The sequence below is a fragment of the Lagopus muta genome, chromosome 6 (assembly GCF_023343835.1).
Source record: "Lagopus muta isolate bLagMut1 chromosome 6, bLagMut1 primary, whole genome shotgun sequence".
Lineage (NCBI taxonomy): Eukaryota > Metazoa > Chordata > Aves > Galliformes > Phasianidae > Lagopus > Lagopus muta.
In genome coordinates this window covers 22,192,127-22,259,077 of record NC_064438.1, presented here as the reverse complement: position 1 = coordinate 22,259,077, position 66,951 = coordinate 22,192,127, and the positions used below count along the sequence as shown (strand labels likewise).

The window sequence follows — 66,951 nt, the reverse complement described above, 5'->3', positions numbered from 1 at the left end:
TAACAGATGCTATGGAAAAAAGATCACACAAATCCATGAATAGAGAAGAGTTGCTATGGAAGCACAAGGAAAAAAAAGAGAAAAAAAAAAAAGCATGGTATCAAGGGATAGTGGAAATGTGATCAGTGTTGTACACAGTGGCTGAAAAATGTTTAAATAAAATACTTCCTTCTGGTTTACTCTGCTAGTGTTTTTCTTAAGTGAAGCAAAACCATTGAGACAGAAGCCCTGTTCTGTGTATTTAATCATTGCACCGAGGGTAGAATATTTGAAGCTTCGGGAAAATATATTACAAAGAAAAAAAAAGATGTAATAAAAGGAAACAGCATGGGACTGAATAGGATCTCAAACATTTTTCAGGGCAATAGGAAGCTGAATATTCAGAGAGTGTAGTTGTCTTTGGGGATGGGTATCTCTTTAGTATGCTGTTTCTTGGCTGCATCCTTCAAGCTTGATTAATACTTAATGTGATTGTCTTTAAAATCTGTCAGCATTTGGCATGGATCAGATAAGTGCCTGTGACAGAAGTGTAAATATTTGTAATTGAGTTTTGTAGTCTGCTGTGGTTATGATTAATAAATTTTGCTTATGTACCTCCAGAGATTGTTTTGTAAATTACCCTACTTGGTTTATATTAATCAAGACACTCAGAGTTATTTTCCTGTGGGTTTACTATCTTAAATAAAAAATTAACAAGTAGCAACATTGATTAGAAGCTCTACCTAGTGTTTTAATATACTTAATATCCAATCATGCTAATGTGGAATAGGCATTGAATTGATCAAAAAAGGGACACAATTGCAGAAGATGCTCCCTGACAAGGAAAGAAAGTATGAGCAAAACAGTTCTAAAAAAAAAAAAAAAGATTTTTCAGGAAAATAGAAAAGGTGAAAGCCTTAATAATCTAATGATAAATTCCAGATGCCATGAAACACAAAATTCACACAGATCAAAATGAAACAATAATTTACTTACTTGGAGGAAGAGCAAGGAGGGGAAAAAAATGTTAACTAAAATAGTAATTCTGTATCAAAGACAATTTATGGCATCAGTTCTTTATCTGAAGGACACAACACAAGGAGTCTTCTACTCAAAATGGATTTACTGTTAAAGATGGAAGGGGAGAAAAAACTAAAGATTTGTCTTGCCTGCTTTCTTCTGGATATCTCCTAATAGCATAAGTGTGTAGAGAATCTTGAAAACTTAAATGAAAGCAAACAACAACTATCTGAGAAAGAAACAAAAGCCTGTATTTGCTCCAAAATCATAGTTACAACTAACTGTGAAAGGGACTGAGGAGAGTATCTGAGGGACGTGACTAGTAAGAGACTGGAATACCTTTGATATTCATGATAACAGCTTAGATTGTAATTACATGCTTGAGTATTAAGGCAGCTGAGGGGCCTAAAATGAAAAATACACTGCCCTTTAGTAGTTTGGAACTCAGTGATCTTTGAGATTTGGTCTCTGGAGGGAGATAATTACCATCTCTTGAACAAAGATGACAGAGGTCTGAAACTACTTAAGCACAGGGGATGTAGCACATAACACTGCCACTCTTGCTTGGTTCTCAGTTCAAACGTAACATATTGAAAGGAAACTAGACTGATAATGAGCTACTTCATTTCCTGTCTTGCATAGGGTTTCATCATTTTACTCCTCTGCCATATGATCCTACAAAAGACCATAATCACTTATCCATGAACCTCTATCCATCACACTCCTTGGAACTTACTTTCGTATTCGTGTTTTCACTCCATAAACTCTCCTCGCCAGTTTTAATGTGCAATTCAGACCGAGTAAAAGAAACAATGTGTGAAAACACGTTTGTTGAGACAAAAGTGACAAAATGACATGAGACATTTGGCAGTGGTAAGGAAGGTTGAAATGTGCCAAGCTCTTATTAAAATAATGAATATTAAATTATTCCTAATATTCTGTTTATCACTGCCTAGCTGTGTAACTTCTGCCTAAAATCTTCCAACTCCCACATTTAGCCTGAAATCAACTGTAGATAGACTAAATTTTATGATAAATATTTTTAAATCTGTCATTAGTAATCATTACTCCCCTAACAACAGAGACACTAAAAAACATATTGTCTATATTTCAGTGATCTTAAGACTAATGGTATAACTGAAAAAGACAGATACCTATAAAAGTCAGCATGCCCCCATTCTGTCCTTCTTAATCTGTGGGCAACAAGTTGCATGCTGCAAAATACAAAATCTGAGCCTTGTTTTTGTGTCTGAAACCTGAAACAATCTACAGTGTTCATCCTGTGATTCTGCTACTCTATGCGCTTTCATCACGCTCATCTATTTAATGCATTTCAACCCTGTGAGGTCTTCCCTCTCCTCCAAAGGAAGCTCAACAGGATAACGTTCTCTACTACATATTTAACATAGGAAACCAGAGCCACCATACCTGTTTGTTTTTTTTTTTTGTTTGTTCGTTTTGTTTTGTTTTTAACCAAACAGCACAAGAACAGAAAAATCAGCAAGTTCTCAGGTACTCAAACTGTTATGCAGAATTTGGGCATTCAGTCTCTTGAACTTAGATGCCTAAATCCTATCTAAATTCTACTTTGAGTCCAATGTTTTATATCTTATGTTCCATTTAAAAAGGGTCTTAAGGTGTATCTTTTCTGGTTATTCTACTTTCAACTATTCCTGGATTTCAGCCCAAGTCATTGCAGCATTCAAGTCTGAAAGTACTTTAATCTCAAGATGGCTTCTCAGATATGCACAAGTATTAGAGTCTTTGTTGTTTATTTTTAACTTCAGCTGTTATCTACCTGTGCTGTAACAAAGGAGCAAGCATAATACCCATGAATTTCTGATATACTTCCTATTCCTTTCCAAACATTTTCCCTGCTGACAAACAAGTTAAGAACAGCTGGAAGAAAGAAAAATCTCTCAAATCTCAGTTCAAAGGACTATGAATATGTATTCAAGTAGCCAAGGGCAAAGAAAATTTTCCGTAGTACCCCGTCTTCAAACGCTGGTCAGTCAAGTGATTTTTGGCTGCTTAGAAAGAGGTAATAAGAACTCACAAAATGAGTCTTAAAATCTTACTTACTTCTTTTCACTGTGCCTCAGATTTTTTAGCTTTTATAATGATAAGGTTTGTCACTTTCTAATTCTGTAGGCTTGCCACTTGCAGATTTGAAGCGTTTCACCGAAGGCTGCTGGGGCAACCCTTGTGCCCTTATGCTACTTTTCTTAAGATCTTGCACCTGAAATTTCTAATATTGCTGCCCTTGTAGATTTTCACTGGAAATTACTGCCACTGGTGTTGGACTTACCCATCCTGAACTCCCCTTTTTTCCCATTCCTACCTCTGGAGCATAGATTTTGATTTTTATTAAAGGACACAGTTACGCATAGAAAGCTTTAACAACCAGTCAGTTTGCAACATCCGTCCATGACAAAAGCATACTTCAAGAAGTGCTGACTGTAGGAACAACCTAGAGTCAGTTCTGCAATTCTTCTTTAAATCTGGCCCTACGTAGTTTGTGTTTCTCCTGAAAATCAAAACTAGCTGGATCACCTCAATAAACAGAAAGACAGCTGATGACTTAAATCTTGGTATTTAATGCTACTAATTACTTATAAACGACTAAGTTATATCATGCAGATCCTTGTAAGACTCCTTATTAACATAGGAACATTTGAAGTTTTTCACTCTGAAATAAAGTGCATCTGCAATGAAAATGGCAAAGGGAAGAGGCAGAAAGCGGCCCTCAGCAACAAGGAACATACTGCCAACAGAAAATATGATAGCTAGAGTGAGTATTTATGCTTTTTTTTTTCCCCCCCAGAAGAGGACATTTCCTTTCCACTTCCCAGCAGCTAGTGCCTCCCCAACTGTCCTGACTTCTAATATCAACAGTCAACATCACTTGGTGTAAACCTACACAAAGTAATAGACAGAAGGGCCATGGTTGTTTTGCAGTCTTTCTGTGATTTGGCTTTCTACCAAACTGCTTACTTATGCTTACTAGCAGGTATTTTATACACTCTACATCTGAAAGTCTACAGCAATCACTAATAATCCCTGGCAGTGGTACAATCGCACTCATTGGTAATCAGCCAGAATGTGGCAACAACAATCTATCACTGAAACACATTCCCAGAATATTCCCACAAAATGCTCGTTTGTGAGTCAGTTTCAAGCTATTACTAACCACACTCCAGCAATCAGCAGAGATGAATCATCATCACTTGACACCAGAGATTAATTGCTGTTCGTTATTCCCTACAAATTACTAGCACAATTTGTCAAAAAGTCACTAGTCACCAGTAATAATCAGTATATAGCTGTAAAGATAATTTGCTGTATTTAATTAATTACAAAAACTGTGATGCTACATAGATAATTTCACCCCGTTTAGCATATCACTCTACATGCTAGGAATAAGTAACAGGCAATGTAATATTGCTGTAGTCAAAGGACTGAGGATTCCACTCCATCCAGACTCCCAAGTCCTTAGTTTTCTTTGGAATGACACTTTCTACATGCTTTTGATGCCCATTCCCAAGTGAAAATATCAAAACAAACAGACAAAAAACCCAGCATCAGATATCAAGAAAGAGTTCTAGCAAGCATCTGAATTTCAGAACAATCTTCACTAGTTGCTCTTGAGGCCTTCAAATGTTTATAAGCTTGTAAAGCAGTGGTGTGCAAGGCAGTAATTGAATCATGAACATATTTAACACCATACTAAATATTAACAAAAGTGATGTGTAAACACTGGAGAAGTTAATCAGAACACGTTAAAAAAAATATTAGTGTGGAGACATTAACGACAGGTATGGTTGTTACATGGAATTGTTGAACTACATTTGAACTCCACTCTTCTAGTTCACTGTGAATTGTATTCTTTAAAATGCTATAAGAAATACCTAAACTGTTGAATGAATATTCATAAGAATTTCCCTATTATCAGTCTGAAAATTAATAATCTACCAAGATATATCTGCATTTATGGACGTAAAGAGATCCCAGTTTTCTCTGTGTGGGTCACCATTGTCTCAGTCTAGATAGATAAAACTTTTCCTCTTTTTGAAATGTAGATCCTCTTCCTTTGTTATCTTCTGCTTGACATAATATCTGCTAATGATTAACATGTGATATGCACATGTATTGGAACATTGATTCTTGCCTATTACCTATATTTATTCCTATAGCTACAATGCAAAAACAACTACGCAAGATACCAGCAGTAATCAAATTCTCTTTTCCATAAAGACATCACCCTGCAACTTAACAAAATTTAAAAAAAAATAAAAATGCCATGATCAGTAACAGAAGCTCTCTTCTCCCAGTCCTTTTCAACTCATTGGTCCATTTCCTATCATGTCTACTCAGAGTTCTGCCAACACATGCATTTATAATGTTCGTTAGAAATTGATTAAAAATGTATGTTCAGTAGATATAAGGAGGGGGAAGCGTATTCATGGCAAAAGGCCCCTACAGAGAAAGCTTCATCCAGGAAAGGGCATCTGCTAATCCCAAGAAAATTTTTATTTTTATTATTTTGTTTCCAGAGGTTGTCAAAAAATACTTTCACATGGTAAAGAGCAGAGAACCAAAATAACAGCTATAAGACTGGCAGTACTGCATGATTTAATGTTTATTAAGGTCAGCAACTTGAAATGGAATTCACGTGATTTTAGTCCTGTATTGTAATATCTCAGGCTCACACAATACTCACTTCAGGTTTCATAAAAAGGCAACAATACTGGTGGCACAATAAAGACAATGGAAGTAGATCAGAGTTCCTGTGCACTGATTCATTGTGAATACATCGTTTGCAATGCTCAAGTCTCAGTATGCAATGTTTTTGCATTATCAAACTCCTACCTGATTCTAATTTTATCAAATGATGTGATATAACCAGACCAGGAGGGTATAGCTGCAGAGAAGTTGAGGTCAGAGATCTTCTCACTAAAGCACTGGAAAGTAGCAACTATCTCCTTATTCTTTTCTTTACATCACCAGGATTCGTTGTGCAGTGCATGACATGTGAAATTCTGCACCACATGATTCAGGAAAATAAACAGTAGCAGTTTTTCAAACTGTTCATCACAAATTCACTTGTATACTTACAGGTTAGACAGAGTTATCGGAGGCAGCTGTATGAGCATAGCAAAATTAATTTTTTCTGTTTAAAATTAAAGATGTATATTTTTATGCCAAACTCTTACTTAGTACACCAGACATTTTGAGATCTGCATGAGCATTTATGCGAAGCACTGCTTGAATTATTTTCTTTGTACCAAATGCTAAAAAAGCATCATTTCATTCATCTCAACAATGACTGAAACAGAAACTCAGCAGTTGACAGAGTGTGGCAGAACAGCAGACAAAATTAAAATATGCCCAATAACAGCAGCAAAAATAGCAGCTTTAATTTTCACCTTTCTCTTTTTCTTCCAACAGAGTACAGTTAGATCATTTGTAGACTTTACCTTGGATATCTTTCACTAATTGAACTATTTAATCCATGTGTTGCTTTAATATTGCAAACAGAATTTTGTAAGGCAAGTTAGATTCGCAGGACCGGAATGATTCAGTTGTGCATGCTAAAGTGACAATATGATAAACCGCTGTTTCATTCTCAATAAAATGTATGTACTTTCTACTACTTATGATTGAGTACTAAATTATGCATGCGCTACAAACACTACATGAAAACTGAAAACAAACAGTTTAGTCCAATTAGCAAATAAGGTGAAATCAGACTAAGAATTTGATTGCCTTTCTCTGGATTAAAAGCGTTTGCAAAAAAATTCTCATTAAAACTTAGAGAAATTCTGAGTTTAAATGCTGCAAGGATACTTCCTTGCAGTGAAAATTTCCAGACACGAAGTAAACTCAGAGTGATTAGCTGAGATCTTTTCTATCATTATTTATGAAAGTATTAGATGATTTGTTGGAAAACAAAATCACTGATTTTAAAAATAATGTTCCCATTTTTATTCCTATGATACTCCTGTTATTAGACAGCATATGCAAGATTGATGTAACAGCCAGAAAAAATATGCAGGACGGATTGATTTTTATAATATTACTAACAATTTCCCTCATTTTTTATTTTAATTAACTTTGATAGAATACTGATCATTTGGTGGTATATGAAGCAAACTGAATGCTTTGGGGAAATTTGAGTTAATGATTTAAGGAATAACTGTCATTTCCTGTAGTGGGATTATTTAACCCGATTTTTCCAAAACTTTCTTTTGCACTTCTTATTCCTACCTCATGTTCAATAATGTTCCAAATCCTTTTGCCCTCGGAAGCAAAGTGTTTCACAACCAGAGCAGAGGAAATCAAATAGAAGTGCTGAAAGAGGCACCATGACTGCTGCAATGATCACTTGAACTTTCCATAAGTCACATGTACAAATTCATACAACAGGCCTGCCCAGTTTACAGTATGGGGTTTTGGAGGACTAACTCCATTTATTGTACTAAGAGTTTCTCTAGAATCAATTAATGGCAAGTCCCTTACTATTTGCTTCCAGACAGATCTTGTCCAATAAGTATTACCTTGCTAGTAATTCAACATCTTGAACTTATTTGCTGACATTTGTGCTCTCATGTATTTTAGTGTTAATTGGCAACTTGTTCATTTTCCATTTCATGCTCAAAATAATGTATTTTCTAATAAGTGCTATGTAATTTTTCTGAATACAAAGTACATTTGGCTTAGTGAATATGTGAATACAGTTGCACAACCAGGACAAAATACAAGAGGATTTCAGACTATAAAATAATTAGATATGGATGACAATTAAGGCTACCATCATGAGTATACGATAATCTTAACCCATATGCCACAAGAAGGTAGATAAATTGCTACCGAACTACAAGAATGAAGAAGGATCTGATCAGAAGTCTATATTGAAAGATTAAAAGAGGAAGAATGACCTACTACAAAAATCATAGCTTTTAATAAACCATAGCTATCATACATAAATATATGTGTCCTAGCAGAGTACAATACAGGATGGCAACATTCAGTTGTTCCTTTCAAAAGGCTTCTTGTGGTAGTCTGGCTGAGACACGTACTTTGAGCAGAGTGAACTTAACTACATTCATTATGTGCAGAGCAGCAAAAGTAGAATGGACACATGAGAGTCCTAGTAGGGAAACAGGAAAGAAAGCAGGGGAAAAAGAGGCATGCATTTAAAAGCCACATGTTCAAATGTAGTAGCAGTGTAACATAAATGAACAAGGTTAGCGTACTGTAATTTGAAAGATTCTGAAATAAAGGGTTTTGAAAACTCTTAAAGCTTTTTTGTTTTTGATTTTCCATAATGGAGTATTAGACCTTCAGCAAAGGCTTTCTAGATGAAAATTCAAAAAATATTTGCTATTAATCTTAAACTTACTAAAATTACTCATTAAAATTACCAAGTTAATTCCAAACATAAAAGAGGTGAGGAGACTGGACAATAGATTTATTGTGAACACAACCGTATTTACAAAGAAATTAAGCAGTCTTTAGGCAATAACAAGTTGAACGTACACGGTCTAATCCACATCCACTGTTTAAACAATGTAGATGGTCAATCCAGTTTCCCCAAAACACAAAATTTTTTTTTCAACACATTTTGTAGCAACTAGTGAAACACTTCCATAGAAGAGGTGAACTTGAGAGCTGTTCCTACCTGATTGCTCCTGTTCTGTCAGCATAAGAAAGCAGTTTTTGGCGATCTGTTATTGCCATCACATTTGCTGAACTTCCATTAGGAACTCCTTATAATGTCTGGCCACAGAGGCTGGAAGCAGAATAGAAATGGGTCAGGAAGTTAGAAATCAGGATACAATTTTTACCAATCTTCAGAGAAGCAATAAGTAGTGTCTCTAGGGTTAATTGATGTTGATATACTTCTGATATGCTATACTATTTGAATAACTAAGTTAATGAAGAATATTCGAAGTAAACAGCTCGACTATCCAGCACAAGTAGAACTTAAATTGTATTTTCATTTTTCTAATTTTAACAGGAAAGTTGTAATAGTTGAAAGACAATCAGCTTTGAGGTTGATTTTTTTTTTCCTGCTGTTATTTATTAGTTTATTCCTAACCTTGATTCTAGCTAGTGGTAGGGAAGCAGTCTGGCATTTGCAAACTGCGAAGAACTCATTACAATCTTGTCATGGTTTTATGATTTTTGGTTATTGGTATTCCACATCATAACATCATGTAGTGCTGCACTGAGAGTTGAAGTGTTAATGCTCCAGTTAAGGTACCTGTTCCCAAAGAGAAAAAAGGACTACATTTCCCAGAAGACCGTTCACTGTGTTGCTATCATTTCTGCTCGGGGGGGAACAGATATAAAGCCTTGATAGGTCATCTGACAGCCCTCCTTCATCAGGCTTTTTTCCCTGCTGCATCTCACCGCATTGTTATGGTGAGGTCTATCCATCTTTCGGACACTTTCTCTCATCAGATATATTAGCTTTGATTCTTATTATGTTGCATTATAGTGTGTTTTCTTGCATACCATATTTAGCAAATTAGTTTATTTCTCCTCAGATTGTTGCTGCTGTTTTTAATTATTTTGGGGTCCCTTGTTTCCCTTTTTCAGAGGTGCAGATTCACAAAATCCCTCCACCCTGCTAGTCGTGGAACCAGGCCGAACCAGCCTGTAAACCACTGACAAGTCTAATGATGCTTTAGGAATCTCCAAATCAATGTTTTTTGGCCTTGATCAACAATTTTCTTTAAAACTAAAATGTGCCTTCCATTATGTTGGATTTCTACTGCACATGAACACACATTCAATACTGTATAAAAGTTAATAAGTACTGAATGAATAAACCTTAAATTTTATCTAGATACAGCAGTTTCCTTCACTACTTGCCTTAAACAGCTCTCATTTCTCACCTAAGAAAGGTTGGTTTTTAGTTTTTGAGATAGTTCATGAATACAAAATATTTTTGACCCTTAGGGAAGAAAACGTGCACATGCTGTGCTACATACACATTAAACATACCACAAGCTTTAGTTCTGTAGTATTTCTGTTACAACTGACTGCAGTTTTCCTCCTGCCAGCTTTGTCTGTTTCAGACTGCAGAGAAAATTAGCACATTCTGAATATCTAGCCAGTCTGTCACTTCGTCTTTTGCTTCTGCACATGAAAGTGAACAAAACCTGACATGTATTTGTGAAGACAGTTTACCCTGCAGTGCATGTTTGTTCATCGGCTTCATCTGAGCCACTGGAAAACTCCGCATGTTGGAGAAGGCATTCCTCTCACTTGGCTGAGCCACCGCCACAAAACAGGAAAAGCCCCAAAGCACAGAAAGAAAGGCATCTGACAGTGCTATTGCAATCAACTGCAACTACCCTGAGGAATCTGAAACATGGTACATGTCTGAAGAAGCACAGAAGCTGCTATTTCTTGCAGGCTTTGTGCTCAGTATTAACAGCATCTAATCAAGTTACAGTAAGGAGCTGGAAGTACTGCTGTGGACATCAAGAGCAATGGGATTGAATACAAAAATGAAATTGGGATTAAGCGGTTGGAGTTTACTCCGGATATTAGCAAATCTTTTGAGTAGTGAAATTAAGAATGGAGCTGTGTCTCAAGGATGTAAAACATTAAAAAGCTTGTATTGAATGACAAAAATTGAACCTAGCACACAATATTCCTATCAGACAGTAGTTTATTTTTCTCTGCATAAACAGATTGTACAAATTAAGAGGCTTCTCAGTCTACATTTTCTAAAATTAACAGCCTTACTACTCAGAAACAAATAGGGATGTTTTTGCCATACAAAGACAAAAAGTAGAGCAAAAAAAACCCTTTAATTTCTTGTGATATTAAGTATTGCTGTTTTAAATGTTCATTATTGGCTTCCAACAACACATTTCCACTCACTAAGCTTGACTCTTTCATGAGTGTTTTTCTTGGGTCATCTCCTCAAATTCCAAATTCTCCTCAAATTCTCCTCTTGCTTTGGTTCAAATATTAACAGGATAAACTTTAATTTACTTTGAATTCTCAAGCTATAAAAAAAAGTCCAGGAACAAGCAAAGTTCAGAAAATGCTTGGGATAGGGCACATTAAATGAACCTCTGGGTTTCTAAATGGTAGCAACAATCAGATTAGCAACATGGACCATTTTAGCAGAATTATGTACTGCAAATGCAGTTCAGCCACCTCAGCTTGGAAATTCTTTGTGAATATACGTTGTACTTAATACTTAGACCTCATCTTTCATCAAATAATTGGACTGGTGATAATGCAGACTATTAGTAATGCATGTGTATGCAAATTTAATTGCAGAATGCTTAACCTCACTGCCAAATAAATTATCATTGAATTGTATAATTTTATTGTTTGAAGTATATAATCTCTATAGAAACTGGATATGCATAAACACTGTTTAACTGTAGTATATTCTGCAAAGGTTATTTCACAGACATGAGAACACGTTTCTTTTGAACCTGTTCTGTTCTGTGTTATCAATATGGACATTCTGCTGAATTCCTCTTTCATTCTTTCAAGTGAGAAGTCTTCAAAGCTTCCTATGTGTTGGTGCTCTTCCATTCACTTTTTGGCCCTCTGATGATTTTTGTCTATCTTTTTCAGTATCTTATCTAATGATCACATCCTGGTCCGGAGAACTCCAGAGACTTATTTTTCAAAGGGTATGAATCACAGGCTTTTCCTCTTTTATTCTGTTCTCTTTAAAAAGCCTCCTGATTTCTGACACATTTCCATTTCTGATATTTACTTCAGTTTTTCTAACTTTTTGTCTTTCAAAATGTAATGTCTTAATGAATTATACATCTTCTATGTAATGTGAAGAGCTGAATATTAAAATATTTGCTATTTACTCATGTAATCACTTTATCCTATTCCTTGGCTAACTACAGTAAGCCTTCATGTACACAAAATCTTCAGTTTTAGTCACTTACCTTACACCACCAATGTTTCTCCTCCACTGCTAATATTTTCTGGTTGACTTGAGCACTGGTCTCCAAATTTGTCTGCAACTACCCACTCCTTCTCTGAGTATCCATATATGCAGCAGTACTCTTGTCAATCTTCTCTCATGCTGTGGGCATAAATTATCACTGTTTATTATGAACTGTTACTGCATTTGCCTTGCTTTTCCAAATAATATTCACTTCTTCAACTTGTGACATTTGTCACAAGAAGCATAATTTACTGTGCTGATTTCTGCCTTCAGCTTCTCTTTGCCTGTTAGCTCAAGGTTTTGCAATTAGTTGTTTCATCTGTGCTACAGTTCGCTCCCTAAATGACTAGAATGTTCTCACTAGCTTTAATAATTTTCATAACCTTGTATGTTTTCATCTTTTTATATTCTCTCATACACATAATTCATACATTTTAATATAGCATGCAGTGCTCCATGCAGTTTGATTATACAGTCTAATAATAGCAAATTTTAATGGAATTAATGGAATACTAATGAAAAAATCAAGCACTTTCAAAACAGTTGGTATCAAGAATCTGAATTCCCATTCTTTTATATTGCTTTTTCTCCCCCAAATTACATACTCAATCATTTTCCAGCTATGCTTCATGAGTTTTTCTTACCAACTCCATGGCCCATTTCCATGAATAATTGGGTGGACGGACCCGCAGACCCACACCCTGGGAGAGAGAGAATGGGGTAGAAAAAAACATGGGGAAGTGGATCTAAAAACAAAACAGCAGCAATGACCTACAGGAGAAAACTAGTTTACTAAATATTGTAGTGGAACATGAGATAACACAATATAATGCAATATATTTGGAACTGAATAAATGGAATAAGAGTGTCCAAAACTGAAGGCCTTACTCTAATGCTGAAGACAAAATGGCTAGGGAGTACACGCTGCACAGACAAGCAGAAAAATAAGAGCAGTCTCTTGACTCCCAGTCAGTTTTATCTTTCCCTCTAAATGGAAAATGGAAATGAAACAGTGAAGTCTTCTGGAATTTGTAGTTATTCTCTTCAGAGAAAAGTATACCCAGAACTACCAACAATCCATGGAACTGGAGCGTTAACTCTTTAGCTCCCAGAGTACAACATTATGTTGTGATGTGGAATACTGATAACATAAATCATAAAGCCTAACAGTTTTGCAGGTTTTTCTACTTTTTGCACTTTTTTTCTACTAAAAAAAAAAATCATAGCAAAGAATTTTCTCATGAATCTTCCTGTGCTTTTACTCTAAATATATGTTCTGACAGGGGATGCTGAAATTCTTACCCCTAGCTTTTGTGTTCATAGTTACATCTTCCTATATGGAAGTTTTTACAGTGATGTGTGTGATTTTACTTACTGTGCTAGCAAGAAACAGGTCTTGATAGAAAGCTCTTTTAAGTCAAATACATGGATACATGTTCATTCTTCAGGAGATTATGGGAACCGCCCATCTGTAGCTTGCTCTCTATTCTTTTTCTCAGTCCAAATTCAACGAAAAAGAGAACTTATGGTAGCAAAAAAACAAAAAACATCTTATGATTCAGTGAATAGGGTAAATTTTGAATTTCACCAACTGTGGTGGTTTGTTTTCACTAAGACTTGAACTTCTTCTTACTTACTTCTCTTGAACTTACTTCTCTTGAAAATGCATTTTTTCAGCATCTTGACATAATTTAAACTGAGCTGAAAATAGCATTGGCCAAGTCACTTCTACGGGATGAAATTTCCCCACTGAAAACTGCATATAGATACTAGATGTGAATACCCAGAGGACACTGTTAGTATCCTGTTAAGACAGTTTGAATAAACACACCACTGTTAAGGCAAAGCCTAAAATCAAAGCCACACAATTATTTAATATGAACCACCGCAGTAGGGAGAGATTCACTTTAAATTTATGCTTCTTTCAAAGCAAAATGTCTCCTATCAATTACAAGTGACACAATTGTTCTGCCAGCGGAGGATGGAAAATATTTGTTACTGCAAAACCCAGACATAAACAGAGAATATTAAGGCATTCAGCCCCAGAAACCACGAGCAGACCTTCTCTGAGATGCAACCACCTGAAGTTCTGGGGTGCTATAATCAATACCTCAAACTGTTTTCCCAGAGCAGAAGAGAATGAAAAAGATGTTTTAATTCATCTGCAACAAACATTCATTTGTTATTAGCTTCTCCCCCAAGCTCTCATATGTAAGAAGGATGGTAGGAATTTACAGTTCTTTAAGTACAAGAATTACATATAAGTTTATGAATACAATAAGTTGCAATGGGAAATCATTATATCAAATCCAGATGTGCTCTTTCATATAATATTGAGAAAGTGTATTTTTTAGAGAAATTTTGAACCTTATTTCCTTAATGCTAACAATAAAGAACATCTCAAATGCACAGGACAGAAGAGTCTCAACAATGCATAAGGACTACACCCTCATTAGTTTTTATTCGCAAAGATAATAAAGTAGGAAATACCACATAGTTGAGGATTTACAGTCCTAGGAAGGTAAATAGAAGTAACAGTTTAGACCAATATTATTGAATTCTGCCATTTAAAGTCCTTTCTGGTGGACTTAATAGGCAACATACATCATTTTTAGAAGAGATGTTAGAATGATTACCATCTAAATCAGGAGCACATTTAGTCAAGTAGGCTGATACAAATTCATCTTTTGACTTGATGGCAATAATGCATATAAAATTTGGAGAGATTTATGCCAGGACCCAAGGAATATAAAATTCATCTTGAATTAACTAATTTTTGCCATAAGCATACTGTGAGTGATACAGTGCTGCCAGGAAAGATTTGTGGCCTGTCTAAGCTACCTTCTGTTCTCTACAATAAAAACATCTAGTAATAGGAGTTATAGCAGCAAATTTTACACATCACTAACGATGAAAATGAATATACTTTCCATCATGCCTTGGAACAAAATTGTAAATAGTGTAATGTAAAATGTAGGAAAGAAATCAGCGGGTTTTGTGAAAGAAAACTTCATTTAGTATTTTTACATACTTGAATTTTCTTCCAGTGATGCTTCCCATCTAGACTGATTTTTTCAGTCAGGTTACAATAGAAAAATCATTCTTGGCAGATCTTAACTGTCTTCGAATAAAAGGTAAGCCGTGGTAGCATAAGCTTAAACCAGTCCAGTATGAGCTAAAAATTCTTTCTAAACCAATGCTTCAAAGCTAATCAGATCACATTCTTGGCACATGGTACTGTAAGTCTTTCAGCTTTCCCAGGATCAGTCTTATGTTGCCGAAATTTATCATGTATCAGGCACTAACTGCAAAACTCTCCCATATGATCCTCTCTCATACACTCTAATCACAATGGTTGCAAATAATAGATTCCCAACACAACCAATGTTTTTTGCCCATTGCCCCTATTCTGCCTCTACACACCCATTGAAAAGAGCCTATCTCCATCCACTTGACTCCTGCACTTCAGATACTTATAAAACAGTGATAAGATCACCTCCTAGTTTTCCTTCCTCTCTCTTCCTTCAGTTATATCAATTGTACCACTCAACTTGGTGTCATCAGCAAGCTTGCTGAAGGTACACTTGATCCTGCTGTCTATGTCACTGTAGGGGGACTGGAGCACCTTCCCTACAAAGGCAAGCTAAGGAAGTTGGGCTTGTTCAGCCTGGAGAAAAGAAGGCTGCAGTGTGACCTAATTGCAGTCTTTCAGTACTTAAAGGGAGCCTACAAACAGGAGGGGAATCAAGTCTTTGAAAAGTTAGATAACAGCAGGACAAGGGGAAGTGGTTTTAAGTTGAGGGAGGGAAGATTTAGGTTGAATGTCAGGGGGAAGCTCTTTACAATGAGAGAGGTGAGGTGTTGGAACAGCTGCCCAGAGGTTGTGGATGCCCCGTCCCTAGAGCTGTTGAAGGCCAGGTTGGATGGAGCCCTGAGCAACCTTGTCTAGTATTAAATGTGAAGGTTGGTGGCCCTGGATGTGGCAGGGGGGTTGGAGATTCATGATCTTTGAGGTCCCTTTCAACCCAGGCCATTCTGTGATTCTGCAATAAAGAGGTTGAAGAGAACATCTCTTGGTTTTATTTCTTACAGATTGCCAGAAGGTGTTCAGCGCAGACCTGAAACGGTAAATGAGCGTCTGGGGGTGAGAAGAGAGTAAAACTACAACTGTGATACCTCTTTCATAGGCAATATCCTCATGCATAACACTGAGGTGATACTGAGCTAACCTGTGGTTGCACAAAAACTTCTTCCCCCTCACATTTTTTAAGTGCACATTTATATTGTTTACCATAATGTAAAAATGCAATCTTTACATTTTTTCTGTGGCCTCCTGCTAGGGTCAAAGAGTTTCTGTGCTTCAGCAGTCACTGGAGTCCTCTGCTCAGAGAAGAACTCAGTATGAAAGAGATACATAGTGGGATACAACTTCACATGCTACTTCCATGTCACCTCAGTTGTCCTTGAGACGTAGGAACAGGTAAGGCAGCATAGAGGGGAAGCTGCTATATAACACTGGCTTTCATGGACTACTACTGGAAGAAGTTTCATAAACTAATTTGACACAAGGAACAATGATCTGAAAATCTACACATTAGATCCAGGATCTAATTATAGTAAGATGAGGTTAAAATAAAAGGAAAACCTACAGCTGATTGTTATGGGATGCACAGTTCAATAGTCATAACCTGGAGATGATGGAATTTATAACTTTTTCAAAAAGGAAAGATCTGACAAGCTGGAGACCCTAACCTTCAGTCTCAGCTAAATTTCCTTACAGAATAGATAATACAGTTGTTTCAGAAAAAGTCTTAAATGCCTTTTCAGCCCTAATTATTCTACTTAGAGGCCAGAACTAAGCAATAAGTGAAGTATATCCTCCTTAGTCGCTCAGTGGGTAACTGTGTATATGGAAATCAATTATAAAAAAAAAAAAAAAACAATTAAGATAGCACAGAGCCAGCTGACAACCTTCTACCATGATAGAAAACAGTTAATAGTTTGTAAAATGTTTCACTTATTATTGCTGTTACCTGATTTAACCTTCCTTAAGCTTGGAAAACAAAAGGCAGAAAACACCTCTTCATCGAGGTGTTACAAAAGCTTTATTGATTTTGACAACTTGATACTCTTGACGCTATGAGGAGTGAAAATGTGGCAGAAAGTTCAGCCTGAAAGGCCAAGGCATGCCTTAAGATGTACAAGAGGAAAGGCCTGTAATTGACAACAAAAGATACCCGCAGATAAATCATGAAGAATTAAAGTTGATGGAATGTGCCATGGAACGTTCTGCCTGGGAGAGAAGGCCAGTAGAAACACTCATGAAAATAATTTCTGGAAGAATTCTATAAATGTTGGGCAGGGAGAAGGTATTTTCTTTCTACTGTACAATCAAGTTCATTGTGCTGATATTGGTGGAAGATAAAATATCAGATTTTCCACTCTTCTAAATTTTCTGGAGTCATTTATGACCATGCTGATTCTGTAGCATTTCATAGCTACTTTGCACTATTATGAGTTATAGGCAATGGAGAATAACGAGCAGAAAGTATACACATACTGCAACACTAAAAACCAAGGTGAAGTCTGTTCTGCCTCACCTTCAATATCTATTAATATTTTTGTGTAGGTAGCTATAGATCACAACCAGCCTGAGGGGATGAAGTAACATCCAACCTATCTCTCCATTCTCTTTTCCATAATAATCAGCAAACCAGAATAAGCATACCTATATGTAATTCAGCATGCACACCCAAACTGGGCTACATGAAAGAAAACAGACTGGATTCTGCTGCATCATCTGAATTTCCTGTTCCTATGTAAATAGAGTACTTTAGCCAAGAACACTGTTCACACATACAAACTAAGCAGGCTGATCTGTGCACAGTTACTGTTGACAGAAGAAAAAAATTAATAGAATGAATTCTGATTGGAGGGTGTTTTTTAATCCTTTTAAGTTCTGCTATAGTTACATTTTCATGTCTGCAGATAAATAGGTGTTTATGTTCCATCCATTCATCTCACAGATGTAATGTGCAAATTTGAAGTCACTCTCATTTACTTGGTGACTTACATCCTACAAATTCTGCTTATGAACTTTCCAGAAGATAACTTTCTGTGGTATTGCAGCATTACTTTCACTTAAATTTTCTTAAATATTCTTACCCAAGTACTGGTAAAGATTTATGCACTGTCTGTTTTGTGTTGGGGAAAAAAAAAAAAAAAAAAAAAAAAAAAACCACCCCACAATCTTGCTTGTGGCAGAGAACTATGCAAATGAAACCTAGACATTTTTTTTTTTTTTTAAAGCATGCTCATATCAGCATCTATGGTCCTAACACCAACACTTACTTATTTCTTTAGGACTAATTTTGTTTTCCTCTCTCCATCAGAAAGGGGGCTGGGGACAAAAAAAAATAGTGGAATTAACAATGTTTCTGAAATATCACTATCCCACAAATCATATATTCCAGGTACTAGTTTTGCTGAAGAGAAAAAAGAAAATGGCATGATTTCAGTCCTTTACAGTTATCTTTGGTTATGAAAAGATAAATAATTGGTTATGCAGCTGTTTTTCTTTTCTTTTTGAAACACAAATTCAATAAATGTGAAGGTAAGTTATGTTGTTGGGAAAAAAAAACAAAAAACAAAAAACAAAAAACAGAATTTCTCTTTTCTGTGCTCTCGCCTCTCTCAAGTGGTGTGAATAATAACCAAGCATTTGCTTCCACGGTACCTGAAACAGATCATCATTACACAAAGATTGGAAAATTGAATCAAAACTGTGTCAAATTAAGCTCAATGGACTCTGTAGCAAACTTGAAGTCAGATGGATTAACATTAACCCTTCTCCAACTTAATTTACAGCTACACATGAAATGTTACATAAAAACTTCTTGGTATGGATTATAATGAGAAGTAAAACAGTTCACTTGGTTATTATCAGTACTGACAAACAAACTGCACTAGCACACACAGTGCACAATTCTCACATATGCTGTAATTTTTCTGAACAATTAAGGCCTTGGGTCATGAAGGCAATTTGCAGCCTCACGTCCAAAGCAATTAACGATTTCAGAGCAAGTGAAACGTCAAAACTTTCAGTGTTTGCCATCACTAGAACCCTGCTTGGAAAGGAGCAACAAACGGGCATCTTCAACTTTTCAATCAAAGCAGAAGTTGCCCATGCTCCATGTCAAACTTAGTCAGCTGAGAAGTCCAAATTTCAAATGCTTCTGTTATTTTCTGCTGGCTCTGGTAAAATTAGGGCAGCAGACTTTACCTATCCAAAGGTAAATTACACTTCCTCATGTAGAACTGTGTAATTTCATTTATTCCTAATGTCTGTGTAGTTCTATTTTTTTTTTCCTACTGTCCTAAGTGCCGCATTATAGCTCTCAGGATTATATTGAAAATGATCTGGCCTTCACAACCAACAACATTTATATATTTCCCTTTTATCTTCTCCCTAACCATCATTGCTTTTGAACCTTTCCTTCTGCCCAGCAGCAATCTGCAGTCTGGATTTCACATCCAATATCTTTTTCCTTCCTTCTCTCAAACAATTAGCCATTAAAATTTTATGTTTAAAATCTAATGAGCATTACTTTCTAAGGAGATAAATAGGGAATCAGTGCATTCATATTTCTGAACTGTTGTTTCAGATTGGATGCTTTTAATCATAAGCTTGTAATCATAACAAGAGAAGCAAGTTTCAGACATCTTGCAGGGCAACTTGACACAGTTTTTTAGACTTCATTAGATTTTCTTACAATTCTTTCATTTATATTATCTCTAAAATAAGCATCAATGTCAACAACTGAAGGTTCCTAACCGCCTTTTAAAATATGTACTTAAACATGGAAATTCCTTCACAATTTTTTAATCTGTCAAAACAGCTCTTTAGTTCACTTTCTCTCCCTCATTTTCTAGTGATTTCCTGTCTAGGTATTTATAAAGACTGAACTATTGTCCTTTCAGCATCCTGTGGAAGGATGAGCAAGCCAAGATCCTTCTGGATCTTATTTCTGTAATAGGGCTAGCCTGAAGCACGGCAGTGTATTCACCTGGCTCGTCTCACCCATTTTTGCATACTAGCATTAATACAGCGTGGTGCCTGTGCTAATTACTGTTGCCATTAGGCACAGACACATCGTTAGCCACAACAGAATGCTGACATCGTTCTATTGCTTTCCAATTGTTTTCCATCGTGGCTACTCTGTACAGCGCAGCAGTGCAGTGTACGCACAACTTTACCAAACTCCTGTAGAGTCGACTCTCTTCCTATCACCAACTGGTCCTTCCTTGCACACCTATTAGTTTGGATTACCTTACTTCAACACAGATGACCAGGGCTATACTCTAGAAGAAATCTCAGCAGAGCCTTTTTCAATAGCATTATTCCTTTCTTACCTCTGCTGGCAACATCATACATAATGCATAGAAAAATCAAATCTACCTCCTCGTGAGATATCTAGTAAACATCTTTCAACAAACTGAGAAGTATTCCTCAAACTACCAGTACAGAAAAATAAGAGAAAAAATTCATCAGTTTTCAACTCCTCTTTTTCCCACACTCCTCCCGCCCGGGAGCAAACACACCTCCTCCCCTGGGGCAAAAGAACAAAACACAAGTGGGATTAAAAGCAGCAGCCTAGCCCACGGTCTCAGTAGAAGCAATCATCTGGCTGCTTAGGTGTGGAGGCTTTTATCCCTCCTGTTTCTACTCATTTTCTGAGATGACAAGACAATGTTTATGTGGACCATATGGGCTATATCAGCATCATAGCGAGACCAGATTCATTTTCATAGGAAAGAAGGTAACGCTTTCTGAAAGTGGAACAGCTGCAGTGGGGCCAGGCTGCAGGCACAAAATCAACTCCACTGAAGTAATGCTGTTGAAAAAGACAAGTACACGATCTGCAGGGAATAGTTCCAGAAATGCAAGAAATAGCATAGCATAGAGGTGGCTCAAGTCAAATTCACAGGAAACCCCACCTGGGAGAAGGGGTAAAGGATTTGGGGTGGGCATCATTGCTGGGTTTGCTGCATCTTAAGGTGCAGGGGTATTGGGATAGGTAGGACTAAGCTGTAGAAACTCTCACAGAGCACATAGAAAGTATGAGAAGTTTGAACTAATGTCTTTCTCTTGTCATTTTTTTGACCTATGGTTCATGCAGTAGATCCTGTCACTGGTCTCTACACACATGGCAATGTATTTTTAAGCACATTCATTACATTTCTGCTATCCCAGCATCACACAAATCACTCAGATGCAACAACTTCCTTACCCTATTTCGGTAGGCACACAATACCTACATACTCAATCCAAGGTCAGAAACCAGTACTGAAAAACTAAGGATTCAGAAGAGCTTCTTGACAGGAAAAATCACTAACAGCAGACTGAGCCAGAAAAAGAATTTTACTGAGAGGAAACTAGCAGGGAAAAAAAAGATTTCATAAAGCCTAGTGATTATTGTACCTTCATAGAGTAAAGGTTGCAGCAGCTAGTACAAACTATTTGAACTTGTGGCATTCATCTCCCATGTATAATTCACCTAGACACTGATTAGTAACAGCAGACTATTAAATCACCACGAGTTAAGAATATTTAATTGTACACACAAACCATGCTTTCTGAGGAGTGATAAGAAAAAATTAGCTTCATTTTTAAAAATTGCATTTTTTTTATTTCTATATTTATTTTTACAAAAAAAAAAACCTACAAACCACCTGATAAACTTTAACTGTCATTCAAACATCAGAAAAATTAAACAATCTTAAAATCATGCTCTGGGTACTCTTCAGAGTGCCGTTATTCAACTGCTAATCTTGTCAAAACGAAATATGATCAGTACCAATGGCCCCACTTCGCATTAACAAGAATGATTACACATGTGGCATAAGCACTTCCAGCATACTGTGGCATTTAGCTAAAATGCCTGATTTATTTTTTTTTAATATTCATAGCATAAAATGTGAACATTATATTTTTTTCACCCTGTAAATCATTAAAACTTCTTCTTGGCCTTGGAAAATAATACTGCCCTGGGCTGCCATTCGAGAAAGAATTTTTTAAAAGGACCAACAAGTTTGGATTAATCCAAAAAGAGTGGATGGAACACCATCATCTAGAAGACAACGGACCTGGAGGTACTGGTCAATGCTTGGCTGAACACGAGCAAGTAGTGTGCCCGGGTGGCCAAGAAGGCCAAAGGCATTCTAGCTTGTATCAGGAATAGCATTAGAAGCAGGGATGTGATCACCCCTCTGTACTCATCTCTGCTGAGGCTGCATCTCAAGTACTGTCTTCAGTTTTGGGCCCCTCACTACAAGATATTGAGGGCCTGGATTTTGTTCAGAGAAGGGCAGTAAAGCTGGTGAGGGATCTGGAGCACAAGCCTCAAGAAGAGCAGCTGAGGGAACCAGGATTGTTCAGTCTGGAGAAGAGGAGACTAAGAGCTGACCTTATTGCTCTCTACAATTCCCTGAAAGGAGGTTGTGGGGAGGTGACTAACAGTAGGAGTAGGGCTAGAGGGAATGGTCTCAAGTTGCCGCACCAGAGATTCAGGTTGGACATCAGGAAATACTTCTCTAAGAGACTGATCAGCTGCCCAGGGCGGTGTCACCACCCCTGAGGTGTTTAAGAAACATTTAGATGTTGTACTGAGGGACATGGCTTAGTGGGAAATACTGGTGATAAGATGGTTGGGCTGGGTGACATTAGAGATCTCTTCCAAACTTGGTGATGCTATGATTTCACACACAAAAACAAACAAACAAACAAACAAAAAAACGCACACTTGATCATTGTGAAATAAATAAAACAGAATTAAAATCACTTCAGTTTCTTAGTAGGCATACTTGCTGGTAGAAGTGCCTGGTGGCCAGCCCTGGAGAATTGAACTCTTGAAGGGCGTGCATCACAGGTATTTGGTATTGCATCCACCTCCCTTTTATTGTCTCTTTTCCAGGAAGCATAAGAGGCTTGGAGAAACTCTATTCATTCTACTATTACATTCCTTTTGATCCATTTCAACATGTTTCCAGAGCTCCTACACACTGGCTTATGATTTCTATGCTTATTTCCTAGAAATCAGGAATATATAGGTATACATAAAGAGCCATGGGAACTGGCATTGGCAAGAGAGGTGGTATTGGAAAAAATAATTTAACCTCAAAAATTGTAACAGTTCTTGCAGACTCTGATGAAGTAAAGCCTAAAAACCAAATGAATAAAGCATCCATGATGTTTTTGCAAATTTTGGCTTTAGTCAAAAGAACCTCAAATCCAAATGTCTCTATGTGAATTTGTATTGTCACATTACGTCTACATCTGATTGTTCTAGAGCAGCTCATTTGAACAGCAAGTGAAATTATTCCTGCCTGCAGCAAGCAGGATCATGTGCTTGGTGCTTCTAAGTATAACTGATCTCTACTGATGTGCACCAGCTGGGGTTTGGGGCTAGCTCCAACTGAGGACTTTGATGCCTGAGGCAAGACTTGAACAGAAGTGAGAATCCTAAATCCAAAGTTACAATCCCAAACACCCACAGACAGCTGCTGTCCATGGTTGGAGGCATCAAAACTAGCTAGCTATCTCCTTGTTTAACCTTAAAGTTTCTTAAGTAGTTAGAATTCTGCTTCAACATGTGTCCTGGAGTGCACCAGCAAGAGCAGCACAATGTTTAGTGAAGCATATATTATCTCCCCATCTTTGAGTCTTACTGCGATAGCAGTTGCAGAGCATACCAACATACAAGAACTCTTCCTCTCAAAAAATACAATCAGTAACTTCTTTTTAAAATACACACAAGGACACCATGCTGACCTTCCATAAAATATCCATGAAGTTAAAACACTTGCCCAGGTAGTTGGACATATTGATTTGTTTCTCAAACAGAAAACAGTATTTGCCAGCTGCCATGCTGGGCAGGATCCTCTTTCCTGACGCCTGTATCACAGAATCACAGCCTGTAGCTGTGATACAACTCAAGGTTCATACAATCAAAAAGAAAGAGTAAACAACTGAGCATAACTTTATATCCTGATGAACAGCAAGTTCCATAGTGTTTCTCTTTTGCCAGAGATGTTATTGATAGCATCTTTCCTTAGATCAAGACACTAGCCAACACTTACTAACATGAAAAAGGAGAGATGAGAAGTGCTATGCAAGTGTAAATATGCTTTAATTATTGTTATAACATGATTGGACTTCAAACATGAAAAGCAGATTAAAACCCAGACAGATAAGCATGAGAAATCTCTCTGGACCTGATAATAAAATTATTCAGAAAGGCAACAAAAATGGTGAACAAGAATAAGAGCTTTGAATTAAAAATACAAGCTGCAAAATATTGGGCAACCATGCTGAGAAGAGCAGAAATGGCAGAAAAACCTCTGCCCAAAATAAACCAAACCAGATCCAAGAAGGTTTTATGGACTAGATGTAACCAAGTACAGTCAGCAGTAGCAAACTATGTCTTTGCCTCCCCCAGTAATATGTTCAATTAATGAGACATGAATTTCATGCAAAATGAACGTTGCAGTAAGTAAATAATTGTAATGCAGATACTTTAAACTCTGAGGGCTATGTTATGTTCTGGCTGTCACCACTTGTCCCGGAAAAAAAAACCAGACAATTTCACATGTCAGTATTTGTTGAACATGAGGTTTTCAAAATGAAACTCAGCCAAATTCACAATGTGCTACAAATCTCGGAAGGGCTTTACTCAAGACTTTTATCCCAGCTCTATAGGTGCATCAGGCAACCCTGTACAAACACCACATTATTAGTCAAGCTGAGTTTTGGTGGCAGTTGCATCCAGGCTGTTTGTCAGGGATAAATAAATGCTTAGCAGATTGGGCACAGATCACAAACAGAAGGAGGTTTCCAAAATAAACCAGAACAATAGTGTTTGACAAGAACTTAAGGAGAATCAGACTGCAGTGAGACATACTGCTTGGAATGCAGTTAAACTGCGTTTAGATGCTAAAAGCTTCATGTATTCAACACTGCTCTCTCGACAGAGCCTCCTGCTGTTACTTCAGGTCTGTCAACAGTTTATACTTAGTTGCCTCCAGTCTAAATTGTTAAAGAAATTTGTACTAAAGAGCAACATAAAACCTGCCATAAAGCACACATATATTACACAGATCCGGATCGTTTGATGGACTTTATTTTCTAATTAGCAGTTGCAGTTTGTCAGCAGATATAGTGTACAGAATGAGTTATAGTGTGGAGATCAGGATGGTAAGATGAGCTCCTGAAAACAAAAGCTATTGGGGAAACAGGTCTGACAGTATATAACAGGACAGCCTTAGTCGTGGGAGCAGCAAGTTATTTTAAATGATGAGATGGAGCTAAGAGCAAGAGTTGGAAGTCTGCTTTGGGATAAGCTTGGAAGAATGCATGGGATGTGGTAAAACAACTATAAAGTCTGGAAACCAAAAGGAATTTTGTTATCAGGAGGTACACAAATAACAGTCACGTGGAACTAGGCTGCTTGATCTGCTGGGATTCAGTCTGTGATCTAGCATCCAGACTGGGAAAGGTATCATATCATTTAAGGAACAAGAAGAAAAGTAGGATCATTTCTGGAGGAACTGCAGCAAGCAAGTGCAAATCTGGAAACATAGATGTCCTATGACCAGATGATAATTAAAGATCCCTTTCAACTCAGATGGATTTTATGATTTTATTACATGCTTTCTTTGCCCAGCTGTGCCATAGCTTTAGTTGGAGTCCTATTTTATATGATTTTGATTATAGAAATTGACATTAAATGTAGGAACACATCCTTGTTGTTTTTTCAAAATATTATCTCAGTTGGCAATTAGCTCAGTGTAGCTACTTTGGATACATCTAGTTGTAAGAATTATGCACTTTCCAGACAATGTTAACAATAATGAACTAAGTTATTATGGTAATTGTACCTAAAAATTTAGAAGCGATGAGCAGCATGCGACTGTAACACCCTGGACAACACAGAGCTCCAAGAAATGCGATACATCCACCTGCCCCTAATGAAGTCCACATCCCTTTTTTGGGATTCTTTTGTTTTGTTCTAATAAAGCTAATACTGACAGTCATTTACTATTATTTACTTCCAGCTTCTCATCTTCATGAAAACTAACAGAAATATTAACGTTCTTGAAATTTCTCTTTTTCTCTCCTCCTCTTCAATTAAAGTTGTGCTTTAAAAAAAAAAAAAAAAAAAAAAAAAGCACTTTACTTTTAATTCCTCCCTCAGACAGCATGTTTATAGTTTTTCATAGAATACCTTGCAACTCTGATCACAGAATCACAAGGTTGGAAACAACTTGCAAGATCATCCAGTCCAACCACCCTCCCATTCCTATCAGTGCCACAAGCTACTAAACCATCTCTCGTAGCTCCTCATCCAGGCACCTCTTGAACACTGCCAGGGACGGCGACTCCACCACCTCCCTGGGCAGCCATTCCAGTGCCTGACCACCCTTTGAGAGAAAAAGTTTCTCCTAATATCCAACCTAAACCTCCTCTGGTATAACTTCTGGCCATTTCCTTGGGTCCTACTATTTGCCTGGGAGAAGAGGCCAGACCCTTTTGCACCACAACCTCCCTTCAGGAAGTTGTAGAGTGCAATGAGGTCTCCCCTGAGCCTCCTCTTCTCCAGACTGAACAATCCCAGCTCCCTCAGCTGCTCCTCATAAGGTTTGTGCTCCAGACCCCTCACCAGTTTCATTGCCCTTCTCTGGACACGCTCCAGGGCCTCAATGTCTTTCTTGTAGTGAGGGGCCCAAAACTGAACACAGTACTTGAGGTGCAGCCTCACCAGTGCTGAGTACAGGGGGATGATCACCTCCCTGCTCCTGCTGGCCACACTATTTCTAATGCAGGCCAGGATGCCGTTGGCCCTCTTGGCCACTTGGGCACACTGTCGGCTCATGTTCAGCCGAGCATCAACCAACACCCCAAGGTCCCTTTCCTCTTCACAATCATCCAACCACTCATCCCAAAGCCTGTAACGCTGCCTGGGGTTGTTGTGGCCAAAGTGCAGAACCCGACACTTGGCCTTGTTAAACCTCATCCCATTCATCTCAGCCCAGCGATCCAGCTTACCTAGATCCCTCTGCAGGGCCTCCATGCCCTCAGGCAGATTGACACAACCTCCCAACTTGGTGTCATCTGCAAACTTACTCAGGGTACACTCAATCCCTTCATTTAAGTCATCAATGAAGATATTAAACAGGATGGGCCCCAGTACCGACCCCTGGGGGACACCACTTGTAACAGGTCTCCAGCTGGACTTCACTCCATTGACCACCACCCGTTGAGCACGGCCCTCCAGCCAGTTCCTTATCCAACGGAGGGTAAAACTGTCCAAGCCATGGGCAGCCAGTTTCCGCAGAAGGATACTGTGTGAGACCATGTCAAAGTCTTTGCTGAAGTCTAGGTAGACTACATCAACTGCCTTTCCCTCATCTACCAGTTTGGTCACCCAGTCGTAGAAGGAGATGAGGTTGGTCAAACACGACCTGCCTTTCATGAACCCATGCTGGCTGGGCCTGATCCCGTGGACAAGCTGTGTGATCTCTCCCAGGAGGATTTGTTCCATGACCTTCCCTGGCACTGATGTCAGGCTGACAGGCCTGTAGTTCCCCAGATCCTCCTTACGGACCTTCTTGTAGATGGGAGTCACATCAGCAAGCCTCCAATCCTCTGGAATCTCTCCAGTCAACCAGGAGCGCTGGTAGATAGCCGAGAGCGGCTTAGCAATCACCCCTGCCAACTCCCTCAGCACCCTAGGATGAAGCCCATCCGGTCCCATGGACTTGTGACTGTCCAGATGGAGGAGGAGCTCTCTAACTGTCTCCACCTCGATCTCCGGGGAGATATGCTGCATGTCAGCCCAGATATCCAGATCAGGGCACAAAGTGCCCTGAAGATAGCTGGTCTGACTATTAAGGGCAGATGTAAAGAAGGCGTTGAGGACCTCAGCCTTCTCCTTGTCATCTGTGGTCACATTCCCTGCCGCATCAATTAAAGGACAGAGATTATCCTTGGGTTTTCTCTTGTCATTGATATATTTGTAAAAGGATTTCTTATTCTGCTTTACTGCAGTGGCCAATCTAAGTTCGAGATGGGCTTTCGCCTTCCGGACTTCCTCCCTGCATACCTTTGCAACTTCCTTGTAATCTCCCCTACTAGCCTGTCCCTTCTTCCACAGGACATAGACTCTCTTTTTCCTCCTGAGTCTTGACAGTAATTCCCAGCTCATCCACACAATGTTGTGTTACAATGTTACAATGTACAGTGTTGTTACGATGTTACAATGCAGTATGTCTTGATGGAAAATTAGTCTGTCTTTTTCAACCTCCTTAGCACTTTAACAACATGAAAAATTTAAATGACTTTCAAAGTGAATGATGCATTCATTTATACATAATAAAAATACCAGAAGGATTTCTATAATGTATGCAGAAAATAATTAAAACAGAAACAAGAATTTTAGGCAAATATCTGTGTAATACTGAATGTAATCTTTCATACTCACCAAAGATGAGTAATCTTACAAGGCAAGTTTCATATGCTTTTGTGAGTTATGAGCAATGTTTTAGCCATTCAAAACAATGCATTAAATAGACTAGTATCATTGCTTCTTTCAAGGATTCTCTAAATTGGCAACAGCCTTTCAAAGTCTACGCAATTCTAGGCTTTTCAGCCTCTATTGCTATTGACTTACATGCCATAGCCTCCTTTAATTTTTATATAAATAATTATTACTTTTGATGCAAGTAGCTTGCTGAATTTGGCCTTTTGAATGCAGGCCTAAGAGGATAAGGTGATAAGTCACAATGTAATTCAATTTATGTGTGAGAACACACAAGGTCTTGTAAATGGTAGAAAATAAAAATCAGCAAATAGGCACCAGAATTCTCTACATAAAATTCTGAAACCCTGTCAAGCCACAAATAAAAGCTCTCTTTAGTCTTGTCTCAGGAACACAGCCTGCTCATTATGTTCAGCATCTGTGTTTGTCTATGTGTTTGTTCCCTCTTTCACAAAAACTATACCTCCAGTTTGAGCAGCACCCACCTAAAATCCTTCTGCCATGACACCACAGTGCACCTGAGCACAGGAAAGTTGATCTGCTGGAACTTTAACTTCTTTCACACATTTGAGGAAAGAAGTCTGGAAGCTAGCAAGGGAAGAAGTCCATGAATGAAGTATATTTGTGCCTGACCTCTAGCAAATGAGTTCATATCACACTTTCAGTTACAACAGAGAAAATATCAGCGGGTGGCTCCAAGTCCCATATGTCTATTGCCATTTGTAAATTATATCTACTCTAGACCAGTGATGTTTTTATTTCAAAGAACAAAATTGATTCAGATTACATTTGTCTTTACTTGACTGTTATCCCACTATGGCCTTCTAGCATGTCTAGGCGGCCTTCTGCTTCTAACAGAAGGTTTTTACTTCTCTATTTCCAGCAGAGACTGTCTCTGCTGTAAGCTCTGTACGTTACATGAAAACAAGGTTTTGGAGCTTATGACTACTCAGAGTGATTAAAAAGTCATAAGATCCAGCAAGTCAACCTCAGAGACTTTAAAATTTCTGCAAAACAGTAAGGCTTTTCTGTAATTCTACCTGTTTACTACTTACACTATTTTTTTTATTTATTTTTTTTTAACTGAGAACTATGATTTAAGGATGCCATCCTACCAATCTTCCCCATTTAGCACAAATGCAGTTAACTTTAGTTATGGGTAAATGAATAACTACAGTTTCATGCAATTCCAAAGTTCCTTGGATTCTTTTACAATGAAAGCTTCTCACAGGGGTATAAATGCTGCTTGGTAACAAGCTCAAATTGCATAGAACCAACAGATGAAGAGAGATGCTCTGTATTTTGTTGGCTCACACTCCCCCAGTGTTTCACCTAATTATATAATTATTCTCTCACCAATAAAAACTTTGCACAAAGAATAACATTGAGGTTATATAAAGGGGATAACAATTAATTGCTAACAACTGCCATTTCATTGCTACCCATTTGATAAAGTGCCAATTACATACCTATTTGTTAATGTATTAAGGCAAAGTGCAATCATATATTTACTACTTTTATAACTTCAAACATAACTGTAGCAGCTTGAGGTGTGCCTTCTGCATTCTGTGCCCATGCTGAGTTACCTGAAGATCCTAGTGAATAGGAAATTAAGGTACCAGAACTAGTCCCCTAGAACTGAAATAAAATATTCACTTGGAACTCTTCAATCTCACCTAACTAGAAGTATTCAGTGAAAGGAGATACTAAGTGCCAGCACAATTTCAGATTGTATACTAGTAAGCAACACAATGCAGTATTTTTGCAATGTCTTCCTTTCATGAAACAGAGGAGGAAGACTGCTTTATACAGGGTGCTGTTCTTCCTATTTGACAAATATGTGAAGGATTCTATGCCATTACTTTGAGTAGTAACGTGTAGATGAAGATGACAGCGCTATCAGAGAAGCACAAAGACAAATGCATAAAATGGCATATTGTGACTTTGTCCAGCCAAATTCCAGGTAGAGGAGTTTGTCCTGAATGCATGGAGACCTTAAATGGAGATACTCACACTTACTGTACATGATGACAGTCTAAGTTCCCATACTTTTATGAATAGATTATACGTAGCTCTTTACATCTGAGCTCTTGGAAATTATTACCCCTCCTACTATCCAGATGAATAAGTGCTTCTAAGTTAAACAAAACAGACTTCTAATACTACTTTCTTATTTCTGCTGTTCTTCACATGCTCGTGCACTAGAATCTACTACATATCCAAGGGACATCAGCATGTTTAAAATTGTGGTTGCTGAGTTTACATTTACATCCCTCAGCAGTTGCCAGGTTGAAGAGAAGTCTTTTTCTAAGAAACTGCAAAGTGTTGGTACAGAAAGGGAAGGGAAAAATGAAGGCTTCCATTCGGTCTTTATAGATTACAGCAGCCAGGCTGAAACTCTTGATTTCAGTACAGCATAACAGAAAGTCATTGGCAAAATTCTCCTCAAAAGAATACAAGATAAAAGTCAGTGATTAGAAATGGAGTAGAGAGACTCAATTTTGCTGTCCATGAGAACTAAATGACATTTTATCGCATGAAAAACAAAGGAAGAAAAAAGCACTGGCATACTAAGCAAATATGACATAGCTAGGTTTCTCTGAGACCTTTATGATAGCTTCTCTTTTCTTTAAGCAGTGATTCTTTCAGACAATCTGGAGCTCAGAAGGTTAACTTCATCTGCTTTCCAGCTTACATTCAGCTCCTCTTATGTTTTTCTACACTCTACTGATGTAGTGTTCATTCTACTATTCTTTATACTGTCCTATCTAACAAGTTCTTAAAAAAAAAAAAAAAAAAAAAACACAAAAAACCTAGACCAAACAAACATGTTTCTGTGTATTTCACTTTCTCAATTTTTTCCTCTTTTTTTTTTTTTTTTTAATTTACATTTCCACCCTTCTACTTTTCTTTCTTCCCAGTATTTGACACATGAAAAGTCAAGTAATTAAAACATCATTTGGGGTTGTGGGTAGTACACATGGGGTAGTGACATAGTCTTCACTTTAAATCATTCTTACCATACAGTACGGAGCAAAGTAGCACCAACATCCAAAGGCCAAGTTTTCAGTAGCCTTGGTCTTCCCTGCCCACAGTCCACACAGAAATACCACCAGATTTAACCTCATTTTGTCAGTTTTCAAAATTGACATTTTGTTACATTCAGTTCTTCCATGTTTTGGAAGCACAGAATTAGCCATAGAAATAAAACATACAGTACATTTAGCAGAATTTGAGTTTTGAATAAGTGAGTTCAAGAAAAGGTGCTGCTCTGCTCATTTTCATCACTGCAAGTTTTCTTGCACCCCATGACAAAAAAAATACAGCCAATTGTTTCTCTGTCCTCCTCAGCATTTTGCTTAAGAATTCTACTGATAATAATTTCACCATTATTAATATCTTTTGTAGTCTATGAAATGCAGTAATAATCAGAAAGAAGCATCACTACCATTTCATTCAGAGGCTGAACACAGCCTCTGTAAGAAATGTGCTCTTAATAATACTGGACATGACTAATCATCAGTTGGTTTCCCTGCAGTCATTATAGTTACGATCAAAGCCAACAAGCATTAAAGAATAGCAGCACTAGCAACACAGTCTCAAGTTAACATTTAAGGGAGAATATGTTTCTAAAAATCAAGTGACTGACAGATTTTATTTTTTTGGTAAAGATCTGCTGTACATAAAAAGATGTTGCAGTTTTACTTATGTGCTGCTCAGGATTGTCAAACCGTAAAGTAATTTGTGAAAGTAGATCATTTATTCACCAAAGCCTATCAAGGAGACATCAAATATAAATATGCAACAATTTCCTTAAGAATAAACCATGCCAAATCCTTGCAAATCTCTGTTCTTCATGGTTATTTCTCAAGGTCTAAGCATGCTTAAGTACAGTGGAGCTGCAGAAGACAGGCAATAGACGGTATACTTCAATCTACTGAAGTAATTGAATTTACCCCTCAAAATCTGCTAGCAAGTCTCTACTTATTGCAATAACTGATAATGTCTGTCCACTCCAGTAACACTCAAAAAAAGTGTAATATAAGGAGAGATAAAAACAAAAAGTTACTTCTTTTTATCATGTCTTTAACTTGGTAAAAAAAAAAAAAAGTTGCCTAATAGTTTGTGATGTTTGGTTGTTTTGAAAATGAACAATCTTCCTTCATTCAAGGATGCACGATACGTTCAGCTGTGTGTCTTCAATGTAACAGGAAATTCCTTGGGTTGTGTGAGTAGTATCGCTCAATAACAGACTAAGATATAAAAAGGAAGGTACCCAAATACAGAAAACAAGAATGTCTTACAGAACGCTTACTTGTGGTCACTGGTATTGTAAATTGAAGATACTCTCAACTTAATCTTAACTAAGTTAGCTGGAGCACTACTAACAGTCTAGTTCTGATATCATACATCTAAGTGGAGGCTATAAAAAAAATAACAGACGCCCGGTAAGTATTTGAGCAATAAAACCAATCTGAACCTTAGGTTTCCATAAGCACTCTAGCATAAGAGTTGCAGCTACTAAGCCTGTTCACACTCACCAAGCCACTATATTAGATATAGCTTCAGAAGAGTACAAATGTGTAAACAAAATGTTCTGTTCTGCTAAGAGTCACATGTGACTTCAGAAGACTTAGATTGTGTGATCAACTAAAATCATTGTGAAAAAGATCCATTTCACCATCACTGAGTCCAATAAAAATGCTGTGTAAAATCTTGCCAAGTTTTCAAGCCCATCATCTGTCTGAACAAGGTGCAATAGGACTTGTCCAATACACAGTTTGAACAAAAGAAGCAATTAAGCTTGCACTGTAACTGCTTGTCACTATGTCTTAAGGCTGAAAATACCCAACAACTTTAGTGCTAAATAAAAAAGCAAAAGATGAATGAAAAAATACATGCAATAGTAATTTACTAATGAGATTAGGTATTTATGCACTGTAAAGAAACTTGCGTGGTCTAGGTCTACAAAGCATATGTGACAAAGTCTGGAAATCAACAGCTGCAAAGAAGCTGGAATTCAGCAGTGGGAGAATTATAATTCACAAATATTTACTTTATAACTCTGGAATAACATCAAATACTTTGGTTTAAAATGAATATATAATATTATTTCTTTTGTATTAATCAAAATATCAATCAAAATGCTTTTCAACTTTTTAACAAATATTAGTTGTCTTTGTAATTTTTTTAATCAGAACCATGCTACATTTTAAATGTCAGTCACTGTAATCTAATTTTACAAAAAATGTTTAGGTTTTAACTTTATAGTGACCCTTCTGATCAGAATAAATTATAGCTATGATATTAATATAACCACAAGTTGGCATTTCACAATTTGTGAAGTAATTTTGAATGTCCAATATTTTGCTTTTCCATTTTTAATTACTTTTGTTGCATTTACCTGTCACAGCTAGAATTTTTCATCTTTCTTTGTTAAATATTCTTCTATAGGCAGATTCTTGGTCATTCAATAATTCCTAACTCAAATAAATGAAGTAAAGGGTGGAAATTAACATTGACCATCAAGGTAATTATACTGCATTTTTTCACTTAGAGAGTGAAAGGCAAACAGATAAGGAGGAGAAGAAATATTCACAGGGTAAGAAAGATGAAGAAAATTATTAGAATGAATAAAAATCATGAATAGAGTTAATGGAAAAAAGTAATAGTGATGAATCTCAATAAAGTGCTTATTCCCTTTCTTTCTCTCTTGTCCTGCAAGTAAGTTATCGTGTTCTCCAGTCTCACTCAGAATCAAGGGGCAAGAATCAACCTAACTTTCCTATGCTAATAAAACTCTGCAGAAGTTCTTGAACATATTGTAAATCAGCATTAAAGAAAAACATGTTTTGATTTTAAAGTTTGAAAAACTGCTATATGAGCATTTAAAAACAATGAGGAAATTAATGACTGTGCAAATTTTTAGTACATTCCTCCTGTGGTTGTTCTTAGCTCTTTAGGAAAACACAACTGCCTACTAAATCTGAAGAAGAGCATTTCAGATTGTCTCCTCTACATAAATCCCTACAAAGGCAGAGCAAGGAACTGCTGCTCTGGATTATTCCATTGCTGACAAAGGCACTTCAGGTTTCTCAGTCAACATTCTGAATGGTCACTCAGATGCAGAAAAGCTGTCAAAAACTGGTTTGCTTTCTAACAGTCAATAGCTGAAATAAGGCCACTGCCTTAGAAACATAAGACACTTCTTATTACAAGAAGTGTAATCCAAGAAACAGAAGTATGCTTTCCTCATCAGTCTTTTATGCCTGGTCCATCATATTCTTGCAATTTTTGTTACCTCCTTTAGAAGCAAAATACTGGAGACGACAATCCTAGATCTTAAGATAGTTACGTTGCATTTAATTTCCTCCAATGATACAGTCATAGCCCTAAATCCCTATACAATTTCATTACAAAAAGTTTGTTAACACAGTGATGTCATGATAATTTTTTTACGCTAAAACTTTTAGAGCCCATTGTAATATTTCATGATTATCTCAGACCTGCCTCATTTTGTTGGATTTCCAACTAGAATATTAGAAATATTATCTTCCAAATACACTGTAAGAGAAAATCCAGATCAAAAACATCTCACTTGGTAAAATAAGCCACTTGAAAGTGTAATAAATCCGTGAGTTTGTAGAAGATATCTGGAGTTTTAAATCATGTAAAACAGGCTGGTAATTGCTCAAGTGAGAGTTGTTGAAATAGTGTCACACTTCATTCTTTTTTAGATAACTGAGAGCATGGCAATCATTGTTCCAAGGGCTGAAGTTGTATGAATCTACTGAGCATTAGGCTTCCCAGATTCTGCTACCTGATACGTTTCACACTCAGCATACAACTCATGTGAAAGGACTACTTAAATCCGCAGAATAAGATATGAGATCAATGGTGTGAACAGTACCAATAGAAGAAAAGTGTTTAGATCTTAACTTCCTTCCTAAAGCATAGCCACAGGGGAATTAATGAATTTTAAAAGGAGTTAATTTTTCCTAACTAACCTTTATGCTTTGACATACCCTGTTTAACACTACTGAAGAGCAGCTACCTCCGAGAAAGCTGGTATTCACACTGCTGATCCAAACAGTGAGCAAAGACAGCTTTGGCTACAAGATGCAGCAGATTCCACTGAGATTACAAACACACAGCATGCATTAAACGAGTTTTCAAAGAGCTGCGACATTTTAGCAGAGAAAGTTTGGTTATTAAAATCCTAACATGCAAAGGACATTGTATGGTATTCTAAATTTCTTTTTCAACATTAAATTATCATTGAATAACAGTTCAGACTACATAGATAGTTTAGACTACATAGATAAGTTTAGTGCATTTTTTCACTCCACACCAAGTATTTCATCAGTAAATATTTGGTGTACAGCCAATGTTGTATATGCCCACACACACTTTTCTTAGATTAAACAGATAGCTTTTTTTAAAATAAAATAAAATAAAAAAAAACAGGAGAACTTGGTGAAATTCAGGCAACTGGCAACCTGTCTCTCACTTCAAAACTGAAGTGCATGCTTCCAACATTTCTCTGCGTTAGTCTCTTTCTGTGATAGTATATAACCAGGATTTGAGAGTTTTATGTGAAAACCAGAGCCAACAGAAGAAGAAATGCTTAAATATTTTAATCCTTCAAATACTGCATTGATTTTTGTCTGTGAAGTTCAATAGAGCAACAGTATCCAACAGAATTTTTTTTGTTTTAATAGGAATATATCAAAAACAGGGAGCATATCCAAGATGCTGAAAAGATAAGAACTATGAGAGACTTCCATCTAACTGTTCTTTGATCATCTTGATTAGGAATTGAGCCCCTCCTGTGGGGCTTTTATGCCCAAATTCCTATTCACAGAAACCAGGATGCTGACAGAGTCCTGATTACACCGAAGATTCTAATTGTCATCACCAACCACACCTGAGGATTCTGTTCAGGTAATTCTGCCATTGGCCAGAGAGCTGCATTTAAGCTCTGGAGTTAGTCTTGGCCCTTTCCTAAGCAGCTTTGCAGACGTGCTGTACCTTATGGTTTAGATTTCTGCCTTGACACTACAGACTGGAGATCAGTGGGCTATTAGCTGACCAGATATACTATACTCTTCTTCATTGCGCATGGTGAGCCTGTGCTCTGCCTCCTTTATAGTCACCATGAGTTTCTGGCTTGCTTTTCCTTCTGGAGCAGACTGTTCTCACTGCTCCCTGTCAAGCTGAATCTCACACCAAAACAGACTTAGGCTGTACTTCTGACAGGAAGAAACTTCATTCTTCCCCCCTTCTGGTGCATGGTCTCTTTGCTGGAATGAGGTCAATTTCATGCTAATATCCAATTGTAAACTGATGAATTTAACGCTGAACAAAGCAGGCTGCAATAACATCAGCTGTCAACAGATCTTATGGCTCCTGCCCTGTCTCACTGCAGCTAAGTTTTTTCAGTTTATTCTGCTGGTTTATATTTGGTCTTATTATTTATAGGGAGAATTTTATTCCGGTATGTGTATGCCAGGTCAGACCAGGTAGCACAAATTGATAAAGGCATCATAAGAAACAGAGCTGGCACAAACACCATTCTGTTCTCTGGCCAAACTAAGATCAAATTTATATTGCTAGATAGCTTGGCAGTCTCATACAAATCAAGCTTTAATGAACAACTTCAGATTTTATGCTGCCACAAAAATGCTGTATTTTCACCCTTTGTAATTCAATTGCAAAAGAAGATGCAACCATACCTCTCGTGTCAAAGTGATGTGTCAATACGAAGACTACCTGTGGTTAAATCCATTCTTTATCAAGTAGGACTATATCTTCCTCAACTGTGAACATTCAAAACTTCACATTTACAATTGCTATAGAACTGTATTGATGATTGAAAATTTTGCAGCACAATTAAAAACAAGAATTTCTCACAAGATGTATTGCATTTACCATCCATATAAATATGAAGTATATTTGTTAATCAAATTCATTATTTGATTATGGGGATCAGTCCTTGAATTTACTTGACCTGTGTCCAGAAGCATGCGAATCTATATAAATGAATTCTGCAGTTACTGAGTCTTACGTTCTAGAATTTGTACCTGATATTTCTCAGTATTGAAATAAAAATAGTAGCAGGAAAAATGAGATTTTAGAGAAATGCCTTAAACCTTTAGTTCGTGACAATGGAGTATTCCCTCAAAACTTATAAATTAGAATGGACTGTGAACAAAAAAAAAAGCAGTAGAAATGTAGGATGCTTCATTAATTAAGGAAGAACTGGTTCATTAATTAAGTCTCATGTTTCTATGTTAAAATTTACACATCATAGTGAATAAATTCTGGAGACAGAATGTCTTCATAAATAACCATTGGAGGCCATCCCCCAGAAACTGGAAAGAGACACCGCATTCTCTTTTGGAGTTTATAGATTTTTGTCTATGTTCTTCTGACTAACCTTGTATCTTCAGTGATTCCTCTCACCAAGGTGTCCTACTGTACAGAATAGACTTAAAGCAGGTTATTCTTGACTGTCTCTTTGAATGTTGGGTAGGGAAGGCCAATACCTTTCCCCAGCTTGTCCTTTCCTTTTCAGTCTGTTCTCTCTCTCTCTTTCTCCTGTGCTCAGATTTTGAGATCTAAAAAAATCTTTGTAACAGGACCACAAGTGTTTCACCAATACATACTGAACTACCTGCTGAGCCAAGAATAACATAGCTGACTTTTTCCTATGTTTCACTAAAAACTGTTAACTAAATCCCACCACGCACCATAGGAAAGCCAGTAGAAACATGACAAAAACTGTAATTATAAGAGAGTCCTTTTAAGAGGACCGCTAAACAAAAAATGTCACAGAAAACCCACATGAAGCTAAATAACTTCCAATCAGAAGCTGCTCCTACAGAATCGCAGTCTAACTCCTGGGCAGTGTGCTGGACATTTTTATGTAGGTCACTCCAGATGTGACACCACCTATTTAATTCCACAGCAATAACAAAGAACACAAGAAATGCTATTTAATAGAACAAATTCTCAGCCACAAATCCCTATTTTTCAACGCAATCCCCACCATTAGCTGTGCATTTTCACTGGTGATGAAAATTTTCCTGCATGGAGAAGTACAGTTCCACACGTTGCTTCACACACTCTTCCATGTCAGACACCATTTTGTCAGACTGCCCCCTGCTGCCATCCGTCATACAGCAGTGAAATGTAACTACTGTTGAGAAGGCTTAACCCCTACTACCTTATCACCAACATCTGCCTCTGACATTGTAAGCCAACATCATAAAATAGAGGGCATTACTTTCAAAGCAGCCCTTGTAAATAGTAGAACACTGACCCAAGTTGCCAAAGACATGTCTTACAATGAGCAGGAAATGCACAATTGCCTTGTTCTCCTGCTTTGGTTTCTTTTAATCATTCAGTGGAGATGGAAAGGGGGAGAACTAACCTGCATCTCTGCACACTTGAATGATCAGGCAAAGACCAAGGTGCGTAAATCACTAAAAAGTAATGCCTCCTACTGATTTCCATAAGAACTACAGCAGATACAAAGACACTATTTGATAGAGAGAATTCTCAGCTACAAATCCTTATCTTTCAATATAGTCACCACTATTAGCTATGCATTTTCACCAGCAACAAACTGGAACATGCATGCCAAGTTTGTAAAAATCTACACCAGTGGTGGTGGCCCACTGTTACTGTCACTCCCTGCTGAAATGCACCCCTCACTGTTCACATCAACTGTTCCGTCAGCAAGCATTGATGAATGTTAATGAGTGCTTTACTCAGAGGAATTAAATTCCACAACTTCACCTCATATGCACTTCCATTTCAGACTACCCCTCTACCGTCATTTGTCACATGGCAACTTCACATAGCAAGTTATTGTCTGGGAAGTTCAACGTCTACTGCCATATCACTAACATCCACCCCTGATCTTGTGGGTCAGCAGGAGGAGATACTTTCCGATACTCAGCTGAGGACTGTGTTTTAGCAGCCAGCTGTAAAATCCTCCTAAGAGGTCAAATATGGCTCCTTGCTTCCTACTATTTTATTTTCCTTTTGCACTCCTCAGCATCCTGGAAGGAAATCAAGGTGGCAATCCAGACTATCACACAAAATGAGACTATGAAATGCACTTCACAGCTTAACATGCTATATATTTTAATTGTCATCCAAAGCAGATGTAAGGCTAATATCCCATTTACTAAGCAGTTCAGTTACAGTGTCAGATTTCTTTCAACAGTTTGTCCCTTCCCATCCTCTTATTCTGTACATGCAGTAAATAAAGGAAGTAGGAATGTCCAAGATTTTTCTAGCTTAATAAAACTGAACATTAACATTAATATTCTGTGCTAGTCCAAGTCAGCCAGCTCAAATTCCTGCTGCAAGCTTGAAGGATGCAGAATGTTTTGGGAAAAAAGCCATGCACACGCCTCACACCTACAATATCAGAAACAGAGGGGTAGGAGATTCCTTCTTTGGGAACTCAGAGGTATTCCACGAAGCACAAAAACATCCTTTTGATAATTGACAAGTATTACAGATTCCCTGTTCAATCTTAAAAGCAACTCGATAGCATGCTGACTAAAAATAGAACATGCTAATTGTCCTCTTCTTAGAAAAATCAGTCTCTTCAGTATGACATTCTGGCTTAAACCACACCAAGTACTATGCCGTGGTGTCAAATTATAAAGCACTGCTGCCATCTGCAGGGCTTTATCCTAAGCATGTTTTTGAACTGGGTAAAGCTTACAGAAAATATTCTCTGGAAACTTCTCCCTCCAGCATCACAGTGGGGCCAGTACGCTGCATGTCATCACAATTGCTCTTTCATTTGCACCACCCTCACTTGGTGAAAAAAGGCTAAATAAGGTGAAATAAACTATTCAAAAGTAAACTGTGTTTAAATACGGCAATTTCAGAACTGCCCTTCTTGTTAGCTTATTTCTAGGACTACAAAATTGACTACTAGCTTGTTATAAAATTCTGAAAAACTGATAAAATATATTTTGACTTCTGTTCCATAAAGAGAGTTCTGATCGTCTTTTATCCAAAAAAGCATTCCTGCCCCCAGTTTGATACTAGTTTTATACTTGCAAGAAACAAAACATGAGAACAAAAATATTATCAAATGTGCTTTCTTTAAAATAAGCACTAATTCTTATCTAGAATCTGGGTTGTGAAAATGTCCCAGAAAGATGGTTTAGTATTTAGTGCAGATAGGTTAAGTGATCCAATCTCTGCCAGTGGTGGAACATGGATCCACATGCACCAAAACAAACAAGATATGTTGGCTGGAAAAAGCTAAGGATGTGATCACATGAAGGCAGAAGGAAAGAAAAGAAATAGATAATACCAGAATGACAGATGGGCTGAGCAACAGGGGAGTAAATGAGGTTATCTAGTGCTAAAGGTACATGTAAAATCTGTGTGTCAGATGTAAATCCTTCGGATACTACAGGAGAAAGACTTGTTCTACCATCAAACACACAGGCCGTTAGGACTAATGAGTTAATAAAAAAAACTCAGGAATACAAATGTAGCTCCAGGAGCTAGACACACTAGATCAAGCATCATGGTTCTTCAGACCTTTTGATTACCTGGATCTGTATGTTCTGTTGTCAGAGATACTCCAGGGATTTCTTACTTAAAATTATTGAGTTCAAATATCAGGATGAGTACACATTTCTGATGTCTTTACATCTTAAACTTATGAAGAAAGTAAAATGGCTAGGGCAAGCACACTCCTTTCTTGCCTTTCTTTCACGTAGAAGTCCTTGTTGCTGAAGTCCTGCTTCTTCTAGCCTGAACAATAGCACTGGAGATGCAGAAGAATGACTGACTTAAGAGTTTTGACTTTTCTTTTGTATCTAACAGGTTGTTTCTCTCTTAGCAGGTTGTTTCTCTCTCTTTCAGCCTCACGTTGTTGTTTTTTTTTTGTTGTTGTTGTTTGTTTGTTTTTTTTTAAGAACAGGTTCTTACTGTACCCTACATTCAGCATGAGATCACTTTAACAAAAAAAGTATATAATCGCCTATTTAGGGCAGGCAGAAATAACGGCTCTCTGCATGAACTTAAAGTTAGAAAGCCATTATCACCTTCCAATTTCATTTATTTGGTAATTGCTTCTCAGTTTGGTTTTGCTTCTCAAAAAGTCTAAAAGCCTAATTTCATAAACAACATTAACAGCAGCTGATGGCTGACAAACCTTTGTAGCTTTACATACATTACCAAAAGCATACCAAAAGCTTTGTTTCCCTGAATGTAACTGTAAGGAACAGCGGCAAATCCAAGCAAGCTTCTATAGATTGAACTTCAGCAAAAAAAATATGGTTCTGCAAAATTTTCATTACCTGCTGAGTTGACCATGGCTTTTCCACAGCTATGTTTGCACCATAAAGCATCTAAGCTAGCAAATTCCAAAGACCTACACAGGGTCTTCAAGGATCCTGCAGTGGTATCTCTGAATACAAAGCACAGCTAATCTGCAACTCACTGTACATAATTAATAACTGCACTGCTAGTCCAAGGATGCTCAGATTGTTCCCATATCCATGTTCCTTCTCCCATAACCCTGAGTTTCTCTGTTTTCTTCCCTGCATTCCATGCTGCTCTCTGCCCAATTCTATACATTCAGCGCTCTCCAAGAAGTTTGAGAGACGCTGTGGGGCATCTCACTTCTACTCTGTAGAATTTTGCTTAAGGCTTTCATTATATTCTTTAATAATTGTAAAGCAATTAAAGCATCATCCATTTTCCAACCCAACAGTCTAGAAAACTCAAAATGTTAAGTGGTTTGTTTGGATAAAAACCTCTTGTTCTCTTTTGCAGTAATTCTTAATTAAAAAAAAAAAAAAAACAACAGAAGCACAGTGCAAGTCAGGTCAGAGAATCCAAACAGCTGGAGAATCTGAGCTCTGTATTTTAATATCTCAGATTACTTACTAATCATTTTCTTCATAAAAATGAAACCACATTTTTACTATGCATACAGTCTGTGCAAGCTACCAACAAAAAATCTCTCTGAATTCTGGAACTGGGAAAACTACATAAAAACTACTGCCAACCTATTTCAAGCAAGATTGAAGATATTGGGCAAATTTCCCAACTTTTCAATTGCTTAAATAACATCACATTGTCTCAAAGTAGCGTTATTTACAACATTGTTTTCAAATGACAATGTCTGCAGCTAAAAATTAGTTTTAGTCACTTTCCTGTCAGCTAGAAAAAGCATCTCATCAGTAAACTCAATTATTTATGCAAGTTATAGGCGTGAATTAATGAGCTTAAGATAGTTTCCAGTAAACAGATATTAATATTATGGTAACATACCTGATACAACTTGCACTTTTTCAGCAGAATTCAAGTTAATTCTATCAGCCACATTCATAGCAAAAAACAAACAAACAAACAAACAAACCCCACAAAATAAACACACAAACAGCTCTTTATTAACTGCGACACTACTACCCAAGTCTTTCAACAGAATGAGCTTCCACTCATGACCCCACTCTACTCCAACATACAACTGTACTTGCCATATACGTAGGACTGCATTTTTTTTTCCCCAACATGCCACTGTTATAACATACAAGCTGCAGCAAGTTGTTAATACGGAAATTCATTCTGTATTACTTTGTGTTGCAATCATGGTATCCTAGCAACTGTTGTGCCTGCTATTCTCTCTGCAGAAGATTTGCTGACTCATGCAGTTCCCAGTACAGCAGCTTTGCTTGGTTGATTAGCATTACTGTATCTGTGCATGTCTGATGTCACACCTAAATATAGCCTTTACTTCTCCTTCCATGCAGCACTGAACTCCATAATGTGGGCCAATTCCAGAGGATGAGACAAAGATGGTTTTGCCCTTTGCAGTATATAGGATGCAATGGGCCCAGGGAATAAAATTAAGGTGTTAAGATGTTAATGTGTAAATGAATTGGTGTAATCTGTAAAGATAAGCCATAAGGTTCTTTTTTTGCTTCTATTTCAATGCCAGCAGTCGGTGATCTATTATTCTGTTCTGTGAGCACGTACAATTCCTATGAATCCTATACAAATCACAGCAAACATCAGTATCTGTACAAACCGTCATCTAAGAAAGAATACCCAGCAGTAAAACATACTAAGATAACCTATGTGTATTTCAGTTAAAATGATAGGAGTTTAAACTATGGAAAAAGATCTTAAAATCTGTTTTCTTTCTCTTTGTTTTAATATTGCGTCAGTCAGTAAAAGACAAGATGAACTCTGCCAGATTGATTGGTGTTCTATACGCAACAGCACAAGAAAAGTTATACAGCATTAACAAGAAGGGGAAGTGGCACCTGTACCCTGTTCCTTCCACTTTTCTGCTAGGTTCCTCCTTGCACATTTCATTGTTTGCCTTGCTTCTGTTACTTGAAGCTCTGCATTGTATATTTTAAACTGAGCTCAGCAGTTCCATCAGTATGCCAGTACTCTGGCAGAGAAGAAAATACCTGAGATGTGGCCACATGAATGATAAGGATTACTGCTCTTCAGAGTTGTGGTGTGAAATAATCTCAGAGCCTGGGTTTTCTTGGACCAAGACAGAAGGAAAAAGTGCTTATCTTGGACAACATCACTTCAAGATTTGCCTAAGTTTGAGAAAGTTGATATATTACAACACCCTTTCAGTATGAATAATTCTGTCTTTCAAAAAGGAAGAGGCAAATCTCATCAGTAAAAAGCTATCATATTCCCAAACATACAGGAGAAGAATAAACTTCTCCTGTACATACAGAATACATTACAGAGAGAAACCACTCCTGCAGTCCTGAAAGAGTAAGCCAATTCAAAGAGCAACTGTGCATTTGCGTGGAGAAATTACGTCCTGCTGTCTTGTAGATATATGAGATTTGCAAATGGTTCTTTCATCTAAATAGCATAATCCCCTCAAATGATAACACTAGGGAACATATCTAATGAGAATATCAGAGGAAGAAGTGGCTTTGATCAGAGATGAGAAAAAGCATTGGGCTATTCTAATACAGTGCTGATAATACTCTGATGCTTCAGCTGACAAAGTTTCAGATAAGTAGTAATCAATTATTGCAGATCATATAGACAGAAAGAAATCTCTCAGTTTCAGTTCCAGAACACTGCTTTATGTCCAGAGATAAATTAGGCCTTTTCTCAACTCCTCAACTTCATTCTTTCTCCCAGTCACATTTAACTATAGCCTTCTTTCTATAGTTCACCATATTTTTCCCATCCCTACACCCACAGAATCAGAGTAGTTAACTCAGAAGGTAACCCCAAAGGTCATAACAGTCCAGTCTTCTGCTCAAGCAGGATCACCTACAGCCTATCACCCAGAATTGTACCCAGACACTTTCTGAACACCTTCAAAGGAGGCTCCATAACCTCTTAGAGAACTTGTACCAGTGCTCTGCCATCCTCACAGTAATTGAGTTAGGATTACAAGTCCTTAATATCACTTCATTCCCACACTAAAGATGTAGGCTTCTTCATTGTACAGAAACAGATTAAACCAGCAATGCTAACCAACAATACAAAATTCATTTACTTAGGAAGCACATTTTCCCCTTCTATATGGCAAAAGAAAGTGACGAGAGTGCCTTCAAATAGGATATAGGCACTATAGAAAAACAAACAAACAAAAAAAAACAGATAATAAAGAAATAAAAAAATGACTCACCTCCTCCAACAACCACTGATAACTTGAGACAAGTGCAGTCTTGACTCAGAGAAACACTGCTCCCTCAGCTGCTAACCCTTAAAGGAGGGTGAGGGGTGGATCCAGGCTCCACCCCGTCTGGTCATTTGGGAACATTGCTTACACCTGAACTCCGTAGGCTAGCCATGCCTGCTCACCTTGTGCTCAACCATTGGTTCAGGCTTTGACCTGGCAATTCCACGGCACCAACATAATCCATTGGTCTGCCATAACTTCAGTGAAAAACCTTCTGTGATATTCTGCTTCCCAACTATAATTACCAAGAACATATGTATTTTCAGACATTAGCAATTTGCAAATTTAACTGAAGCTTATCAAAAAGCTGTGAAAATGAATTGTTTTGTGTAAATCAGCTTCTACCCATTTCTACAGATTTTGCACTCCTAGTAGTGAAGGATATCCAGAAATTGCAACTGGGAACAAAAAAGCACTAGTCGGACTGCCTAAATATCACAATTTGATTTTTCACTCATTTTATTAAGCCCATTGTATATATGCATCTGGAACTGACCTTCACTGACACAGGTGATCTCCTAGCTTTGAAAAATAATTTCTATTCAAACATATACGTATACAAATGCATAATTTTAAGCAATATATTTTATACTTAAGAGACACAAATTTTCCATTGTTTAGAAAGAATTTGAAAAAAAAAAAATCTTGCAGTTTGAGATACCTTTCATCACTGAATCCTCCCAAAAGGCTTCACTCCATGAACAGAATTCTCTGCAGTGTACTGTGACAAACGCTTCTCAGCATGCAGGAACTCTTAAAAAATGGCCTAGAAGATGAAGAAAAAGACTTCTTTACTCAGCTGAAACTGAAGGGAAAATAGAGGTCAATAACACACAATTATCAGAGCTGAGTGAGCAATGAAAAAATGCCTGCTAACGTTCATTAGAATTATTTAAAAAAAAAAGAATTAAATAAAAAGTAAAAAAATAAAAAACCAAGCTTTACATTAGCTTGCAAAAATAAATTTAAATGTGAAAGCTTAAATAGTCTCAAAATATATGGTTGAATGTGATTATTCACACTTGAAATGGAAAATGCATGGCTGAGCAACACGAGTCAGTCAATTACAATGCAGAAACTGTACTATTTAGGCACATAACCAATGCTGAATTCATGTTAAAATGTGAATAATGAATAAACACAATAAATGGTCATAAAATATTCATGCAGAGACAATATTCACAATCTGAGGCATTAAGTTTGGAAGATTTCTGATCACTTGGTGAACAGAGGAAAGGAAAGATGGGCTGAATAAATTATCCACCAGAAGAAGTCCCTCACTTTGTGATTACTGACTAAATTAGAAAGAGCAGCAGGAAGTTTTACGGGGCTGAGTAGAACTGATCTGATGAGAAGCACGGGTGGGACAACTCCTGCAGGACATGAGGAGCGCGATTGCTGTACTGCTGTAACCAGCATTATTCAGCTAGGATTTCCAAAGCGGCTTAAAAAGTTCACGCTGGAATAATAAATGATTTTATTATTATTATTATTATTATTATTATTTTTAAATAATAATTAAAACAATGACGTTTTACTTGCGCGCTTTGGCTGGCTCCCTCCTGCCTCCACACGGCGCTGTGAGGGAGGGCAGCGTAACGGTCGGCGCGAGCCGGCAGGGCGTCCTCGAGGCATCCTTAAAGGCGCGGGAGGAGGCGCAGTGCAGAAGCTGTGGGAAGGAGGGCTGATACGGAGTTTGCAGTGATGCAGAGAGAGCAGAGCATGAAACAGAATGGAGGATTTGGCTTATGGCTGGATGAATTCGACGTAGGATTGATGAGGGAATCGCGGTGTAAAGGCGGTGTGTGAGGGTTCAGCAACACAGCATCAGAGTCAGGAGAGCCCTGAGAAACTGTGCTATCCACTGAGACAGACATCTGAAAGCCAGATACCTGTCTGAAAGCCATCTGTCTGAAAGCAGTTAATATGTTCGGATTAGACTGTGCTCCATAGGACTCACTTAGATCCAGCAGTAAGCTTGAGCACCACGTAGTTTATGTTGTACCAAGTGCGAATTAGAAACTCTGGTCAGAAGTGAAAGTGTTGCTCTGAAGGCGGATGTTACCTTATAACCACAGCGTGAGAGGGAAAGTGGAGCCCTCAGCTGCCCCCAAGCGGAGCTGCAGTTGGAAAAAGTAGTTGGCTACAGAGGAGAACATCATTTCTATGGTGCAGATGCCTGTGGGGCAAGTATAGCATCAGTCTGGTGTGATGGAAACAAGATGATGACTATATCTAGGTCTATCCTAAAACACAACTGGATGGATCTTGTTTTTACTTCAGTTTTACATGCAAAAATGGTTACCAGAGTGGATGCCTCGTTTGAGTATTGATTTGAATGTCTGCAGCTGGTTAATTTTCATTTGATCTGTTTAGGAAAATAGATATTTATCTATATATAGTGTTACTCTATATAAGTAACACTTCATACAGTTTTATAGTTCAAGACAACATCTTCAATACATACATTACTTCATATTCCCTTTTATTGTCATCTGCATACCCTCCAAAAAGACAGAATAAGGATTTAAAATTGTATCCATTGTTCTGGTAGCCAGAAACCAAGTTTTCAATTTATTAAAAAAGAAATAGTGTTCTCCAAAACATTTTTTTTTGTGCAGAATGGTCATTTTATGCTTACAGGAGATGGATACTCATCATTTTTTATTTCATTGAGATTGACTGCTTTTTGAAAATTGAGCTGCAGTTCAGTCAAGATAATGTAAAATTGCAGTATGTTGATTAAGTAGTAAATTTAATATGTACTAAAATACAATGAGAATTAATACAGGGCAGCACATGATTTTTTTCATGCTTGCTCCAGGCAGTTATGTATAAATAAGAAATTTATGCTGATACAACACTTTTCAGCTGTAATTTGTAGATTGTTGTGGTTGGAGCCCTTCTTGGTCAAACAGTGTTAGCTGTCATTGTTTCTAGATGCTAAATTTACCAAGTTCCTTACTTCAGAGACAACAGTCAGTGAAAAAATACGACTAAAATAAAATGTGCAATATATTACATCAAATGAAATGGATTTAACTTATCAAAAATTAAAAGATATAGAAATAAAAAGAATAAAATCTATGGGGTTATCTATGTACAAGTAAAGAAAATGTGATAATTAACAAGAGGGAAAAAAAAAAAAAAGAATAAAGAGTGTTATTTCTAATACTAGTTTTACAGCTTTTGAGAAAGAGGGATAAAACATACAAATGCAGGTAATGTGTCTTTTCCCTTTCTGTTTCTCCCAATTCTAGGAATGACTTGAGATAAGTGGGAGGGGAATGAGGATATGCAAAGGGATAGGGAAAGAACTCCAGGACAGAAAGAAGCAGAGGATGCAGGTGAAGAGCCAACACTCTGCATCATCCCTGCCAGCATGGGTGGTGTGACATACGACAGCCTGATGAGCCCCAAGACTGTGCACTGAGTACGGGGGTCCTGATCTTCAAGGTGAAGTTGTCTCATGTGTGCATAGTGCCTACTGAAGAAGAGTTCAGACCACTGAAATTAACACAGGAGTTACAGCCTTATACCTCCCTACAGAAGACTCATAGTGTCCAAATAATGTTGTTTATAAGTGCTGGAAGGATTTGCCTTTTTTCCTGCTGGGGTAACAGGAAAAAGAATTGTACATTTAGTAGCTGCAAGCCTGCTGGCATAAGGGTGTAGGATGTTTCTCTGGCAAGTCTGTGCTGTTGTGTGAGGATAGGCCCTGTGGTGATGCCAGAAACAATGCATTCCTCCGTGATCCTCCTGGGTGCAATGTCATGGGAATAGCGTCATGGGAATGGTGTCCCTTGTTATCAATACAGGCTGTTCTTGTAACCCTTGTTCTGCTGCTTCTCTCAGGCTTTCTCACACGTGCACATTTCCATCCCTACAGCATTCCTACCAATCTTCGTATTTGTGTTAAGAATCTCTGCGCAAAGACTGGCCTGGCTGGATTGCTATGGATGTAATTTGGGAGAAGAACTCGTGTCCTAAAAGAGATATTCCCCATCCCTGGTGGGTATTGTGTATGTGGAGGCTTCTATATACCCAAATTAGCCTTGATCAGTGGCTAGAACTGGAATAATCATGAACTTTTTCCTCTGAATCAGCACCCCAAAACTAGAGATCAGGAAAGTCATGCAGTATCTCTAGTGCTGTGTAGTAATTGATGGAGTTATACTGGACAAGATGGTTTCTAGCTGCAAATAAGGGTTAGGTATGAGACAAATATTCTGAACCTCTTCCAGCAGTCTACAAGTTGCAGAAAGTTTTAATTCCTCAAATAAACGAGGGACTCTGGGGAGTATACTGTCTCGTCCATAAACCTTAGCAACACATCTTTGCTTCCTTATGGTGAATACCTTCACAAACAAGCCAGACCTCTTTGAAAGCCATTGAAATTCCACCACCATTAAATCTGGAGGGGTAAATAGCACAGCACAGGTTATAAATGTCCATGCTCAGTGAAGGCGGAGGTCACTCCTGACAGGAGAAAGAGATTTTGCTCCATGAAGCTTGCATAAAAGCTGATAAACCAGTAAGTGGGCACTTTTTCTTGGAAGCTCTTCAAACTCCTTCATGTACTAGGATTTCTTTAAGCAGATGTTCTCTTTTCTGGCATTCTGTTCTCAGAAGTTTGTTGCCAGATCTTATTCAAGCCATGAAAAATTTCTGTGAAGCTATATATAAATATGTTACTGTAAACAAACAAAAAAATATTATAGAGGCTCATACAGAAAAAATCAGAATACATATATTATATATAATATATTGATATAAATATATACATATTTTGACAGAGACTTTACTTCTTGAAGACTACACTCCCATACATAACAATTTCATATCTTAGAAGATTCATATAGATAGCCCTTTATCTATAGACAAATAGATATCATATAGATATCCATTATCAGATATCCATCATACAGATAGCCATCATATAGATAGCCATTATCTACATAAAAATTAATACAATTTGTTCTCACTAATCCAGTTGTAGGTTTTGCAGCATTTCCTCCATTTTGTTTCACAGGGACTCACGCATCATCACTGTTAAATATTTTTCTCTAGAACCAAATTTTTTACAGTATTTCAGAAGAACTACTCTTTATTTGATGTGTTGATAGCAACAGTTGAATGCTAATAACTGGAACAACTGGAAGCTGAACCTGTGTTGCAATCTCTGCAAAACTGAAGAAGCACCTGTTCTAAAGCAAACTCAAAATTACTGTCTTCAAAGCCTTTTACACAGCCATTTGTTGCTGTGGATAAGGAAGCAACGTCCAATGCAATGAATGTTTCTCTTCTCAAGTGATTGATTATTCATCAGATATTATACTGACCAAGCTTTGAGCAAACTCTTGCAAATTCAGGCTTTTTGATGCCTCCTATAACAAAATAAAAAAGAAGTCAGTAATTTGCAGTACAAGCTTTACTCTGTGGTTCAGATTGATTTCCCTCTGTTCTCTTCTGCAGAAACACAGAAATGCATTTCTGCTGAAAAAATTCCAAGATTCCCAATGTTACAACAAAGGAAGAATCCTTTTTTTTTTTTCCTGACCTAAACTTACAAGTATTAAATAGGGTTGGCCATATTTTAAGTCTGTCTATCATATAAGAGTGAAATATTGGTATATTTTGCTCTCAGATCTGCTAGGAAAAGACAGGGATTTCTCAGTCAAATGAATGCCATTTTGAAAGTGTGATTACAAGCAAATTCTAAGAAATGAGCTTTCCAGGAGCTCAGGCAATCTTATAGTTCTCTGTCTTCCTCGAGTAGTCAGAAAAGGGAAGTTTACTTTCTTGCCTCACAAATTTATTTGCTGAAGAACTGATGCTGTACATTAACTCTGGCTGCGTTGTCTTGTCTACTCTCATACTGTGAGCTTAAATGTGTCTGTGGACTAAAAACTGACTTATGAATAAAAAGCTCCCTTTAGCTTGCCCCTGCCTTGCAGAACTATACAAGAGGATGTACCAGTCCTTTATGGAAACAACTTTGTCATGTCCATGTCTCTTGTGATTTAAGGATATAACAGGATCATTTAAGAGAGGTGCCATTATTGGAAGCTTGAATATCAGGCTGGGAAAAAAAGGCAGTAATTAAAACCTTCTTTAATGCTGAAGAGTGCGGAGAACAGAACGTGTGTTTGTAAAGTTGGAGATGTTCTCTCCAGCCAAATGCCTAAACTCATTATGAAATCAGTGAGGCATTTAAGAGTGTGCAACAGTGTGGCTGAATGAAGGTGTCTGAGAAATAAGATTCCATTGATATTGTGCATAGTTTGAGGGACAATCAGAAAACAGAAATGGAAACAGATTATTTTTTATGAAGCTTTTAATTAAATTGTTAAATAGAAAGAGGTAATAAATTAATTGTGCAGACAAAAGGGATAATACACTAGGATGTATAGAATTCATACATTTATATGGCTTGGGGAAAAAACTTTCCCAAGAAGATGAAGAATTTGATTCTTAATAGAATTAAATTGCATACTGATCCAAGCCAAGATAGGAGCAGAGTTGGAAATCCATAATTTCAATATTCACAGAATAGATTCTTCTCCATTAAATCAGTTGTGGATGCTAAATCTTCTTTGGATCCTTGCTGTAAGTGAAATGAAAGAATATTTAGCTTTCAGAGCACTCTGAGCAAACAGTAGAATCTCTGAATTATGTAAAAGTTAAATCACATTTTATCCAAAAGCCAGACCACTTTGTAGCTGATGATACCCTGCACATAGCAGGGGGGTTGAAACTAGGTGATGATTATGGTCCTTTTCAACCCAGGCCATTCTATGATTCTATTCTACTCTATGATATATAAAAGCGGTGTGGAGATTTTTCTTGTTTTTCTTCCTCCCTATAGCTAGAATTGACAGAAATAGATACTACAGAGGCAGTATTGCTGTTCAGGTTTGGATATACACCTAAATTACTGCATTTCTCTGTATGGATGTTCTTAGCCCACGACAAATGCAAGGTCATGAGCTTGCTGAGCTTTCCTTCAACTAATGAAGCCAAGCTGCATTACTGAATGTATAGTTTGCTGTTGGCTATAGAAATGTGCAGAGACATTTCCTTATTCCAGCTGACACATACTAATGTGACAGCCTGTGGCAACTGAATTGTATAGTTGTGGCTCTAGTTATTAATTAGATGGGACTGAAAAGAATGTGTTTCAGGTGGATCCTGGCCATGGAAATACTTCCTCTCTCCTTGCTTCAGGGCTGAGTGACTTGGTTCACCATGAATCTTTCTTGCTCTTAGAACTGTTTGATTAAAAACTGCACCTTTTTCAGAAGAGCAATGTAATTAAATTTTACATTATGATTTATTCTCATTCTACTGTGCTAGTAACCCTATAAGTAATTTTAAAGTGATCATGACCCTAATGTTGCATACTTTGGAATAGTGTGTATCTGAAAGACAAGGCAAATTGTGAAATCTGGAAATCACTTGGCTGACAATTTGCTCTAAGCATTGCCCCATCTTCCTGAATGAATAAATGGTATCAGTGTAGTACTGATCCAGAAGCAAGGCAGAAAATAATGGTTCCTGTAGACATCATTTCTTCACTGTTTTCCCAAAAGACTAGCAAAGAGAAAGATAGAACCCCTATTGATTTAACAGTGGGTTTTTTTGTTTGTTTGCTTTTTTGTTTGTTTGTTTGTTTTTTTCTCTGTCATTTTCCATGTCCTCAGACTTACCAGAAGTAAAGGTGGCTTGGAAACCAGAAGCTGTATCAGCACCATCTGTGACAAACTCTATGAGCATAAGATTGCTAGAAGAAACTATGTCAGCGGGTATCTGTGATCCACAGGTTTTGTCCATTAGAACTGCAGAATACTTGCTGGATCCATCGTAAACTTTAACATAATCACCCTGACAGCCTCTGGTTGTCCTCAGCTGGAAGGCACGAAAGTGCAGAGAAATCTGGAAGGCAATCAAAAACAAGCCTGTCATACACACATACGTGACTTCTTTGTTTGAATGTCCTCTAAATGAGACAGAATCCAAGCTGCGTCCAAAACCAAACTGAAACTGATTGCCCCTACTTGCCTCTCATCCCCTGAAGATGCAGGATTCAGATCTAATGAGCCTGTGACTGAATGCTCCCATGCTCAGACTGCTTTGTCTTGATTTTGCAAACCTGAAGCCCAATGCATGGAGGTTTTCCAAAATCACAACTCTGCAGTTGTTTTTCCCATACCTGGCTTAAGGACATGAAAAGTAGAGACTAGTTTGAAATCTCTCTTATGGAAAAAAATGTTATATGGAAACTGGTATGCAGAAAAAAAAGCAAAATGCCTTACAAAGAAAGATGCAAGTTCAGTCATATACCAAGACCGTTATTAACTTATGATTACCTTTCTGGATCGGGTTCGGATAAGCCAGACACAGTTGGTGTTATCTGAATAGTTTCTTGGGTAGTTGGCAGATTTCAGTGACCCAAACGCTGCATCAATAATAGTGCTGCAGCGACCTGAGGGAGAAGCATTTATCTCAGTACCACGCTTGCAGAAACTTCCACCCATTTAAAATTACAGTATCTTCAAAATGTAAAAGTCATGATTTTCTGATATGGCAGCACTCATTTCAAGGTATCAGTACATCTTGATTAAAATGAAAAATCACGTCCTAATTTTCATATAATACGTAAGCGTCTCTATCAAAACGAGAAGTGAAGTCATATGCAGAAAAAAAATTAACTTTATCAATGAGCATAGTGTAGCAAGGGATCTCGTGATGAAGTATCCTTTCTGCACCTCTTTAAAGAATGCCAAGGCTTCATTTTGCTATCTTTGCTCTTGTGGTCTTCCACTGGGATAAGGAAGTAATCTGGTGTAAGAAGAATCAAGAAAACTTTGGTTTCTCTACAATACTTGAGTTCTAAGCTTAGGAGGACTTGTGCTTTCCTCTGTGCAAGGAATAATATTCATTCGTGTTCACATTTCTCTGATTGTATAGGAGAATTTCTTCAAGCAGAAGTTAAAAGTAAGGAGTGGAAAATACATAGACATCTAGAATGACAGCTTAAATATTTGAAAACTATTAGGTTAAAAGATGCACAAGATATGAAACTGTTTCAATTCAGAGGAGCTATGGCTCTTTGACTCGGGTCTTAAATACAAACTGCAACAAAGGAAAGTGATGTCTGACTTTTTGAGGGGTTTATAGCTGTCTCTTGAGCCTTCACAAACCCAAGGACTCTATGAAGTTTACAGAGTGACATGCAGTTAAGTCATTGCTGCAGCATTGCAACGGTGAATGTATTTAATTTATTTTTGAGGTAGAAAATAGTACCTCACTAATCACAGTATTTCTCCAGCTTGACCTTTGCGTTCTCTCCCATAGTGACCGTATGGGTACCATGAATTTAGAGAGTAATCTCATAGTATTTGATGATAAACTGCTGCCACTGCATACTGCTCATACACCTCCACCAAGGAGCTGAGTACCCTCAGGTGAAAGGACAGCTTTGAGGAACTTACTGCAATTGTAAAGCCTGTTGATTTTGGCCACATCCAAGTTGCTCAGCCCCAGCCTCTGTCCAATATGCACTGATCCATCAGGAACCGGTACAATTGTTGCTTTTCCAGTGGTATTAGTGAATGTGTGTCTGGGAAAAATAAAAAATAAGATAAAAATAAATAATAATAATAATAAAAATTGTTCTTCAAGTAAAACAGCATTTTTCAGGATTTAATAGCACAGTCTGTGTCCTATAGAGGGAAAATAGCAGTTGTATGAATCAGAGGAAAAAGACAGTTCTTCCATACACACCTATCTGTGACTGATGGCTAGCAGGCAGTCTTCTTAGCTATCTAACTCTTTTTTTTTCTTTTTTTTTTTTCCCCAAATGGCAAAGGGAGCTTCTGATGCTTCTATCTTGGTTGTTGCTGTGGTTCTAACTGCTATCCAATTAGGTTTGATTAAGATGCCCATCAGTAAGCTGATGCCTTTCTTTACCCCCAAGTTCAGCTGTGAATGATTCCATAAAGAAAATTAAAGGATAATCATTTAACCTTGAGGAATGGAAGAACTGAATTGACTCACAATGTTCTACTAGTTGGAAGAGTGCTATAAGAGTTCTAATGCAAGATTTGAGTTCCAACAAAAGCAACATCATATTGCTACTTACGGGCCATAGTGCATTACTGAAGAATAGTCATAAGGAAGGCCTAGATTGTTGGAGTTTTCAAATTTCCTGAAGTCTGGTCTGTCAGCTGTAATATAAGGTACTGTATTAGTGTATGCTTCTTATCTACTCACTTTAGGGAACAAGGAATAGCTGGGAACAGGATGATATATCTGCCCCTACATAGAGGAAGTCAGAAGCACTTACCTGGGCTGATGTACTCCCACATGATCCTTACATATCTGTCCCTGTCACTTCGAGAATGCTCATGCAAAAATCCCAGAGCGTGGTCCAGTTCGTGCTGAATAATTCCTTTCCACATGCAGCCTCCTTTCATCACAGATACCGTCTGCCCACCTCCTACTTTTCCATAGTTGGACCAGCATCTGAGATTGAACACCAGCAGAAGACTTACAGGATTTTTATTATCAGACAGGCAAAGGGACAGTACGGAGAACTTTGCTTCACGTGAGCCTTGCCTCATATGATGTGGGAGCGGAAGGATTGCATTCTGTCCCCTGGGATAGTGTCTACGAAAAGGCAAAACTGGCCATGATGTAGAAAATGTCAACTATTTATGGTCTTAAATATTTAAGTCATTAAGGTCTCCTGGAAGACTTTCATTAGCAAAGAGGCTCCTGCATGCTAGCTTTCTGTACATAGTGATTTTAACTGCCTAGATAAAAACATTTTTATCCAAATGATTGAATCCTGTATTAGAACTGGAGTTAAGAATAGCACTTTAAAGCTGGCATATGTTGAACAGTTCTCTCACAGGATCAAATTCTGACCCTAACAATCAACTGTGATTCAGAGAACTCCTTATTTTGTAAGTTACAATTGATCTTGTCTGTGCAAGTGAGGACTACTGTTATAACCTGTTACATATTGTTCTCAAATGTGTGGTGTAATATGTATATGCAACATAAGATACACTCTCCACCTCAAGGCTTTTTTTTTTTTTTATCATCAGTCGCTTCTGAGTCACTGCTGTAACAGTTGTGTCTTTGAACTTGCAGGATACCTTGCACTGTTAAAAAACAAAGATTCTTGTCTTAATCCACACCTTTTTCCTCTTCAAGGTCACACAAGATGTGAATAGTGAGGAATCAGCTTTGTAGGAATAACTTGCTCATTTATCTTTCAACTCACCCATCAGCAGATCTAATGATGAGGTAGTCACGTTCTGTCTTGCGCTTCACAAAATTAATACAAGTCAGTGTTTCAAATTCTGCCATGGCTTCATGAATCCCTTTCACATGGTTCTCCTCTGGAGAAGAAAAGGTTAATTTGGGGGGGGGGGGGGGGAGGGGAGGGGCGGTCACTCAACAATAACAAGTGGCATTAAAATATGGATGCACAAAAACAGGGTAGATGAGGGACATAAGCTGGACTAGGCTCTTTCTTGCTTCTTGCTCAGCAATTTATTTCATTTCAGTTAACCTGGCATGAGATTCTCCTTTTGCAGATTAGCGTCCAAAAGGATTCAAGTGGGAACGTTTTATTCTTAACTTCTTGGTTTAAATTGTAACAACAATTATTGCTACAACTTCTGTTCATTTAGAGGCAGATGTGGGAAGATATTTTGCTAATAAAAACTAGGCTATTCAAACCACATTGCAAATATCATGAATCTTATAAAGGCAGATGTTCTGAAGATACAATTAGAGAATGTGATTAATGTTATCTCTAGGAGATCGTACTCAAAACATGAGTACATGATGCCAACTGCTCAAGGAAATTTGATCTGTTGATTTTTTTGTAATTTACAATTGATCTGTACTTGCATAGCAGAAATGAATCCTTAGAATAGATTTCATCGACTGTATGGCCACTGGAGGTAGGTTTCTATCTAAAGCTTATTGGACAAAATCCATTAAAAAATACTAATAATTAAAAAAAAAAAAAAGAGAGAGAGAGAGAGAGAGAGAGAGAGAAGAAAGAATGCAATTTATACCCACCATAAGTAGGATCCAAGACATAGGGAATACGAACAATCCCATCCCTGGACTGAGGCCAATAGCAATTGCGACAGTTGATGGCACTGCGGCTCCTTCGAGGGACTATGTCACCTTCTTGCAAGTACTGAGAGCTGTCTGTGGTGAAAAAGAAGGGATGGAAATACCTGAGCCACAGATTGCTGGGAGCTGTCTAGGGCATATTTGAAAAAGTATCATTCTACTTGTGCTCCTTCATATTTTTCCTTCATATCTGCTCCTGTTCAGCATGGGAAGTGAGTGGACTATTTAGCTAGGTGGACGTTACCTACTTCCCTACACAGTTCTTAGCTAAGAGGCCTGACGGGAAGGGACAAATTGAAAGGAGTAATATTTGTAGAAAACTGTAGGAAAGTCTGTTACTACAGGCAGAAATAAAGTTTCAAGAATGACATTATCCCCCCCCCGAAAGTGTGAAAAAGCAAAGCTGATAGGAAGTGGTGAATAAGAAGAATGAAGGTGCAGAATATCTAGGGCAGGAGGCTTGAAATTGACAAATTGACTATTGCTTATGTAGGAGTCTCTAAGGCAAAGTGATATGATAACTGAATGCAAGTAATGCTTGCACTCAGGCAGTTAAATAACAAAGCATCCAATTATCCAGTTTCTCATTTTGTGTCCATAGAAAGACCAAGATGTTGAGGACTAAAGCTGAAGAAGCTGCTTGTGTAGCTCAGCTGCCTTCACACCTGATATCATCTTCAATATTGAGAAGACATTTGAGGTACCGTAGGCCTTCAGCAGAACCCAGACAAGGTGTTCCCTGTGGCCAGTCTCTGAGGGTTTCTTACGTATGTATAAGATAGAAAAAATGTTTGCGCTTACTGTGCTAAGACAGCGTACCTTCCCTGTTGCCTCCCCCACATCAGCAGAAAGGCCATGTATAAGCAGAACTGTGATGGCATTACCTTTGTTAACTTCCAAAATTCTGTTAAAAATAACTTCATCTTCAGAGTCTATCTCTGTTGGTGATGGAGAGTCTGTGTAGAAAATATAAAGTATCACTCTCTAATTCTCAAGGAAAACCTGAATCCTCATTTTTAACCTGATGAGTTTCCAGGAACTCCTCTTGTTCTGGTCCTGATTACAGTGATGTATTGAAACTCACTGAACCTATTTATGTGTTGGCACGGTGTTCAGTCATGTACATCTTTGCTCAGTGATACGACCTTGTGAACCTCCCAACAGCTGTGGCTATCTCGGCATTCATCTAATACCAAGAACAATTTCCTTTCAATCAATCCTTCTCTCTACCTTTGTTATTTAGTTATTGTATTTTAAATACTTGTTTTTTGGCTCTTCTTAAGCCTGTTTTATCCTGTATAGGAGGCCAGCTGGCAATTCTTCTTGTCTACACATCTTCTTCCTGGCATTCAATAAGCACAGCCATCCTGCATGCATGCTCCACAAACAACCCACTAACACATCACAATAAATATGGATGGAGAGTAGTCCTGCTCCTTACTGTTGGGTATACTGCTCTTGAAAAACTCTTGAAGTCAATGAAATCAGAACTGAATTCCTATTTCATGAATGAGACTGTTGTCCCCACATCAGCTCAACATCAGGGACTTATGGGCTCTGTAGTGAATAAAATCAGCTGAGTCTGAGTGCCTTTCTTTGAGCCTTGACATCAAGAAACAGCACAGGCAGATGGTCTCTGTGATTGCTGTTACTTTCAGAAGTTATTTAAGTTATTATCTACACAGAGACATTTTTAGAAAAATTAACAGATTTTCAGCTGAGCCAAAAAACTGGCTACAATCAAAGGACTGTGCTTTGCATTAAATACTCTGGTGAGTGCATTCATTTAAAATTTCTTCCCCGAGATTAACTTGTGTTAAGCATGTGCTATTTTCTATAGTAATTAGGTAGTTAACAACTGGTATACTCTAGCAAGTACTTATGTACATAGAGATGTAATAATACGTACCGTATATATCCTCTTCTGTAGTAACCTACAAGGACAATACATTAGTTTTGTCTCACAGCTGATATTATTACATAAATTAGAAAAAAAAAAAAAAAAAAACAAAGGAACAGAAGGGTAACTATTTTAAGCACCTCTGCAGTTTTGAGTTATTTAGTGTATCATGGGTGAGCTAAGTACTACCATGTTGTGGTAGATATTTTTCTTTGCTGTCTTTTGATATAGATATCATGAGGAAAACTGGAGACTCATGAAATGCATTTTAAAGCATGTAGCATGTTTCAGAGCTTCTAGCTTCATTCATCTCCCAGCTAGTAAGAGTGCAAAATTGATGACTTCTCTGATGAAATCCCCATGACATCATCCCACGTTTGTGGTGATTGACCATAGCATCTACTGCTTGTAGGGGACTGTACGCTGAAGCCTAGCTTGGGGAGGTAACACTGGTAGCAAAACAAATTGCCATGCTTCCATTGCCTGGCAGAAATTAAAAGCAGATTTGAGTTTTCTCTATGACTCCAGAAGAGGCAAAGTCTTCCTGGGATTGTGTCTGTATTTGGGTATTGTGAAGCAATGAATGGGATAGGGAAGGAAACCGAGCACTCTGATACTTTTTATCTGAGAAGACTTTCCTGCTCAGATGGCGATATGGATGGAGTAGATGAGTCTTGAAATCAATACTGGACACCAAAGTGAACAAAGGAGCTGATCTAGCTGTCCTTACCTGAGTAGATTCTGTTGCTGCTAAAAGAAAGGAAGAAAAAGACAAGGGACAAATTAGATTCTGAATGCAACTTCAATGGTATAGGCTCCTCAGACAGTAGAATGCCTTTGGCAGGTGCCACTGCTTGAAGAGCTTGAAGTTAGTTGCACTAACTGATAAATATACGCACAGAAATTAAATTGAGATTTAGACAAACAGCTGTGAAAATTCCTAGCAGTACAGAATCGTGATTATTTATCATCTAAGAAATCCGCAAAGCATTTTGTCAGCTTCAGAGTGAAAAATGACAGAGGAAATTTGGAACAAATATGCTTTGTCCCCAGATTTCACTGGAAAACACGCAGAATAACAGCCCAGCAGTCTTCACTGGTTTCAGAGAGCAAAAGGATAAAATTACGAAATTGTACGAAGGCTATCATTTAGTGCTAGGCAAACAATCCTGACTTCAGGATGCATCTGGCAGCACCTTGGAACCATCCTTATTTCTAAGATATTTTTCTAGTGTGGCATCTTTTGAATTCTGCTAAAAATTGGTTTCTAGATACCAACACGGAAAGGAAAATCTGATATATAGATTTCTGAGCAGAAACTTCTTTGTTACAGCATCGTAAAAGTACAGAAATGGAAAGATTCTCTGAAGGTCATCCAGTTTGTCTAGTTTCCCTAAGGCAGAAGTGGTTTTATCTATGTTACTCTTGACCACTGTTTGCTTGACCTGTTCTTAAGTATGATGGATATGCCACAAATCTTTCTAGTACCTCTTCCATGTTGCTAATAATTGTAGTCTTCTTTGTCTAAATTTAAAACCATTATTTTTATCTCCCCTCCCAACACCGCAGTTATGCAAACAATTTGCATATTTCTAAGCCCATCCATGTTGCTTGACTTTTTGACCATGTGTTTTCAACAGAAGGTACAGCCATCACATCTTGCAGCACCTTTCCCTTTTCACAGCTCCCATTGATCTAGGTGGTTATTGTCCAAATGTACTAAGGGGGTTTCTACTATTCAGAATAGATGTAGATTGGCTCCAAATCTGCTGAACAGTAAAATTTACATCCCTTTTCTTCCATGTCATAAGTGACATCTCAAAAGAAGCACCAGCCACTTTTCATTAGCCACTTACTTCTTCTGAATATGTCAAGCAAGTCTGCCTCTTGCTACATATCACCCCTGCATCTGACAGTTTTTTGGTCCTATTAAGGTCTACCTACAGGTATATTTCCACTGACCTGCTCTGGAAATCTGCAATGATCCCATTCTATTTTGCAAATTGACAAAAGCTGTTCTGTTAAGCTTGTACTATTTGTTTTCCGTCACAGTACAATGCAAAGCTTTCTCTGACACCTGATGTCCCTTTCTTTTACTGCTGCACCAAGGCAGGCAAGGAGGCAAATGAATAGCTAAGTCTTTTCCAAGTGCTCAGTTTAAAGGAAAGATATCAAAATTCAACATGAAAATTGAATTTTCAAGTGTTTAAAATCACATCTAAATTAACCTAACAAACCACATCCAGAAAGTAAGTGTAAAGCGCATCTGTTGGAAGTCATGTGCATTCAGCCCAAAAGTATATTAGGAACAAGAAAGTTGCTGCTATTATGCGCTCTACAGCTGCCACTCACCAGCAAATTGGTCTTATGTGTTCACCTGTATTTACCACACATTGATGAAATTTAAACTTATATATCTTTTATACCCCTCTGATTCTTTTTTCATTATTATGTGTTTTGACAAAGTGAAGTCAAGGTTTCTGTTCAACCCCCTGCAGCTGAGGAACACAGTAGGAGGCATTCAGACACACAGCTCTGAGTTCTCTGACTCAGAACTTTCAACTCCCTCTGCTATCAGTAAAATCAATTTGTCGACAGTTTTGTCTACCACAACACGCACATCACTGATGACATGCAGATACTTTCATCACTGTGTCTTTTTTTCCGCTTTCCTGTGGCCTCTTTGCCAGCACCGTGTTTCAGCCAAGCAGCTCACAGTAGCACATTTATGTGTAACCACAAAACCAGCAGCACCACAACACAGCCTGTCATTCATTTCAGAACCTACTACACTGCACAGAATGGCAACTGCAGGACATGTGGTTCTCTCCACAGCACAGACCTCACCTTCTTTTCTCTGTTCCTCATATACTAAGAGCAGCATAGATTTTCCTTCGTATCTTTTGTTCTGCTGCACCCAGACAGATCCTTCTGTCTAGCATTACTGCAAGAACCATTGAGATGTGACAGCCTAAACTTTTCCTACCTTGTGGAAGCTCTGCCTTAAACATATCTTAATTTCTCCTTATTTCAGCTGTTATTTGTCTGTTCATTCCATGAAGACACTGGGAAGCCATACAATCAGTAATAATAACTCTCCAAAATATATACCTTAGTAAGTAGGCAAAAAGAAAACCATACTTTCATGAAATCCCTTATATAATGCAGATTAGTGGGCTGGTTATTCCTGCCAGTATAAAGACTGTAGTCACACTCCAAGCTTGTAAAAATTATATACCTGAAGCTATCACCAAAACTACATTACTTGCATCAGATAACGACCAAAATCCCAAATTGCTGTTATGTAATTTATTTGATACAAAGTCAATAATTAACACTTGTCTTTAAAATCAGTAGAAATTCTACTTACTTGCTGTGCTGTTTTCATAGTTGTCCTGAAAAAATCAATAAGTAAAAGATGTTAATTTTCTTTGGCTCATGAGGACAGCAACAATAGCATCAAAATCAGATCAGAAAAAGCAGGACAAAAGAAATAGATTAACTTCATATCTTTTTATATTTCTGGTATTTTAGTAATCAGAAATTTATCAAAATGTGTTTCCACAGCTTAACTCCAGGAAAAGCAAGTCAAGTAGAGGAAAGAGCAGGGCTGCCTGGACCTTCTCTCACCTGAATAGGGAAGCCCAGTACAGAGGCAAGCAGAAATGCAATGAAGATTAGGAGCATTTTCAGATTCATTCTCCAACCCTGACAGACCTTCAATGCTTGTCCTAATCTCTATCAGTTCAGGAGTGCTGCTGCTAGATATACCAGCAGGGCCTGCCCTGACAGGGCTCAAAATATCATCCCTAGCCAATGGGGATCCAAGCAGGAAGCAAATTTCTCTTGTAGCCTCAACAACCTATTTAGCCCCAGGGCATCTCCCAGTGCTGCACTGCTGCTGTCACTGTGATCTATGGCATCCCCTGTCTCCACACTGTCATTCACACTGCTCTCTGAACCTGGATCAACCTCATGTTTTGTTACCGTGATGCACCTTGTATGTTTCTTGTAGGGTATTTCCTTAAGTACTCAATTTGACTGATACCACATGAGAAGACCTTGCACCTGGAGACCTTTTCACAGTACTGTACTGGTTGGATTTCAGATGGTGGGTGACTTGTTCTATATATCATGCAAAGCACAGAAGTCTGTGACAGTATTCTGCTATTTTGGAACACGTGAAAAATCACTATTCAGTGAAGTCATGTCTGCATCTTCCCTGAGCAGACATCCTGAGAAGCCCAAGCAGTGTTTTTCATTCCCCCATCTATAGAATGATTAACAGACCACCGCTTACTGAGTTTACTTCTGCAGAACTGCATGCAAGAATCAAAAAGCAGACCTGGCAAGACATGCTTGGAGGAGGTCTCTTGTCACAACAGCATCTTGCCATGGCCTCTTTATTGCAGCAAAGCTTGGTGAAATATTTGCTGAATGTTCTATACGTGGAGAATTATCTGCTCTCTGATACATCCTTGTTTTGTGTCAGTGTACATTTTCCATGCATGGAGAAGGAGTTACCCTTGTTGGTAAATGAACCAAGAAAGAACCAAGAAGTAGCACAGTGGGAGAGAGCTTTCCACCTGTTTTTCAGAAGATGAAACCCAGCTGAGGGTAGGAGTCACATGGAAACATCAACTGAAACACATTGTCAGGGATTATTATTAGGTGCTTGATGAAAGTTCACAGTCACACACCGTCGTCTATTTTAGGAGAGTCTGAGCTGACAAAACCCAGGGCTAAATTATCATTAGCCGACAGGGAGGCAGCACAGCAGAATACTGCTTGTTGCCTCTCTTGCTGCAGTACAGTATGCCCTGGATGCCAGAAGCAGGGCAGCGCACGTCCCTTGTCTCCATGAAAGAACAGAGATTAAGTAGGCACAGTCAGCATGCTAATCGTGCCGACATGGGCAGTCTTTGTGTTTCTCTATGTGCATAAATATTTGCACTAAACAATGCTAAATGCCTTTCTTTGTATTTGGGCAGGACAGTGATGAAAACCTTTTTTGCACTGAGGCAAAGTAGTGCAGATCTGGTCTGTGATCCTAGTGAAGTTCTCCAGGCTTCTCCCTCAATCCAAGGACAAAGTAGATGTCCTCGATTCCAGATGCCTTAGCATTCCAAAAAGTATTAAAAACACCAAACCACCACAGAATGGGACTTGTGTATAATCTGCTAACTTGCATTAGAATTTAGGAAAAAAAAAGTAAAGGTCAGACTACCCTGAGGGAAAACCAGTCCAGGAACAAAAGGAGAGATCAGAGATACTGAGGGAATAAAACAAGGGGTTAAACTTGGGAAGATCAGTAAACTTAGCATCTTTGTAGGTTGTTGCTGGGAAAATGCTACAGCCTCCCAAGTGACTGATTAATTAACTGCCTGTGCTCAGGAGGGAGTGAGGGAATGGAACTGGCAAGAGGGATGCTGCACGTGCTGTGCTGGATGTGCTAACACTGACATATTAAGTACTTTGTAAGACGGATTGCTGCATGCCACCTTTTCCATATGCTAACACCAGTGATGAGGAGGGAGATCGCTGTTACGATGAAGAATGTGGATGTAAATGCTACAACTGGCAAAGCACGCACAACAGAACAAGGGGGAATGCTGACTGACACATTGTGCCTGCTGCCCATCCTGGAGATCTATCAGCTTCCATTTGTCCACGTGTTTCGGATTCAATATTTCAGTGTTTTCATAAATGTATTATTCATGGGGAAGGAATTATCAACATCCATGTTTTCACTAGACAAAAAAAATTAATCTGTCAAGATATTGCAAAAAATATTGTCCAGAAAAGCTAGTACCTCTGGCAGAAAAGATGCCAAATAATCTTTGAACATTTAGGAGCCAAAGTAGCACTTAACAAAAAGGAGCATGTCCTTGCATATAGGAAATTTTGTCCGGACAAAATTGAGTTCTCCTGTTTATATATCCCAATTTCTGGTGGACAGTAGGGACAGGACAAGTTGGGAACGGCTTTTAACCAAAAGAGGGGATAATTAGATCAGATGTCAGGAGGAAATGTTTTATTCAGAGTGCAGGGAGGCACTGGTACAGACTGTCCAGGGAGCTGAGGACGCCTCATCTCTGGAGGCGTTCAAAGCCAGGGTGGATGGGGCCCTGAGCAGCTGGGTGGCAGCCCTGCCCAAAGCGGGGGTTTGGGACTAGATGATCTTTAAGGTTTGCTCCAATCTAGGCCATTCTGTGTTTCTATGATACTTTGTACCTGAGAAAAATGATCGGCAGGTGTCCAAAACCAACAGTAAAATAACAAGGGTTACTTGAGCAGTATCATTATCTGCAAGACATCCATCAGCAAAAAAAGAGCACTACTCCTGAGAGAACACTACAACTCTTGGAGTTATTTATTCCTGAGGACAAATACAGGTCTACAGAAATCTGTATGCATAAGCAAGAAAACACTTTACAGATATAGAAATGAAAAAAATTATGTTGCATGTGAGAGTTCATTCTAAACTAGCCAAAATCAAAACAGCAGGTGTATAGCAGTTACAGCTCTTCTGTAGACATCCTCCAGATTTTGCTCAGTCATATATCCTTTACATCTATACAATTGTTATTCCCTGTGACATGCCTCATCATAAACAGCCCCCAGAAAATAATGTAAACCACCAAGAACTAGTTACAAAAAAGAAATAAGACACCTATAACTGTTAACTAATAAGCAGTATAACTGCTAGCTACTAAATGCTATGCAGTAAAATGCAGGAAAATATGCAATAACAAAGTTGTTACATTGATATAGGTTGGATATATGTAGATTTAAAAATACATGGTTTCGAAGCTTACGGAAGTCACACTGTAGCTATCATCTCACTCAATTCATGGTAAAATACTGAAAAGCCTTAAAGGTTTGAAACCACACCACTTTAACAAAACCAACCACTGGAGCAACGTTATGGTTCACAGCACATAACTGTTTAGGGTTAGTGACAAGTCTTAAACAAAAATATATTATTTTAGACAGAACAGCTCAATATCATTTTTCAGGAATGCCTGTTTTTCAGTATTTCAGTATTTTGACACTTCTTGGAACAGGAATTCCAGTTTCAGCTCAGCTATAGGTTCATTTATTCTGAAACCAAATCCTCTGGTCAGGAAGACTGTTCCAGTGCAGTTCTTCTATTCATTCCTTTTAATTTCTTTCTCACTACTTCTAGCTATCATAACACTCTATCACACAGAATTAGCTTCCTTTTCTTTGGTATCTTTATTACCTTTCAGCTCTGATTCGTTTCAGCCATAAATCAGTTCTCACACAAGGTTTTTCTAGGTTCACTTAAAGGACTTTCTGACCTTTTTTCAAATCTTCTTGTTCTGCAGTCACACTTGATAGTCTTTGAATTCCTTCCAAATTGCTCAGACCCTTTTGGTAAAGCAATTTTGGCTCAGTTCACATCTGCCAGTACAGAACTTTGCTGGTATTGAAGTTTCTGAGGGTTTCATAGGTAGCCAGCACAGACATCAAGTCCTTGTCCAGAAGAAGACTGACAAGTATCATAAAAGTCAATTCTAGATAAGGCACCGTGCACTTAGAAGCTGTTTTCCCACACCCAAGAACATACTTGTTGAATCAAAATATATAGCTGCCC

The 66,951-nt window shown here is 37.9% G+C and overlaps 1 protein-coding gene and 1 long non-coding RNA gene across 3 annotated transcripts; both read right to left on the bottom strand.

Moving 5' to 3' along the window:
- Positions 1–6,788: 6,788 nt before the first annotated feature.
- On the bottom strand, positions 6,789–45,288 carry LOC125694547 (uncharacterized). The gene is made up of 6 exons (XR_007377594.1): positions 45,215–45,288; positions 13,320–13,466; positions 12,589–12,645; positions 11,943–12,082; positions 8,681–8,791; positions 6,789–8,149 (listed from the first exon to the last, which is right to left on the bottom strand). It is a non-coding gene; the product is annotated as an uncharacterized LOC125694547 (long non-coding RNA).
- Positions 45,289–51,659: 6,371 nt separating this feature from the next.
- On the bottom strand, positions 51,660–63,054 carry ASTL (astacin like metalloendopeptidase). Of its 2 annotated transcripts, none has more exons than XM_048947949.1 (13): positions 62,961–63,054; positions 62,701–62,725; positions 60,061–60,080; positions 59,340–59,364; positions 58,315–58,386; positions 57,371–57,505; positions 56,562–56,679; positions 55,617–55,795; positions 55,413–55,497; positions 54,763–54,890; positions 53,638–53,753; positions 52,978–53,203; positions 51,660–51,875 (listed from the first exon to the last, which is right to left on the bottom strand). In XM_048947949.1, the coding sequence occupies exons 1-13, from the start codon at positions 63,027–63,029 to the stop codon at positions 51,841–51,843; spliced, it is 1,233 nt and encodes a 410-aa protein (XP_048803906.1). In that variant the 5' UTR covers positions 63,030–63,054; the 3' UTR covers positions 51,660–51,840. The 2 variants fall into 2 exon arrangements, with proteins under 2 accessions (XP_048803906.1, XP_048803907.1); XM_048947950.1 differs by having other exon boundaries at positions 60,061–60,077.
- Between the last annotated feature and the right edge of the window lie 3,897 nt (positions 63,055–66,951).

Coding starts and splice junctions, on each gene's coding strand:
- ASTL (XM_048947949.1), bottom strand. CDS start 63,029: ATGAATCTGAAAATGCTCCTAATCTTCATTGCATTTCTGCTTGCCTCT. Junction 56,680..57,370: donor TGTCTTGGATCCTACTTATG/GTGGGTATAAAT, acceptor TTTCTTCTCCAG/AGGAGAACCATGTGAAAGGG. Junction 55,796..56,561: donor ATCATTAGATCTGCTGATGG/GTGAGTTGAAAG, acceptor GTTCAATCTCAG/ATGCTGGTCCAACTATGGAA.